The 72,089-nt window shown below is 33.4% G+C and overlaps 1 pseudogene; it reads right to left on the bottom strand.

Annotated features, from left to right (window-relative positions):
• Positions 1-33,571: 33,571 nt before the first annotated feature.
• On the bottom strand, positions 33,572-65,612 carry LOC101031824 (DNA-directed RNA polymerase II subunit RPB11-a pseudogene; annotated as a pseudogene).
• Positions 65,613-72,089: the final 6,477 nt, after the last annotated feature.

Below are 72,089 nucleotides of genomic sequence, written 5' to 3'. Positions count from 1 at the left end.
GTTTTTTCAAATAAAATGATCAATTATTTTCTCTATTATACTGTCTTTTTAAACACCAGAGGTACAATGAGAACTTTAATTTTGGAAAATTTCAAACCCATATATTATGTAGACTCAATTCAATAATGAAACCACATCATTCAGTTACAAAAAAGATCAAATCAAGGCCAGTCCTGACTTTCTTATAAACTCAAAGAGCTTTTAAACATCATTATCATTTAATTTTTGAATATTTCCGTCTGTATCCCCAAAAGATAAGGACTTTTTTCAACATGACCACACACACACTCACAAAAAAAAATGGTTCTCATCAATTTTCTAGCTCCATTACCTTAAGTTCTGTTTTTGTTTTGTTTTATTTGCTTATATTGTAAACTCTAATGTCTGGTTAAATCAGAAAACCACATGGAGAAATAAATAGAGCATACAAGAATTATAAACCAATTAATCAATAAGAAATGTCTTATCTATTGCTATTAGCAGGTCACTACTGTAAATAAACTAATTCAACATGTTATATGTATAGAAGCAGGGCATATTTTAGGTTTACTGTGAATAGCCTCCTAGAATAATATTTCTATATATTGGAGATGTGAAAAGACATACTTAGTAAAACAAAGCTGAATGATAAATACATTTCCTTCTTACACAAATAATAAATAGATTACTTGGTTATCTTTAAATAAAAGTAAATGAGTTACTTTTCCATTTGTGAGTACATTCAAAATGAACTTTCTCAAATATATTAACAGGTAAACCAACCCATGACACTCTCCTCTTCTCTCGTCATTCTGCAATGCTAGCAATATTCTGGCAGTTCTTAGATTATTTCCAGCACTCCTCCTGAAAGCATTTTTATTTGTTCATTATGACTGTTTCCCCATTTCCACAACCCTAGGCTCAATTTTTTGAATAATATCCTTGTGATCCCTTAAATCTTCCTTTAGTCTATTATTCTTTGTTAGAGGACCCTATTCATTCTCAGCAGGTTCCATGAAATGTGCTATGTATTTACTTGTTTAGTTGCATACTATCTATGTATGTGGCTAGTCTCTGTTTAATAAAATACTTTAAAAAGGATTTCACTTGCAGAAGCAACCATCTAATTTATTTTTCTTTTATGTCCAAGACAATCTAGACAAAACTTTCTTGAATCACCTCTATAATACTTCTTGAAACACACTTCTTTTTGGTAATGCTGAACTAAAGCATCAGTACATTTCATGTGTTCATGCATTCACACATTCTTTTTGTCCAGGAAGTCCTAACTTCACTTCTGCTAACATTTCATCAATCAAGCTTTGCTTCTGTCTTGTCTATCTTCATCTGTTACTGGCTGAACACCCCGTAGGATAGAGCATCCAGATAGCTGACTGGTTAATGAACTCCTTGAAAGCAGGGACTTTACTGCTGATTGTTACACCATAGACTGGCAATGTCTGTTGAATAGGAGTTGATTGATGAGTGTGTACTTAATGAATTAGAACTATTCCATAATTCTGATGGCATTTATTTTGTATAAGAAGAAAGAAATTGCTTCATGAATGTAACAAACCTAACTGAATCACTAATGTTAAAAATTCTAGGAACTTGAACATGAGTCACCACACGAGATGGTAGGCTGGAGGTACATTCTTGCTTGGAACAGTTGTGCATGTTGAGACAGATATGACAATTAGACTTATGTGTGATTAAAAACAATATCACATCCATAAACATAAACAAGATCAAAACTTAGCAGACATTAGCAAAAAAACAAGGATTTTTTTCATAGATGTGCATTTGACCAATGAATTTAATCAGTTGTTTAGAAAACATAATTCAAAGTTATTATAAAACTCTAAATACAGTTATTGGGTTTTATATCTATTTTTTTCTTTGAATTTATCCACATAGTAAACTGACACTATTTTTCATTCCAAAGTATGAATTCAAGTATTCTCATGTAATTCATTTTTTATTTACTATTTTTCAAGTTGAAGAAATACTTATTGATGTAAATGACTACCGTAGCCAAGATTTTGGTACTTTACATGGTGTTTTCAGTCTAGAAAAAAAAAAAAAGCAAAAAGTGAAAATAAATAATTTGTCAACACTATGTGGTCATCAACACATAATTACTTAAGCAGTAATGCAAAAGTTAACTACTGGCAAGTAATTGCAAGTACAATTTGGAACCAGATTTTTTAAAATTGGCTGAAATATTAGATTTAGAGAAAGTGAAATTTATGCAATTTTATTAGGGGAAACACTATATTTAAACCTCAAAATTCAATGTTTTTTATTTACCTTTTGATTATTGTGTACTTAATATCAAATACAAGTGTCAGATATTCATCATATAAATTTTTTTCTTTTTTTGTTTCCCCTCCAAGCATAGTAAGTGTTTGGGATGTACTACTGCTTTTTAAATTTTTTAAAAGCATTTAATAAATTATAAAGAAACTGGTATAACACCCATCATGTCATACTTCTTGCAAAGTCATGTCTCCTAGGTGTGTGAGTAAATGAAAGAACAAATACATTAATAACAAACATAGATGCTAGATATTTCCTGTAGGCATTAAAACACAAGAATTGCTACTATTTCTAAGGAAGACCTGATGGGTAGTATGTTTTATGTATTAATTCATTAATTTTAAAAGTTTTATTTTAGGTTTAGGGGTACATATAAATGTTTGTTACAGAGGTGAATTTCGAGTCACAGGGGTTTGGTGTTACAGATTATTCCATCTGTAAGTTTTTTGATCCTCTCCTTCTTCCTATTCTCCACCATCAAGTAAACCTGTGTCTATGTGTGCTTAAAATTTAGCTCCCATTTATAAGCGAGGACATGTGGTATTTGGTTTTCTGTTCCTATGGTAGTTTGCTTAGGATATAGCCTCCATCTCTATTTCATTCTTTTCCATGTCTGGGTAGTATTCCAGATTGTATATGCACTACATTTTTTTTTTAAAATCCAATCTACCGTTGACGGACATTTGAGTTGATTTTATGTCTTTGCTATTGTGAATAGTGCTACAATGAACATACATGTGCACGTGTTTTTATAGTAGAATGCTTTATATTCCTTTGGGTATATACTCAATAATGAGATGGCTGGCTCAAATGGTAATTCTGCTTTAAGCTTTTTGAGAAATTGCCGTAATGCTTTCCACAGTGGCTGAACTAATTTACATTCACACAGCCGTGCACAAATATTCCTTTTTTTTTTTCCCACAACCTCAGCAACATCTGTTATCTTTTGACTTTAAATGTTAGCCATTCTGACAGGTGTGATACAGTACGTCACTGTGATTTTGATTTGCATTTCTCTAATCATGTTGTTGCAGTCTGCTAATCTGCTTAGTCCCTCATTCAGCTAGATCCAAGTTCTTATACCATGACCCCAAAGATGTAGGCATGTGGACATCAGAAAGTGATTAGGATAGGATTTACTTAGCAAAAGACATGTGCTCAGTAAAGAGACGGACCTGAAAGCAGGTTGTCAGAAACGGTACCGGATTCTGTGTCTTTTACGTGGCAGAAGCCAGGAAGTCTTCTGTGGGTTTTGCTCAAATGGTAGGGGATAAAGTTTACTCCTAGAGGTGTTGCATCTGCAGATGACTGGGATTGCCCAAAGTGACTCTACCTTGGTTATTACCCATGAGTACCTAAGCAAAACCTACAGGCAACTAAAACCACAATGCTCATGTACTGTTAAGAACATTACAATAAGCTGAGTCAAATTAAGGAAATTTAGGTTGATTTACTGCACCTTTACCTAAATTGGGACAGTTCCTGCTGAACAACATCTGGCATAAGAGGAAATTCTTCACCACATTTCTTCACATTATCTCTACAGAGGCAGTGTAGTTGCTGTTGTGTCATTGTTCCTGTAAACATTGCCCTTCTCTGTCCTTCTCCAGAGACTCTCCTTTTCTATCTGCCTAACCATCCCCTAACTACCTTCTCTCTCAAGTCTCCTAGTGATGAGCATTTGTTTTTCATAGGTTTATTAGCTGTGTGTCTGTTTTCTTTTGAGAAATGTCTATTCATTTCCTTTGCACATTTTTTAATAGGGTTGTTTGTTTTTGCTTGTTAACTTGTTTAAGTTACTTATAAATTCTGGATAGCAGACATTTATTAGAAACACACTTTGCAAATATGTTCTCCCATTCTGTAGATTATCTGTTTATTCTGTTGAGAGTTCCTTTTGCTGTGCAGAAGCTCTTCGGTTTAATCAGGTCCCAATTGTAATTTTTTATTTTTGTTGCAATTGCGTTTGGAGCCTTGATCATGAAATCTTTGCTATGGCCTATGTCCAGAAAGGTGTTTCTCATGTAATCTTCTAGGGTTTTTATATGGTTTACATTTAAGTTTTTTTTTTTTTAATTTTACTTTAAATTCTTTAGGGGGTACATGTGTAAAACGTGCATGTTTGTTACATGGGTATACATGTGCCATGGTGGTTTGCTGCACCTATCAACCTGTCCTCTAGGTTTTAAGCCCCACATGCATTAGGTATTTGTTTTAATGCTTTCCATCTCCTGGCTCTCCACCCTCTGACAGGCCCTGGTGGGTGATATTCCCCTTCCTGTGTCCATGTGTTCTTCGTCTTGAGTTGATTTTTCTATACAGTAAAAGAAAGGGGTCCAGTTTCAATACTCTGCATATAGCTAGCCAGTTACCCCAGCACCGTTTATTGAATACAAAGTTCTTTCCCCCTTGCTTTTTTTGTCAACTTTGTTGATGGTCAGATGGTTCTAGGTGTGCAGCTTTATTTCTGGGCTCCTTATTCTGCTGCATTGGTTTCTGTGTCTGTTTTTGTACCAGTAGCATGCCATTTTGGTTACTGTAGTCTTCTAGTATAGTTTGAAGGTAGGTAGCATGGTCCCTCCAGCTTTGTTCTTTTTACTTAGGATTCCCTTTGCTATTTGAGCTGTCTTTAGGTTCCATGTAAAGTTTAAAACAGCTTTTGTTTAATTCTACGAAGAATTTCATTGGTAGTTTGATAGAAATAACACTGAAAGTGTAAATTGCTATGGGTAGCATGGCCATTTTAACATCGATTCTTGATTCTTTTTGTCCATGAGCATAAAATGTTTTTCTATTTGTCTATATCATCTCTGATTCTTTTGAAGGGTTTTTTTTAAAAAAAATATTATTGTAGAGATTTTTAACCTCCCTGGTAAGCTAAATGAAATGTACTTTTAAAAAAATTATTATTATTATTTTTATTTTTTTATTTTAGTAGATCTTGGGGGTACAGGTAGTTTTTGGTTACATGGATAAGTTCCTTAGTGTCAAATTCTGAGATTTTTAGTGAATCCATTACTTGAGCAGTATACACTGTACCCAGAATATATCTTTTTAAAATCCCTCAACCCCATCCCAACCTTCTCCCCAACTCCTCAAAATCCATTATGTCATTCTTATGTTTTTGAGTCTTCATAGTTAGCTCCCACTTACAATTGAGAGCATATGATATTTTCTTTTTCATTTCTCAGTTACTTCACCTAGCTGGCTTCATCCAAGTTGCTGCAAATAACATAATATATATATTTTTTTGACTGAGAGTCATATTTCATGGTGCACACACACACCACACTTTCTTCCACTCATTGGTTGATGGGCACTTCAATTGGTGCCCATATCTTTGCAATTACAAATTGTGCTGCTGTAAACATGTGTGTGCATGTGTCTTTTTCTTACAGTAACTATTTTTCCTTGGGTAGATACTCAGTAGTGGAATTGCTGGACTGAATGGTAGATGTACTTTGAGCTCTTTAAAAAATCGTCATATTGTTTTCTATAGATGTTGTACTAATTTACATTCACAGTAATAGTGTAAATGTGTTCCCTTTTTGCCACATCTCTGCCAACATCTGTTGCTTTTTTTATTTCTTAATAGTGGCCATTCTTGCAGGAGTAAGGTGGCGTCTCATTGTGGTGTTAGTTTGCATTTTCCTGATGTTTAGTGATGTTGAGCATTCTTTCATATTTGTTGGCTGTTTGTATATCTTTTTGGGGAATGTGTCTATTCCTTTCCATTGGCCATTTTTTGATACGATTATTTGTTTTCATCTTGCTGATTTCTTTGAGTTCCTTATAGATTCTGGATACTAGCCCTTTGTTGCATGCGTAGTTTCTGAATATTTTCTCCCACTCTGTGGGTTTTCTGTTTACTCTGCTGATTACTTACTTTGCTGTGGAGAGACTTTTTCATTTAATTATGTATCATTTGTTTATTTTTGTTTTTGTTGCATTTGCTTCGGGGACCTTATTCACGAATTATTAGCTCAAGTCAATGTACAGAAGAGTTTTTTGATGTTATCTAGTAGAATTTTTATGGTTTTAGGTTTTATATTTATATTTATTTATTTATTTATTCATTTTTCTGGAAGGGTCTTACTCTCCAGGGCTGGAGTGCAGTGGCACAATATGGGCTCACTGCAACCTCCATCTCCCGGGTTCAAGATATTCTCTTGCCTCACCCTCCTGAGTAGCTGGGATTATAGGTATGTGCCATCACGCATTGCTGATTTTTGTATTTTTGGTAGAGACAAGGTTTTGCCATGTTTTCCAGGCTGGTCTTTAACTCCTGACCTCAAGTGTTCAGCTTGCTTTGACCTTCCAAAGTGCTGAGATTACAGACATAAACCACCCCATATAGTCTCAGGTTTTAGATATCAGGCATTAACCCAACTTGAGTTGACTTTTGTATAAGGTGAGGTATGGAGATATAGTTTTATTTTCCATGTGGCTTGCCAGTTTTTTCAGCACCATTTATCTAATAGAGTGTATTTTCCCCAATTTATATTTGTGTATGCTTTATCAAAGATAAGTTGGCTATAAGTACTTGGCTGTGTTTCTGGGTTCCCTAGTCTCTTCTATTGGTCTGAATGTCTATTTTTCTACCAGTACCATGCTGTTTTGGTGACTATATGCTTGTAGTGTAATCTGAAGTCTGGTAATGTGATGTCTCCAGATTTGTTCTCTTTGCTTAACATTGTTTTGGCTATGCAGGCTCTTTCTGGTTTCATGTGAATTTCCAGATTGTTCTTTTTGTGAAGATCAAGATGGCATATTGATGGGAATTTCACTGAATCCATAGGTTGCTTTGGGAAATACTGTCCTTTTCACAATATTGATTATTTCCATCTATGAGCATGGGATGTCTTTCCATTTGTTTCTGTCATCTATGATTTCTTTCCACAGTGTTTTGTAGGTTTCCTTGTAGAGATTTTTTTATCTCCTTGGTTAAGTATATTCCTAAGTATTTTATTTTTGCAGTTGTAAAACAGATTATAATTTTAAGAAAATTGAAATCATATCAAGTGTCTTCTCAGACCACAGTGGAATAGGACTGGAAATCAACTCCAAAACAACTCCTCAAAACTGTACACATATATGGAAATTAAGTAATCTGCTCTTGATTTATTTGAGTGTCAACTGGGAAATCAAGATGGAAGTTAAATTTGTTTTTGAAATTAATGATAACAATGATATGACTTATCAAATTTTTGGGATATAACAAAAGTGATGCTAAGAAGAAAGTTCAGAGCATTAAATGCCTACATCAAAAAGTCTGTAAGAGCACAAATTGACAATCTAATGTCACACCTCAAGCAACTATGGAAACAAGAACTAAACCCAAATCCAGCAGAATAAATGAAATAACAAAGATTGGGCAGAACTAAAAGAAACTGAAACAAAAACACAAAAAGGATAAATGAAACAAAAAGCTGATTTTTTTGAAAAGATAAAATTGATAGACTACTAGTGAGACAAACCAAGAAAAGAGAGAAGGCCATACATATGCTAATTATAAATGAAACTGGAGATATTACAACCAACACCACATAAATACAAAAGATCAATGAAGGCGGCTATGACCATCTTTACACAAAAAACACTAGAAAATCTAGAAAAAAAAAACAAAACAAAACAAAACAAAAAAACAGATAAATTCCTGGAAATAGACAAACCCCTAGATTAAATCAGGAAGAAACAGAAACACTGAACGGACCAATAACAAGCAGAGGCTTTGAACCGGTTATAATAATAATAATAAATACCAATCAAAAAAAGCCCAGGACCAGCTGATTCACAGCTGAATTCTACCAGACATTCAAAAAAGTACTGGTATCAATTTTGATGAAATCATTCTATGAAGTCAGTATCACCCTAAGTCACACCTAAAGCCAATATCACACCTAAATCATTCTAGGAAGCCAGTATCACCCTAATAAAAACCAGGAAAGACCTAACAAAAAAGAGAAAACTACAAACCAATATTCCTGATGAACACAGATGCAAAAATTCTCAAGAAAATACTAGCTAACTATATATGGCACATCAAAAAGATAACAGCATAATCAATTTGTTTTCATTCCAGGGATGTGGGAATAATTTAACATATGCAAGCTAATAAATGTGAAACATCACATAAATATACTTAAAAATGAAAATCATATGATCATCTCAATAGGTAGAGAAAAAACATTTGATAAGATCTAACATCGTTTTATTTTTTTAAAAAAAAAAAAAACCCTCAACAAAATAGGCATAGAAGGAACTTACCCCAAAGTAATAAAAGCCATAGATGACAGACTTACAGTCAACATCATACTGAATGGGGAAACGCTAATAGCATCCCCTGAAAAATACAAAGAGGCCCATTTTCAACACTTCTAATCAACATGGTACTGGAGGTCCTAGTCAGAGCAACTAGGCAAGAGAAATTAAAAAAGGGGCATTCAAATTGGAAAAGAGAAAATTAAATTGTCACTGTTTGCCATCAACATGATTGTATACCTAGAAAACCCTAAAGATTTATCCAAATACCTCCTAGAAAGAGTCCTAAGTATTCTTATTTCTTTTACTATATATATATAGATATATATATATGTATGTGTGTGTGTGTGTGTGTCTACACACACACACACATCAGTTATCATAGGCTCATTTTTAGTCAACTAGCATATTCATTTCATTGTCATTACAACCCTATGGGGATAAATACGATCATTATCTCTGATGAAGATAATGAAATATTGAAGGTTTAAGATTATAAATGGCAGATGAAGATTTCAAATTCAAGGAGTCTGGGTCTAGAGCTCAAAACTTAATCATATGAGCACTGCTTTTTTTACCTTATCATGTGAGAAAAAGAATGTTACAAAATTGCTAATTCAGAGTGACAGGTTGAGGATGGATGCCAAGCAAGTTCATGACCTAGAATGTCATACAGAGAGTCCATTCTGTTCACTAAATAGATGCAATATAACTACGGATATAGATATGGATAAGAGAATGCGTACACATGGAGATATAGTTATGTATAGATCTCCAATTACAAGGATACTGGACTTTAAAACTTAATCTTTGTCAGATTTTTGTAATGATGAAGAAGGCTGAAGAATCATGGTCTAATCCAGAAGTATTTTCCTCAGCAAAGGACAACACCCTGTCTCCACAGCTTCAACTGTAACACTTAAACAACATCAATTATACCAACAAATTGAAATATCCATCAAATATCTTCACAAACATCAGGACTATTATAGTAAAGTTTCCAGAAGATTTAAACTAAATGACACATGTACATTTCTAAATCTGAATATGCCTGACTTTAAAGATTCAGCAAAATTAAAGAGAAAGAGAGATTTTTATTTTATGCCTTGTCATTATCGGATTTTCTTTCCATCTCTCTAAGTAATATAAAAGCTTACCTAGTCTCACCTTTCTTTCAGTTAATTCTAATCTAGAATCTATATCACTGTTGAAATGTCTTCTGCTTCTACACTAGTTTACCGGAATTTTAGCCTGACTTTACACATCCTTCTGTTACATAAAAAGATTAGGACCTGATTCATTGTCAGTTTTAAGAAAATAGCAACCAACGCTGAGTATATTTGTTTGTCATGGTATATATATTGACTATTAGTTAGACTTTAAGAAGATGATGAAATTGCTATCAGACATTAATTTGGAAGTTATGCTACTTATTTTTCACATCTAATGACGGAAGGTTTATTTTAAATGTTAGCTATTGTCACTTGTGCCTAGGTGCATATATTGAACAATACAATAATCTAGTTCTGTAAAAATGGGCCACCAGTTAAAAATAGAAAACAAAAGAAAAAAAGGAAAGTCTCATGTAATTAAATTAGCCATTTCATTCTGTAAACGAAGAAATAGTTTCTTCTTTGAGAAGTGATTTGTAAAGAACCAAACATTAAAATTTTTCTCATCTGCTTGTTGGATGAAATTATGCAAGATTGTACAGCAGAAACTCATCTTGATAAGCATGTAATAGAAAACTGCTTCTATTTTTGCAATTTCAGAAAATGGTTCAAAAAGCTGTACATTATGTGATCCAAAAAAGTAAATGATTATAGTTATAACTCTGTTCCATTTCTTTCTAAAATATTTCTTTTTCAAATGATCTAAGCAAAGAAACTTTAAGTAAATAAGGTGGAAATTGAAGTTTATGATTCCATCATGCTTAAATTTCAATGATTATAGTAAGTTCTATATAGTTAGACTCTTCCTGTTCTGTATGATGCTTGAAAGTTTTTTTAAAAAATATTTTACATATATTTTCTATATCACTAAGGTCTTTCTAATGACTCTTCCCCCAAAATTGCCACTTGACTTACTATTATTTGTCTTTGTTGCTTTTTTACCACATGCAGCACTAATAATTAAAATTCCCAAAGATAAGACTTCAGGCATCTTAAAAATAAAGCTAATTAGTTATAGAAATGTTATTAGACATTTTTCAATTAGATGTATTACCATTTAACAAATGAAAAGATTGAGACTGAAAGAGAATAAATTATTTGTCCAAGGTTATACAGTTGTTTTTTTTTTTTGTTAAGGTTTTTCTATTATTTAAGGGAGTTCTTTCATAAAATGTATAAAATAATTAAGACATACTCTCATGCCTAATATTCAAAACTATTTTGGAAGCAATATTGTGTATGCTTTACAGAAATTCTTAAAAATATTCCAAAATAGATTTAAAAGTTTTAAAATATGCCAAAATTGACTTAAAAGATTTATAAATAAAAATTACTATTTTATAATTGAAGACAAATTATATGTGTGATAAATTATGACTTTAAAAAAGTATCTTAGAATACAATACAAAGTTTTTTATTCTCTTTTTTACTTTGATGCTGATTTCTCTATAAGGGTCTAACTGATAATAAAGAAGACAATATAGCACACAAAAATCGAATGACTTTTTCAATTTAGCAATACTGACTATTGCTTTAAAATTAATTTGTATATATCTGCCATTACTGAATTTTATAAAATATACTTTCCTAACTTGCTTTTAGATAAAACTTGCTTCTTGCTTTTAGAACCAGAAAGAGCTCATTTTTTTTCCTTTTTTTTTTTTTTTTTTTTTTTTTTTTGCTACTATAGTTCAACATTAGGCAAATGGCTTATATTCTTGGAGCCTCAAATCTTCTCATTTTTAAAATGGTTATATATCTAATATAGAGGTACCAATAAATATTTCTGAAAATAATTGCAGTTTTTATTTTTATGGTGGATCTAATTCTATTGTTTGAAATTGTCATAATTTCTTGAGTTTGCAGTAAAAAAGAACAAAAGTAAATAGCATTAAGTTGATCAGTAATTTTGGGGAAAAGTGATGAAGGAGTTCTTAGGAATATGGAAAATTTAGGTTAATTATATCTAGAAATTTTCTAAGGACTTCTTTCTGATCTTTACTAAAAATCAGAAAAAAAATAAGGAAACAAAAAAATGAAAAAAACATGTTTTTATAGAAAAAATGCATAATGGTATTTTAAAACTTGCATAATTCTGTAATTCTGCATTAAAACATATTTAAATAATTTGAATTCCACATTGTACACAGAGTCAAAGAATCATGGATTATTCTCATTGAACAGTTATCTCTGGGCCAATCACAATTTCCAAGGAGACTATTTATAGATGACTATTAAGTTTCAATATATAGTGGAGTGGAGTTTACTTGTAAGTAAGGTGTTCCTGTGTATAATAAAAATATAAATTAAGAAATCTTCAGCCACCATATTTGAATGTTAACTTACTCTCAGGATAATTATTCTTATAAGTGTTTTATCTTTGGATGTGAAAAAAATTTAAAAAGTATATTCTTTAACAAATACTGTAAAAAGCAGGGATGGATGACAAAAGTAATTTCAACTGTTAAACTAGTGAGCCTAAATATTGATCAGCTGCTACAATAGCTATAAGGTTTTGTTCACTTATTTTAGCTAAACTTGTCTTCTAGCACTCTAGCACAATAAATGCAATATTAAAATATAGCTGTCAGTGTTTGGCAATCAGCCATTTAATTATCCTGTACAACAATAATAACAAAATGATAAATATTCAGTGGCCAAAAATTATATAAAAGTGACTAAGAAATTGAGCAAGTATGGCTGGCGGTTGCCCAGGGAACATGTGTTAAATCCAACTTGTTTAGAATTTCCCTTTTTTACAGGATCTAAGGAATCCCTGGGAATAAGCCTGCTGTCCAATAAAAATGGGAAATCAGAACCATTAGAATCTGCTTAAATATGGCATCCCCAAAAGGCTAACTCTAGAGGTACATCAGGAACATTCTCTACAAAAAGAAAAAGAGCAAGGTAAGAAAATTGTGTGTGTGTGTGTGTGTGTGAGGGGGGCATTGGACTTTCCTCAGAATCTGCAAACAAGTGCCACAAATGGGCACTTGGCTAGAATTTCTAATACCTGTGTGATCAGATACAACCCCCACTACCAAGTCAAGGACTTAGTCTAAATCGTCTTCATGTAAATATTTATTAAAAATATGCAAATTATCTATGTAATAACTTTCATGTCAAGCCATATTATACTTATAAATGTTTAATGCATCTCCTTTCTCTGTCTCTCTCAGACACACACACATGCATGCACACACTCTTACATAGAAATAAATCCCCAAGAGCAAAAATCAGTAGAAAAAATGAATTTCACAATCATAATCAACAGCTCTACAAATACTCTGTTTTACAATTATGAGATATAAAGTAAAATACTTAATGTCATCAAGTAAACATTGGAGGGAATATGAATTTGAAACTCAATAAATCGTTTAAACAGTACACTATATATAGATGAATAGAATAGATAATAAATCAACATGAGGATTGTTTTGTTGAATGACAGAGAAAGAAAAATATTTCAAGTGTATTAAGAGACAAAAAATATGTAGTAAGTTGAGTTATAGAAAAAGATGTTATATAAAATGGAGGAAAGACACTATTTAAAGAGATACATATTAAGAATTGTTAAAAAATGAACTCTCAATAAAATAGGTGTCGATGGAAGGTATCTCCAAATAATAAAAGCTATTTATGACAAACTCACAGCCAATATCATATTAAATGGGAAAAAAACTGAAGCATTTCCTTTGAAAACAGGCACAAGACAAGGATTCCCTCATTCAACACTCCTATTCAACATAGTATTGGAAATTCTGGCCAAGGAAATAAGGCAAGAGAAAGAAATAAAGCATATTCAAATAAGAAGAGAGAAAGTCAAATTATCTCTGTTTGCAGATGACATGATTGTATATGTAGAAAACCCCATCACCTCAGCTCAAAAACACCTTAAGATGATAAGCAACTTCAACAACTTCTCAGTATACAATGTGCAAAAATCACAAGCATTTATATTCACCAATAATAGAGAAACAAGAGGCATGAGTGAACTTCCACTCATGATTGCTAAAAAGAGAATTAAATACCTAGAAATACAACTTACCAGGGCTATGAAGGACCTCTTCAAGGAGAACAACAAACCACTGCTTAAGGAAATATGAAATGACACAAACATATGAAAAAACATTTGATACTCATGGATAGGAAGAATCAATATCGTGAAAATGGCCATACTTCCCAAAGTAGTTTATAGATTTAATGCTGTCCTCATCAAGCTACCACTGACTTTCTTCACAGCACCAGAAAAAAAAAAATTTAAATTTAATATTGAATCAAAAAAGTACCTGTATAGTCAAGACAATCCTAAGCAAAAAGAACAAAGCTGGAGGTATTACACTACCTGACTTCAAGCTATACTACAAGTCTACAGTAACCAAAACAGCATGGTACTGGTACCAAAACAGTTATATAGACCAATAGAACAGAACAGAGGCCTCAGAAATAACACCGCACATCTACAACCATCTAATCTTTTTCAAAGTTGATGAAAACATGCAATGGGGAAAGGATTCCCTGTTGAATAAATGGTGTAGGAAAACCTGGCTAGCCATATGTAGAAAACTGAAATTGGACCCCTTTATTACACTTCATACAAAAGTTAACTCAGGATGGATTAAAGATTTTATGTAACACCTGAAACCATAAAATCCCTAGAAGAAAACTTATGTAACAGCATTCAGGACATAGACATGGGTAAAGACTTCATGACTAAAAAAAACAAAAGCAATGTCAACAAAATCCAAAATTGACAAATGGGATCTAATTAAACTAAAGAGCTTCTGCATCATCAGAATACGCAGGCAACACACAGAATGGAAGAAAATTTTTACAGTCTATCCATCTGACAAAGGGTTAATATGCATAAACTACAAGGAACTTTAACAAATTTACTGGAAAAAAACAAAACAACAAACAACCCCAACAGAAAGTGGGTGAGGGATATGAACAGACACTTCTTTAAAGAATCAATTTTTTCAGCCAACAAACATATGAAAAAAAAACTCATCATCACTGGTTATTAGAGAAATGCAAATCAAACCACAATGACATAACATCTTACATCAGTTGAAATAGCAATCATTAAAAACTCAGGGAACTAGAGATGCTGGAGAGGGTGTAAAGAAATAGGAACACTTTTGCACTGTTGGTGGGAGTGTAAATTAGTTTACCCATTATGGAACACAGTGTGGCGATTCCTCAAGGATATATAACTAGAAATACCATTTGACCCAGCAATCCCATTACTGAGTCTATACCCAAAGAATTATAAATCATTCTCCTATAAAGACACATGTGCATATATATTTACTGAATCACTATTCACAATAGCAAAGACTTGGAACCAACTCTAATGCCCATTGATGATAGTCTAGATAAAGAAAATGTGGCACATATATGCAATGGAATACTATGCAGCCATAAAAATGATGAGTTCATGTTCTTTGCAGGGACATGGTTGAAGCTGGAGACCATCATTGTCAGCAGACTAACATAGGAAGACAAAACGAAATACCGCATGTTCTCACTTATAAATGGGAGTTGAACAATGAGAACATATGGTCATAGGGAGGGAAACGTCACATACATGGGCCTGTCAGGGTTGGGGATCAAAGGGAGTGATAGCATTAGGAAAAATACTCAGTGTAGATGAAGGGTTGATGGGTTCAGCAAACCATGGCACATGTATGCCTATGCAACAAACCTGTACTTTCTGTACATGTATCTTTGACCTTAAAGTATAATTTAAAAAAAAATCTTTGATTCAGGAAACCAAATATATACCAACCATGATTTAAAAACATAATATAATCCATATCTAAACACACAGTAGTGACATTTTTGAATATTAAAGACTGAGAGAAGTTCTTAATGACTCTTAACCTGCCAGAAAGCCCTTAATGGTTCTTATTCTGGTAGAAATGACAGGTTAAAAAGGTCTTTCAAGAGAGAAGGGGAAAAAAAGACATTTGCAAATGCTGATAGTTTACTATTAAACTACTCCCCTTAGAACAATATCTAAAAGATGCCAAGGAAGAAGGAAAATGGTCAAGGACGATTTGTGATGAAAATAGTGTACTAAAAAACACAAAAAACAAAAAACAAAAAACAAAAAGTGAGCATGTGCATGACTGTGTGAGATTATGTTTTACAGATTACAATAGGAACTGTGATTTTTACATGCTTTCAAGAATAAGTAAAACTATGATGAGGTTTGTCCATTGTTGTACGTTTCGTTAATTTGAAAGATTTAAAGTAAAAGATAGTAAATCAGAAAGACATAGAAATTTCTTAACAGGTCTTCTGCTTTTACATTTCAATCAATCCAAATAAAGTTTTCAGGAATAGTATTATATTTTATTTTAGAAGAGACTCATAAATTCTTATAGGAGTAAGATAAGAATATATTTAATTTACATTTTCACAAAAGAGAGCCAATTTTTTCAGTTTCTGAACTTTGTAAAAGTTTGAAGAGACAATTAAATGTTATGAAAATATTTCTGTATTACAAAACTCTGTACTCAGAAATCCACTATTCAATCACCCCAAAACATTGTTTGTCATAATTTCAGAATAGTAATCTAAATTCCCAAATAAAACTGACAAAATAATTGTAAATACAAATGAACTAACAAACTTCAGGTTTATGAATTGAATTTCAACTATGATTAAATATTAACAACCACATTTTCTAACAAAGATTCCATAGTGTGATGTTCATCATGCTTGCAAATAATTACAAATGGCATTAAGTGTTACAAAATTCTGGCAAAGAAAAAATGGATAAATGCTAACTTAAAATCTTGTCATAAATCTCTTTATGAAAAAGATAGTATAAATGATAGCTTGTTTACGAAGATATTCCTCTAGAATCATTTTAAGGGTCCATAATCATTTCATTCTGATTAAGCACAGAGAATAATTAACGTATGTTCAGCTGCAAAACAGTTCAGAATAAGTTTTATTTCATAATTATAAAAATCTTGCAACATTCAAAAATAAGGTTAAATAATTAAAAGTTATTACAGCTCTAGCTCTGTTCATTTTTTTAAAAAAAGTTTATGAAGCATTTTGTAAGAATACCAAGTTTATCTGTACCAAGCATTGTATTCTTACAAATTGCTTCCATTTTTACTTAAGAATTAAATAATTTATCTGTTTATCAAGAAATTTATCACCTAGCGTGGCCCACAGAATATCAATGCAGAGCTACAACACAAAGTAATTTTTATGTAAGATATGTCAAGGTTGCTATTTAATCTTAAAGAAGGAGTATAACAAACTTGAGTGTATCAGGAAAAAAAAAAGTTGTTTATGGGCAGATATGGTTTAGTTACATTTTATTAGTGAAAGAGACCCTAAAATTAATCAAAATGTCTGGTTTTATTTATTTATTTTTTGGGGGAATCCATGACAGTAGACTCATGGTTTTGTTAGAACGGTGGGTAAGGAAACAAAAGTTAATGATGTCTTGCCCAATTTGACATTGATTGATTGTTGTTACCCTTAGTATGTCTTTTCACAACCCATTTTCTACTTGGCTTTTTATTTTAAACTTGCTTTTTTTCCCACAAAGCTTTGTTTTTGTATAAATGAACACTTTAAGTTTAGTCAACAATGCTAAATGCTGCCATACTATCCCAGGATTCTACAGAGCTTCTTTTCTTGTAATCCATTCCTCCAAAAGATAGCTACACTTATAATTTGCATTTACATTCCTCACAAAAAATACTTCCCAAAACTACTGTGTTTATTTTCACATAGTTCCAAGTTTCTTCATTTGCTTTTTCCAATGGCCGATGCTGTGATCCTAGGTTTCAGACCTGTTCTCAGTACTACCCTATAAAGATCAGACATTCTCTTTCTGAGGTGACCCCCTCATTGATATGATCTCTGCTTCTCCTCTACGTACTAGCACCTTAGTAGGGTCTTCTGTACTACATTCAATCCAAAGCTAACTCTTTGAAAAGACTGATTTTATTTTTATTTTATTCAACTTTTATTTTACTATATTCAGGGGGTACATGTGCATGTTTGTTACCTGAGTATGTTCATAACACTTAGATTTGTGGTATGATCCTGTCATCCAGGAATTAAACATAGTATCCAATATTTCTATTGTTGCTATCTTTATCTACATAAGTACCCAACGTTTAGATCCCACTTATTAGTGAGAACATGTGGTATTTGGTTTTCTGTTCCTGTGTTAATTTGCTTAGGACAATGGCCTCCAGCTGGATCCACATTGCTGCACAGGACACAATTTTGTTAGAAGACTAGTTATAGTGACTTACTCTGCAATTTATTTCCTCACTGACTAAATATATGAAAGTTTGTGATACTCTCTGTGCTTTAGGTATGTTGTAGACAGAATATGTGATGCTTTATGTTCTACTGTTGATATTTGTATTTCCTGAAGGATGTGGCCAGCAGTTTTCTATGGGAACTAAAAAGTCAGAGCAAAACTTGTTAAAGCAGCCAAACCAGTTATATAAAATGTACCAATTTTAGTTTTGTCATAGCATTTTATTCTTGCATAGTCTGCTTTGTTCCCCCATCCTTTCTATTTCCTGTCATCCAGAAGTTATATCTAGGGTTAAACTTATTTTACAAAATAAATTACACATGATTTTGTATACTTCATTTTGCATCACAACAGGGGTGAAGAATGCAAAGTTGCTTTGTGGCTAGTAAAACCAATTTCACTCATGCAGTTAAGTTGATGACAATCAGCTATCTCTATTATAAATGAGTATTTTCCCTCCTAATTAGTTATTAATAGGAGGACAAAATTCAGTCCTTCACACAAAATGTAATTGTCAGGATCTGAAAATTTTATGTAAAGATATAAATGATAAATCTCTGAAAAACTCTCATTACCAACTCTTTAAAAAACAAGGAAGAAAATACATTTAAAATTTAAGCAAAATCTTACATGTTTATATTCAGTTACCTTTGCTAAAAACACCAATGAAACCTAAGTCTTAATATATAAGATAGTTGAAAGCATCACTTAGATTATCTTCCTATAGAGGCCGGGCGCGGTGGCTCAAGCCTGTAATCCCAGCACTTTGGGAGGCCGAGGCGGGTGGATCACAAGGTCGAGAGATCGAGACCAACCTGGTCAACATGGTGAAACCCCGTCTCTACCAAAAATACAAAAAATTAGCTGGGCATGGTGGCGCGTGCCTATAATCCCAGCTACTCGGGAGGCTGAGGCAGGAGAATTGCCTGAACCCAGGAGGCGGAGGTTGCGGTGAGCCGAGATCGCGCCATTGCACTCCAGCCTGGGTAACAAGAGCGAAACTCCGTCTCAAAGAAAAAAAAAAAAAAAAGATTATCTTCCTAATATTTTTCAGGTCTAAATGCACAGAAATTGAGTAGTGTCCCAAAATTACAGATTTTCCTGAAACTTCACTATTTCTTTTTTATTGTTGCACTGCGTAAACAAATATGCAGAAAACTTCAGAAGGCAGAGCAAAGGAAAATACTATTCCACAAAACAGTGTGTAGTTTGTCAAAGAAAATACAATTGATGACTTTATGAAAAAGTATAATGCTCACTAAGAATGAGAAAAGTATAACTACACACAACCAACTGAAGAAAACAAACTACAAACTAAATATCATATTTAATTAAACTCGGTAAAAAATTTCTGCAAAAAGTTAATAATTTTAAAAGTTGAAACCATTATCTTCACTCACCAGAAAAACAATATAGCAATATTTTTAACATTTTGCTGTTCTTTAACATATTTAGACCCAGGGGAATAAAGGAAATTAAGTTGGTTAGAGAATATATGCTTAGGAATGTTTATTATCTCTAACCCCTTCTACTCTCTTTCTTTCTTTTACTATTCTTTGCGACTGGGAGCCAGAGATAAATACATGAATTGGAACTAAAAAAAAGATACTAATTGGGAGAAGACACAAAAATGTCATTGATATCTTCTTCAAGCTATCAGTTATGAATAACTAGATTTGTAGGGATACAAGTCTAACTCAGATGATCTCAAAGGTTCCCTTCAAGGTCTTTGATTCTATTATGCAGACATAATTCCATGACAGAATAACACAGGATATAGAGTAAGAAAATGGAATTTGTGTTTCAACCTTATTTCTGACTGCTGTAATATCATGATCAAATCAGTTTGTCTGTATTTTCATTGCTTAATGATGCACTTGACATAATTTATAATAAATGGTCCAGATTACATTGAACATACACACACAAATGTATATTTTTATTAAAATAAATATAGGTAATAGTGTAGTAATAAATATACACATTTAAAATTATCCTGGTTGTATTTATTTCAATGAATGTATAAATACATATATAAGTAGATTTTCTGCAATATTATAGTTCTGTATGTAATGCATCCATACAACATAGTTTTATGTTTGCTACATCTTTGTTTTACTTAAAATGTTTTCTGCATAATCCATTTTACAGATTGTAATGTATTAAGATGAATCTACAGCAACTCTCTATTTATAGTACAGAATAAAAATTTGTGTTTCACCTGTATGAAATATATAGAATGTTGTTCACACTCAATTGAATGAACAATTAATTTTTCTCTAATGAATTTAATTAATCAGAGAGCCCATGTCTGCTAATGTGTCATCCACAATAGATTTTAGAGAGCTTATTCTGTTACAAGAGAATTTCAGTGATGAAGGTAGCATATTTAAGTGACATTATTTTTCTCATCCTAATTAAATGGCTACTTTATTTTTTAATTGAAATACATAGAAAATATAACATTTTTTCAAAAAGCAAGATAAATGAGCATCAATGAGATGAAAAGTGAGTATTTTTATTAACAAAACTTTTTTGCTTAAAACCTTATTTCAGAGACATAAGATGCTAATAGTTGTCAAAAATTCTTCTTTGTGTTTATGTTCTATTTCTACATTCATGATACACAGAGCTTGCATTAGTCAGGATTATTCAGAGAAAGAGACCATTAGAACCAGTAATTTATATTTTAAGAAATGTTTTTACTGTAACATTTCCATTAATGAGTTATCAGGAACAAAAGTTCAGAAACCCACTCCATAGATTTTCAAGTTTGTAGTGCACAAATATGCCCAAATTAAATAAGGACTGCAATAAAATTAACCTAGTTCTCAGTTCAGGAAACAGATTTACTCAATCTCAGCAAATCCTTTTGTCATTCTTTCTAAAGTTATAATTTAAATAATTTGCCTATATCTTATTTAAGAATTTTGTCTAACCTAGTAGACACATCTAGATTATATTAATCAGAGTTCCAGTGCCCAATATGGTTCTATTAAATTTGTATTACATATCAGATTGACATGTAAAAGGATAACTCAAAACAAACACCATCATATTGTGTATTCAGATTACTTATCCACTTTTTAATCATAAATGATTTATTTGTTTCTGTTAAGTCATTGAGTTTGTTTTTTATTCTGCATATTAGTGCTTTGTCAGATAAATAGTTTACAAATGTATTCTCCCATTTTATAGGATTTCTCTTCACTCTATGGATTTATTGTATTTTTCTGTGCAGATGCATTCTTGTTTTAGTCACATTTGTCTATTTTTGTTTCTGTTATCCATACTTTTCAAGTCTTTTTTTTTTTTTTTTTTTTGGAGGCGGAGTTTCGCTCGTTACCCAAGCTGGAGTGCAATGGCGCGATCTCGGCTCACCGCAACCTCCGCCTCCTGGGTTCAGGCAATTCTCCTGCCTCAGCCTCCTGAGTAGCTGGGATCACAGGCACGCGCCACCATGCCCAGCTAATGTTTTGTATTTTTAGTAGAGACGGGGTTTCACCATGTTGACCAGGATGGTCTCGATCTCTTGACCTCGTGATCCACCCGCCTCGGCCTCCCAAAGTGCTGGGATTACAGGCTTGAGCCACCGCGCCCGGCCACTTTTCAAGTCTTATCCATAAGATCTTCGCTTAGACCAATGTTTTGAAGTATTTGTCCTATGCTTTTTTTTTCTAATAGTTTTATAGTTTCAGGGTTTACATTTAAGTCTTTAATCCATTTCAGTTTTACTTTGTACATGGTTAGATGTAGGGGTTTCATTTCCCTTTTCTGCATATGGATATCCAGTTATTAAAAAGGCTTGCTTTTTCCTACACTTGATTCTTTGGTGATGATTGAAAATGAGTTGGTAATGCATGAAGTTTTATTTGGGCTCTCTACTCTGTTCTATTGGTCTATATTTCTGTTTTTACACCAATATCGCACTAATGTGTGTGCTTCCGTGTGTGTGTATGTGTGTAGAACATAATAGAATGTTATGCTCTATGTTACGTTATAACAACATACTCAATGTTATAACATAGAGTATAACATTCTATTATGTTCTACACACATATAACACATATAACATACTCCATGTTATGTTATAACATAGACATTATGCTAAGTGAAATAAGCTAGGCACAGAAAAAAAAATAGTACAGGATCTCACTTAGATGTGGAATCTACAAAAGTTGAACTCAAGGAAGCAGAATAGAACGGTGGTTACCTGTGGCTGGAGGTGGGGTGAGGAATGGGAAGATATAGATTAAAGGGCACACAGTTGCAGTTAGACAGGATGAATACATTCTGGGAATCTATTTATAGCATGGCTATGGCTTTTAAGCCCAGAACACCCTAGAAACAATCATAATTTATTGAATGTTTTTAATATTTAATTTATGCCTCCTATATCCTTGTATGTTTTTTGGCTCTTTTTCATTATTTTATGCTCAGAAAATGGGGAAAAAAAAGAGAAAACACATGATAAATGAAAGAAAGAAGATAAAAGCAAGGGGAAACCAGACTTCTGCTTCCAGTTATGATAGAGTTCCTTGTGTTGACTCACCTCTTCACTGAAAACAAATCTGAAAGGCTGGATAATATAGGAATGACCTGTAAATGAAAGCAATGATGTGTCTCTAGTAAACTAAGACTTTAAAAGTTAAGATCTCAGAGAAAAGAAAACCTCAGAAAAGTGAGACCATTTCCATTGCAAGGTATTTGTCAATTAATGTTGCAGTGCCAGATGCTAAGAACCCAAGTAAGAAGCCATGATTAAGATGCAGAAAAGCCTTGGGTGCTCTGGCTTGCTGGAGTCACAAAACAGACTTCAATGCTTTCAGAGCTTAAATAGAGGATCCAATATTACAGGAATAGAAAGCACAGAGAAATGAGGCAAACTCTCTGCTTTCACATTGAAAAATGAACCAGATTCATAAAATGTGTATGTCAAGGATGGAATAAAATAAACAGAAAAGCACTGAAATTTAAATCAGAGGTGCTGGCACTCTTACAGTTTTGGAATCCAATATCTATTCTTGAGGAGGATGGAACCTGGGAAAGCCAAGAGTATTCAACTGAAATTCATGAACCTAACTTGAACATCAAGGCTTATAAGACATACCACAGGCCTTACAGACATAGGTAAATAAGAAGGCTTATTGGACTGCATACCTAACTGATGCTTTTATGCAAACCTAATTTGTTTATTTTAAATGAATTAACATAACATATACAATTTTTTGCATTATTCCAAAAAAGAATGTAAAATTGTTAATATTTTCATTGAAAAAATTATCAAAATGTTCAAAGAGTACTATTTACAAAGCCTTAAGTAGATTGGCATGTTATTTGGGTGGTAACATGTACGTTATTTAAAAACTAACCAATTATTAACTATGAAAAATCACTTCTAGTTATTTATCAAGTAAAATTGAAAAACACCTGCTTTGTTTCCAGTTTTGATCAGTGTTATTATACCCCTGCGTTAGCAACTAACTGTTTCAGAATGAAAGTGTGCAGTTTTGTTGACAGGTAATAGAGAAAAATATCACTGAGAGCCACAGCCTAGTTGATTACTATCTGCTTGTCCTTACTGTTGCAAAAAGCTGTCAGCCTAGACCTCAAAGCCTTGGTGTTCTCTTGGTGAACATAAGGCATTTCACAGAAGGTCATCATCCAACAAGGCCACTCTGGGACGATAATAGCTCAACAAGAAAAAAACACTGTGTAATCAAGTCTGACAACTAATAAAAAAATTAATATTTCCCTAAGCATAACCAAATAATGCTTATTATTAATAGCTAATATCAGTGAAAGCTGCTTCTTCACTGATTTCATTTGGCCTCACTCTAATCCTCTTTCCTTCTAGATATGCATTATTTTTACTCCCAATCTAAATTTACTTTTCCTTCCTAACAACACATAAACAATAGGCAGGCTATGTTTCCTTTATCACTCCCAGATCACCCACCACAAGTCTTATACATCCTTTCTAAGATTCCCTAAATGAGAAGCCTCATTATCCCCTGTGCTGTTTCTTACGGTGCTTTGCTGGAGAGTATTTATTGGCAGAGGCAACTTAAAAACCTGTATGGATTTCAAAAACAGTAAAAATTCCACTTGTGATTTAAGTATGCTGACACACACACATATCCATTTTTGAATGGTACAAAACCAAATTGGATGTAAAATAATGAATTGACAAGACAATAAAAGCTGACTTTTTAATGTGTTATACTTAAAGCATGCTAGCCTCTTACCTGCTGTATCTCATTCAATTCTTAAAACCTTGTAAGAGAGCTGTTTATCATATTTTATATATGAGGAAATACAGGATTTGCTGTAAAATCTGAAATTTTTTACACATCTGGAAATTATATATTCATCAGATTCTTGAAACAGTCTTAACTACTAAACCACATTGTATGGATATCTAAGTCATGCTTGTGAATTTTCTCTTTGATCTGTATAATTTCTATCTCATGATAAAAAATCTGAAGTATAAAGAAAGTGGTATGTACAGTGGTGTAAAGAAAGTGGTGGAGAAACAACAGATGCTTTTAAAAATACCATTACAAACAGTGTTTCTGGATACTGTAAGATAGTTTAAAGCTACAGGCAATCATCTTTAAGTAATTTAAATCATACTGGATAAGTATGGTTTGTTAAGTATCAAATAAAAGGTCTCAAATCTCAAGATTCTAGCATAAGAAGAAAAAATAAATATTCAGATATTTATAATACAAGACAAAATATAATGTGTTATTAGGCAATTTTCAAGTGATTTTAGGATTCAAATGAAAGGAGATATTTTACATGGTCCAATAAATTAGGGTAGTTTCTTTGGCAATAGTTGACTTTTAATTGAGTTTGAAAACTGCTTAGGGTTTTAATAGTGATTATATCTAGAGGAGAGATTGAGTATCGGTTTTTGAAATCTTACTGATATGATAGCTTAATAGAGCAGTAGGAATTTTGACAGAATTAGTTAGAATAAGAATGTTTTACAATCTGAAAGTTTTATTAGGCCAGGGATCAAATCTGTTTTGCTCGCTATGGTATACCCTACATTAAATGAATAGTTTGTGGAGAAATAAATAAACAATCCAAATGATGGAAGAGAATGAATAACAGTGAATTTGGGAGGATCTGGAAGGTACTTAGGCATATTGTAGGCATAGGGCAAATTTCTATAGTGAAGATATTGGTCAGAATGAATAACGTGATTTTGAGTTGAAATTTGAATTTTGCCCAGATTATTTCACTTAATAAATCACAAAAAGCCTTTGACTATTTGTAGGTAAAGAGTACAGAAAAATGATAATTTCAAAGATATGCCTTTTTAAGTTAAATTAAAATTAAATTTTAATTTAATATGTGCTGTTTTAAATTAAATTAAAATTTAATAATGTTAATTTAACAGAGGTTATAAGGTTGGCTGGAAGTAGGAAAGTTAAGGCAAAGAATACAGTAGGTATTGATTTCAGTTCTCCAAGGATGAATTCCCATCCCATTAGGGTGATGTGAATAGAATTAAAGAAAGAAAATTTAGAAAGAGTATATTTGTAAGCTATCTAGGACCCAGAAGTTGAGTGACACTAAGAGATAAGACTAAACATGCTACACCAAAATATGGCAACTTGGCATGCTGAGTATTTTAAGCTGAAGGAATGTGAGAAATGAACAGAAGCATAAAGGTCTCTCTGACTTTGTTCTACCAACTTCTCCTGAAGTAGGCCAGAAAAGATTTCTCTAACCTTCCTCTAAAGTGGGTCATAGACATTCATTCCAGAGGTGGTCTTCCTATTTTCAGAGGAAAACAATGTCCTTGTCTCTAAAGATCACATGATACAAAGAAAAATCTGCACAAACTCAGATATGCTGCTTAGTTTCCTGCAGTGTATTGTAATTAGATCATTCTCTTTTTCCTACTTCTACCTGATTTCCCATAAAAATATGCAGATTAATCTATTTATTTGATTCTTCATTTCTGAAGGATCTCATAAAACTGATATTTCTCTTATTTTATTTCTTGTAATAGGTGTCTCAGCCATGAACCTGCCAACAAGGGAGAAAGAGATATTAGTTTTTCTCTCCTACATGTATATATGGTTAATATATTAATAACACAAATAGCATTACACACTTATTCTGCAGTGAGCTCAATAAAAGTCAGTGAAGGATTGTGCATACTGATAATGATGGCTATAATGCTGACAAGGACACAATTAGACAGGTGTTTAATATGATAGTTTGTTAAGATCCACTTTAAATAGATTGACTTCTCAGAGCCTTGCGTGGATTGAGAACATTAACTGGACAATAAACTCCTTGAGAATAAGACCCACATCTTAAGGATCCTTATAGACAGTAAAATTAAGACTTGACTAATAGTCATTAAATTTAGAAGTAAACGTAATTTTGGTACATATGAATTTTAACTCATATTCAAATATTCTCTGAAATGGTGAATATCTCAGTTTTTAAGAAAACAATCTGTTTTCTGTAACATTTAATATATACAGGCAGTAAAGTATATCATGGCAAGAATTTCTTAACTCTCATGAACAGAAAGAAGGTTGATAACTGGGAACAGTGCTGAGAAGATATTATATTAATCTACAACAAGAATACATAAATTAGACAAGATTGTCAAATTTTATTTTAAAAAGAAATCAGTGATGGCCTTTCTACAAGTCATATAATTGAATTCTGAAAACAGAAAGACTGAAGATTTAAAAATTGATCAATATTAATTAAGCAAATAATTGATATAGCTATGTTAATGACAACATAATCAAAATGTTAAATTCATCTGAAAGATAAAGGTCATTATTCAAGCAGAGAAGAAGGAGGAGAAAGAGAAGACAGGAGTCAGGTGGGAGAGAAGGAGAAAAAGGAGAAGGGAAAGAAAAGTGATAAAGATTTAAACAAAGTTCATGAGCTTAAGGTGCAAGTTTAGAGGACACATGGAAATTTTATATAAATTTATTGTAATAATTGCTTACATAGCAATATAAACTTCAAATATTTGATATTATACAGGTTATATTTTCTGAGCACAATAAAATTAAAATAGATATTTAAAATGAAAATTTAATGTAAAATGTATATTTGGAATGTTAAATATGTTCTATTTAACATATGGGTTAAAGAATGATGGGCTTTCAAACCATGTAGAAAAAGTTTATAAAAACCCCATCGCATCAAAATTTGTGTAGTAAGTCAAATTATTGATCTGAATAAAACCTAAAACTCTGAATGTTCGTACTATGAAAGAAAAGTAAAGGCAAATCAACAGACTTTGGTTGATTGGATTTTCAACTTAAAAAATTGAGAAAGCAATAGCAGAATAAATTGAAAGAAATTAAAGGAGCAAATAATGAAAAGATCAGGAACCAGTAAACAAAAAACCCAAAGTTGTTTCTTTAATTACAGAAAAAGATATATTACTGACAAAATCGGTCCACAAAAATGATAGAAGGAAGGAACAGTATAAAGGCACAAAAATCTTCTTAATTGTCTGCTCTTTGTCCTCCCTCTTCTCTGGTTCAATAATCAATAACTGAGATATATATGAGAGAATCTTCCACTACTATTTTGGTAGATTTGTTAGTTTCTCAGTCTTATTTTAATCAATATTTTATTTTTATCCTTATAAGTTTGATAGACCCATCAATGTTTATTATCATTATCTTTCAGATAAATTTAACTGTCATTATGTAGTCATTAACATAGCTATATGTTAATTAAGAAGATAAAGAAAACTAGAAGTAATTTTTTTACCAAAAAAAGAGAGAAAACTTTGTTGAATATAGGTGACAAGTAAGAAACCACTATCTGCTTGAGATATTAACAATTAATAAAATGACCTAGAGACAGAACAACAAAACCAAAAAGAAAAAGTGCTCAGTTAATTTATATACCACATAAATCAGGTGAGACAAATCTCAAATTGAAACTTTAAGAGATGTTTTTAATAGTACAGACTTCAAAATAACTCATATTGAACTCTAAATCAGTACTTTCTTTTGTAGCTTAGCTAATTCTTAAATGCTATGGAGCATTAACTTTAAGCCCATAATAAATGAAATTATAGTGAGTGGTCAGTGGTTTGCACACAGATCTTCAATTAATTTGGTTAAATGAAACCATGCCAAGAAATAACTTTTGTCCACAGAAAACCAGAATAAAATGTCTTTTGCAAAAAAAAAAAAAAAAAAAAAAAAAGAAATGTCAAGTTCTAGAAGAGTATATTCAATATAGCAGCCTCTTTATAAATTCAAAACAAATGTTACATTTCTGCAGATATAAACATATTTACACACATGTATATATTGTATATATGACATATATACAGATTAAATTACATATAATAAAATATATGTATATATGATAAAGCAGATTTTATATTAATGTATATGTGATATACATGGCATATGTTTTATATCATGTCATATATAATACATATTTTCATATATGTGATAAATTATACATGTTTATATGTGATATATACATCCTATAATACAGATTATATATCATAACATTTACATGATAAAGCATGTATTTACATGTCATATATACTTATATATGCATATTAAACATATATACTCTTGTAAGCAATGGAATGATAAACAGAACATTTCAGACAATGATTTCAGAATATTCAAGTAGTAAATATACAGGAGAGGCCAATAGAGAGCAATGATAAGTATTATTTTAATACTTAGATTGTATGCTAGGTACATTACTGTAAATATATACAGTACATTGATAAACATTTTAAATATATTCTATATGTATGTATTCTAAATTTTTAGGAAAAATATATTCTGACTCAACTTATGAACTGTTATAGAGATAATAGTACTATTTCTTATAGAAATAATGGTACTAATGAATCCCATTTGATAAATCACTTTCAAGTACTTCATTATTTATTTATTTGTGTGAGCTGTTCTTCCAAAATGACCTTGTAGTCCACGTAAATTATTAAAAAAAACAATTTGAATTACTGGGTGAGTCTCTGATTGATATTGCTAATTAATTTGTCTGTAGTTTATATGAAGTGGGAAACAATATTTAGCAGTCCTTAATTGGTTAATTGGCTACAACACTGGGACCCTAACATTATATAGTTTCCACGCTGGTAAAGTCCTTCCAGTGATCTGCGTCTTCTCAAGTAATGTGTATCTCATAGTCTGTTCAATTATCTTATAGATAATGCAATTTTATGCTGTGGAGATAAATTTATCCAATGTATTCTCAAATAAGCCAAAACATATTTTTTTAAGTCAAAGTTAAGCTATAGTAGCTAATCTAAAGGAAAGAAGTTTATAATTAGTGTATAAGGATTTGAATTGATTCAATGTCAATGTATGGTAGATAACAAAAAAGCTAAAGAAAAAAAGATGATACATTTTATGTGATTTTAAAATTTAGGTATATGAGACATTTAAAAATTAGGTCATCAAATACCTATCTGCATATATTTACCTTCAATTTTATTATATAATATGCCACAGATGTCATTGATTCAGTGAACTGCTTAAGGTTAGACTGGAACTCACAGAAAGTTTATTCGTTTTCCCTGAAATGGCTAGTTTGATTTGTACAGCACTGGTTGCTCACTAAAGTAAATTGACTAGATGGGAGCTACCTTGTGTAATACATTGCCTACTATAATGAAATACATTAATAGTCAAACTGATAGAGTAAAAGAGTTAGTTGCAAAGACTGTGGGGGTGAGAAATATGGTAGGATGTAGTTCAAGGGGCGCAAACATTCAGTTCTAAGATGAATAAATTATTGGGGTCTAATATACAGCATGGTGACTGTAATTAATAATGCTGTATTGTTTATTTAAAATTTACTAGGAGAATAAATAGTAAGTTTCCTTACCACCCATCTACACACACATGCAAAGTGGTAATTATGTCTGTAGGTGGATGTGTTAGTTAATTTCATTGTGGGAATCATTCTACAATGTATTTGCCTATCAAAGCATTACATTGCACACTTTTACTATATATATATTCAATTATATATTACTAAAGCTAAGAATAAAAGTAATTTATCAAACTAACTTTGAAGGAAGATGCCACAAATTCAACAGAAAGAAGGAGGAGTTTTGTAAGATTTGTCCTAAGGAAAAAACTCCCCTTTAATCTACCTGTTGGACATTTTTAGGCTTTCTTTGGGAAATGTTATTCAGGACCTTTGCCAATTTTTTAGTAGGGATATTTCATTTTTATTTTTTTGTTATTGAGTAGTTTCCTTATCAGATAATATATTGTGAATATTAATTCCTTATCAGATAAGTGGATTGCAGATATTTTTCTCCCAATCCATAGGCTACGTATTTATTTTGTTGGTGTTTCCCAGGCTGTGCAGAAGCTTTTAAGATTGATGCAGGCCCATGTATTTATTTTTGCTTTTGTTGTCTGTGTGGTTGGTATCATATCCGAACCAACCATTGTCAAGGCCAACATTGAGAAGCAGGTTTCTTATGTAATTTTTAGGAGTTTTATGGTTCAGGTCTTATATGTATGTTTTTAATCCATTTTGAGTTGATAATTGTGTATGATGTAAAACAAAAATCCAATTTCATTCTTTTCATGTGGATATCTAATTTTCCTACCACCATTTATTGAAGACACTATATTTTTCCCACTACATCTTCCTGGTGGTCATGTGGAAAAGTAGTGAACCATAAATATATGAGTTTATTTTGTGTCCCTCTAGTCTGTTCTATTGGCATTTTTGTCTTTTTTTATGCCAATATGATACTCTTTGATTATTATAGCTTCATATCTAAAATTAGTAAGTGTAATTTCCCCAAATTTTTGTTTCTTGCTCAAGATTGCTTTGGCAATTCTGTCTTTAATAATTCTATATGAATTTTATATTTTTAAAAAATTTTCTGTGAAAAGTGGCATTACAATTTTGATGGGATCCCATTGAATATGTAGATCATTTGGGGCTATCTGGATATTTTAACAACATTAGATCTTCCAATTTATAAAAACTGAACATCGTTCCATTTATTTCTTGTCCCTCAATTTCTTCGATCAATGTATTACAGTTTTCACTATGCAGGATTTTACCTTCCTGTTTGAATTTATAATTCTAAGTATCTTATTGATTTTTATACTATTATCAATGGGAATATTTTTATAATTTCCTTTTTGGATAGATCATTATTGTTATGATAAAATAAATGTAGTTAGTTTATGTTGATTTTGAATCTTTCTACCTTATTAGATTTATTAGTTCTAATATGTTTTATATAAAAACATAAAAAATATATTCGTTAGTTCTAATATATTAGTTCTAATATCTTATTAGTTATAGAGGCCTTAGGATGTTCTATATAGAAGATTATGTCATCTGTAAACAGGGATGATTTTACCTTTTTGTTTCAATTTGGATGCCTTTTATTTCTTTTTCCCATTATATAGTTAAGCTTCTCAGATAACTCAGCTAGCAAGTTTCAGAATGCAGTTAGAATATATTCTGTTCATCTTTAAAGCCTGAGAAATACATTTTTCATCATTTCGTAAGCCCAAAGACAGAAAACAAAATAAACAAACCTGAGAGTCTACAGGCCAAAAATAGCAAAGATATCTTCCCCATGATAAGAACCTCCACTATAAGGTCTGTATCAATAGAAATGAAATGAGAAGCACTAACATTTATTATTTTTATTTTCAAAAATGTTGTACAAGAAAATCCTTAATGTTCAAACTCTCATTTGAAAGTTACCTAAGAAAGCGTGTTTGCCTTCTGCAAATATGCTTGTTTCTAACTACTTGACATAGTCTACATAGCTCCTAAGATAGAGTATTTGCCTTTGTAATTATTTGAGACAGGAAACTCACACATATTCCTTTGCTTTTCATTCGTTTCTTTCTGGTTTATAAAAGAGAAGACGGATAGAGCTTATACAGAATCCATCTGTCACTGTGTTCTTCCGTCACAGTGCCTGGTTCTGGCTTGCAACTGCTCAAGTGTCTTTATTTGTTAAAAGCAAGCTGTCAATATATTCATCAACTTGCTTGCTTGCTCTTTCTATTACCCTATGCCATTCTGCCATTTACAGGAATGTTCTGCTTTTCATGTTTAATGATTATTGCTGCCCATTTTTCTGTCTAAGTCTAGGGGCAAGTGTAGAAATGATAAAATGAAATGTTTGACGAGTTCTGAGCCAAAAGAGCAATGTTAATTGAGGCTGTCATCTTTGACAGCATTAGAGGCAAGAAAAGACTGATAGGAGCAGTGTTATTTTACAAGAAACTTTCTTAATATATTTTCACTTACGAAGTGTCATGTAAAATATTCATTAACATGCGTTTGAATGTTAGAAATTTAACTTTTAAAGGCATTTTGTGGAGAAATACACTAGACAAGAAAGATAAGAATATTCAAGAAAATATATAATTGCCATGAAACCTCCATATTTTATGTCTTTTTTATTCATATCTTATATATAAGTATAATGTAAGAATATAAATGATGACTGATTTTTTCTTTACATAGTAATTACTTAGACTCAATAAGAAGGACTAAACTAGTTTTCTACTGAAATGGCTGGCATTGATATTTAAATGTATAAATACATTCAATATTTACTTAGCAATTATTTTTAGTTCATTTATCTGGTATAAGTGTATCCCAGAAGATATACCTTATGATATGATGATGCATAGTGTTAAAAGATTAAAAAATTATACACACACACCCCCCCACAAATATATATGTGTGTAAAAGCATAAACTTATACAAACTTCAAAATGTTCATAGAAAATAGAATTAAAAGGTAAAAATTTTAAAAATATATAAGCTTTATTTGTCTACATAAGCTGCATTAACTTCAAAAACTTTTGTAAGCAATGATAACATCCAGGAAGCCCATTTCCTAAGAACTGAGTGTCTTGGGAATTGATGCATGTTCATGCAGTGTTGTTTTACATTATTAATTGAAAATAAAAGTGTGCCTTTTTACAGATGTTTAAGATTAGAAAACAAAGAGAAATCAGAAGGTGCCAGATTAAGACTATGAGGTGGATGCTTCATGATTTCCCATCAAAACTCTCACCAAATTGCATTTATTTGATCAAAGAAATGAGCAGGAGCAGCTTCGTGGTGGAGGACTCTGGTGAACATTTACTGGGTTCTTTTCTACAAAGCTTTGGGTAACCTTCTCATAGAACTCTCCTAGTAAGACTATGCTGTTTTTATCTGACCCTCCAGAAAGTCAAAAAAAAAAAAAAAAAAAAAAGCCCTGAGCATACCAAAAAAACTGTTACCACAGCCTTTGCTCTTGACAGATCCACTTTTGCTTTGACTTAACAAATTACACTTCTTAGTAGCCATTGTTGTTCTGATTGTAATTTGTATTCATGATCATTTAAGTAAAGCCACATTTCGTCTTCTGTTACTATTCATTAAATAAATACTTTAGGATCTTGATCTCACTTGTTTAAAATTTTCATTGAAATTTCTAGTTTTTTGTTTTTTTGTTTTCTCGTCCTGCCATACTTTATTAGGAATATAACAGAGAATCTGTACAGGACACGCAGGTAGGAACTGGGCTCACAGGCTGAGCAGAGCCCCTTCCGGCCCACTGCTGAATTCCTTTCTGCTTGTCTTTGATGGCCACCTGGAAGCACTCCTCCAGCAGGGAAAGCTGGCTGATGAGGTCAGTGATGGCGTTGGTGAAGGCCTCCTGAGGGCTGTCGTCTAGTGTGGTCTGCACTCAGATGATGAGCTTGTGCTCCAAGGGTTGGGGGACTTTGTATCTGGCAAATAGCACCTGCGGGTCCTTTAGCAATTGTGATTTAATGATGTTTCCCAGTGTGTGGTCTTCTTTGTTGATGGTGAACAAATAGGCATTGGGTACCTTGGTGTCCTTGTTAATGGTGATCTTCTTCTCATCTTTGAAGAGCAAGAAGGACTGGAAGCCTGGAGGGGCTTCATGCTTTTTTTTTTTTTTTTTTTTTTTTTTTTTTTTAATAGTTGACACTCAATTTTATTGATTAAAAAATGGCTTCTGGAGTGACAGCAGTTATCTGTCCTCACTCTCTCGCCAGAGTCCTGGGAGTGTTTCTGTTATTGTGGAGGGAGTAGGGTATCTGGGGACATTGGGGGATGTACCCTGGAGATGGGATGTCACAGAACACACCCCACAGATGCACACACACACACAACTACAGCTACCAAAATCACCAGCATGGTGTTGGAACATCCCCCAGGTGGTGGGCTAGAATTCCCCATGGTGACTTCTGACCTGCTCTCTTAGACACGGAAGGCCAGGCAGGTCATGGTGAGGAGGCGGGAGGCCATTATTTCTCCATTTTGCTATTACTTAGACTTGAGTTGGGGATGAGTGAGAACTAGGGGTTTTGGGGAGTAACCATTGTGAACACATGTACTCCAGCAGCCAGGCATCCCAGATCTCCTGTCCTGGAGAGGGCTGGGGCCCCTGGCACCCCAGAATGTGCAGGCAGGCCCCCAGAGCCTTAGTTCTAGTACTGGAAGTTTTAGCCAGAGCAATCAGGCAAGAAAAATAAATAAACGTTATTCAAATAGGAAAGGAGAAAGTCAAATTGTCTCTATTTGCAGATGACATGATTGTATATCTAGAAAACCCCATTGTCTCAGCCCAAAATCTCCTGAAACTGATAAGCAACTTCAGCAAAGTCTCAGGATACAAAATCAATGTGCAAAAAGCACAAGCATTCCTATACACCAATAACAGACTTAAAGAGAGCCAAATCAAGAATGAACTGCCATTGACAATTACTCCAAAGATAATAAAATACCTAGGAATACAACTAACAAGGAACGTAAAGGACCTCTTCAAGGAGAACTACAAGCCACTGCTCAACAAAATAAGAGAAGACACAAACAGTTGGAGAAACATTCCATGTTCATGGTTAGGAAGAATCAATATCATGAAAATGGCCATACTGCCCAAAGTAATTTACAGATTCAATGCTATCCCCATCAAGCTACCAATGACCTTCTTAACAGAACTGGAAAAAAACACCTTAAACTTCATCTGGGACAAAAAGAGAGAGCCCACATAGCCAAGTCAATTCTAAGAAAAAAGAACAAAGTGGGAGACATCACACTACCAGACTTCAAACTATACTAAAAGGCTACAGTAATCAAAACAGCATGGTACTGGTACAAAAACAGAGATATAGACCAATGGAACAGAACAGAGGCCTCGGAGGCAACACAACATATCTACGACCATCTGATCTTTGACAAACCTGACAAAAGCAAGCAATGGGGAAAGGATTCCCTGTTTAATAAATGGTGTTGGGAAAACTGGCTAGCCATATGCAGAAAGCAGAAACTGGATTCCTTCCTGACATCTTACACTAAAATTAACTCCAGATGAATTAAAGACTTAAACATAAGACCTACCACCATAAAAAACCCTGGAAGAAAACCTAGTCAAAACCATTCAGGACATAAGTATAGGCAAGGACTTCAGGACTAAAACACCAAACGCATTGGCAACAAAAGACAAAATAGATAAATGGGACCTAATCAAACTCCACAGCTTCTGCACAGCAAAAGAAACAGTCATTAGAGTGAATCAGCAACCAACAGAATGAGAAAATATTTTTACAGTCTACCCATCTGACAAAGGGCTGATAACCAGAATTTACAAAGAACTAAAACAGATTTACAAGAAGAAAACAAGCCCATTCCAAAGTGGGCAAGGATATGAACAGGCACGTTACAAAAGAAGACATTCATGAGGCCAACAAACATATGAAAAAATGCTCATCATCACTGGTCATTAGAGAAATGGAAATCAAAACTACATTGAGATACCGTCTCATGCCAATTAGAATGGCGATTATTAAAAAATCTGGAGACAACAGATGCTGGAGAGGATGTGGAGAAATAGGAACACTTTTACACTGTTGGTGGGAGTGTAAATTAGCTCAACCATTGTGGAAGACAGTGTGACGATTCCTCAAGGGTCTATAAATAGAAATTCCATTTGACCCAGCAATGCCATTACTAGGTATATATCCAAAGGATTGTAAATCGTTTACCATAAGGACTCACACACATGAATGTTCATTGCATCACTGTTCACAATAGCAAAGACCTGGAACCAACCCAAATGCCCATCGATGATAGACTGGACAGGGAAAATGTGGCACATATACACCATGGAATATCATGCAGCCATCAAAAACGATGATTTTGTGTCCTTTGTAGGGACATGGATGAACCTGGAAACCATCATTCTCAGCAAATTGACACAAGAATAGAAAATCAATCACCACATGTTCTCACTTGTAGGTGGGTGTTGAACAATGAGAACACATGGACACAGGGAGGGTAGCATCACACACTGGGGTCTCTTGGGAGAAATAGGGGAGGGACAGCAGGAGGTGAGGAGTTGGGGAGAGACGGCATGGAGAGGAATGTCAGATATAGGTGAAGGGGAGGAAGGCAGCAAATCACGCTGCCATGTGTGTACCTATGCAACAATCTTGCATGTTCTTCATATGTACCCCAAACTTAAAATGTAATAAAAATAAATAAAAAAATAATAATTAGAAATAAAAATAAATACAAAAATTAGCCAGGCATGGTAGTGCATACCTCTAGTCCCAGCTACTGGGGAGGCTGAGACAGGACAATCACTTGAACCCAGGAGGCAGAGGTTGCAGTGAGCCAAGATTTTACCACTGCCTCCAACCTGGGTGATAGAATGAGACTCCATCTCAAAAAAATAAATAAATAAAAATAAAAATAAAGATAGTGGGAAAGGGAGATACAGAGGGAGAAAAGGGATAGGGGCACAGGACAGCAAGACACAGAAAATGGAAAGATAGGAATCAAATAAGAGAACTAGGATCAGAGCCAAAGGAACCCACAGAAAGACAGAGGCATAGATAGAAGGACACTTGGGTGGCAGGGGAGGCTCACATCTAAAAAAAAAAAAAAAAAAAAGAAAGAAAGAAATTTCTAGTCTTGTCAGTAGCTGATCTGGGCACAAATATTTTAGTACTTACTGAGTTTGAAATTTGATAAACATTTTTCAGATGGAATGTAAGCTGAACCAATTGAGATGTCTATGGTGTTGGCTATTGTGTATACTGTTAATCATTGGTATTCTTCATTAGGGCATTAACAATCTGTAAACTGCTGACTTCTTTGTGGCATCATCCCTATAAACTTTTCAGAACCCATCAATGATTTCACCATCATTCCACCCAAGCTTTGCCACAAGTTTAACATTTGTTCTTGCTTCAATTTGAGCAGAATTCACATTGTTCTGATAGGACTCTTCAAATGGATTTCTTATCCTTGTTAATTCCTCAGACTCGGTTCTACTGACATATGTTATAACAAGTTAATTGCAATTTATTTATAAATTTATTCATAAAAGATAGAATTTATTTTGGCATACACTTTTTAAAAATCCATTTTTTTTTACTAATATACATTTTCCACAACCTGTTGTGTGTGTGAATGATGGATAAATTATAATGTTTGAATTTAAGTATGTATTAAGATCCCGGTATTCATAGTGGGCAGATCAATACATAGTAGAATGCCAAACTCAAGATGGAGGTAGTTCAGAAGGGAACAACAAACACAACAAAAAAAACATTCTCTAAGTCTGTACTGTGAGATATAAAATAAATAATTCTTTTTGTGAAACCTCATGTCAAGGTAAAATGTTGGTATTCTTCAAAAAATCATTATTCTTTACACAGAATACCTTGATGTTTATTTAGTTTAACCAAAATAAATGAAGCAAAAATCAATTATTATTATTATTCATTGTATATTTTACTTCATATTATTTGTCTAGGGAACAGCTTATTTATTAGACTATTTAGATTCGGTTAAAATTTTGAAAATGAGTAACTTTTTGGCTTCTAGTGATTTAACAGTATAATGTCCTAGGCCTCTATGTCTGGACTAGGTCAGAAATATTTCTTTCATCTAGATAAAATAAAATAAGTATGAGTGAAGCTACATGTTAAATTTATTATTTTGAATTGCAGAAGATAGATGTTTATTCTATTAAGATGAAACATTTTTGAGAAGAAGTGTTGAGAGGAGAGAGGAAAGCAAACTAGCAATTGAGAATCAGGAAAGGATATGTATTAGCTTTAGTGGATAATGGCATACGTGGTCAAGGAGTCAAAAGGTAAAGATGTATTAATTTATTTCATTCTTTGGATTTCAGACTGTTCTCAACAACTTCCTATACCCCATCGCACCTTTTTATTTTGACAGCTAGGTTAGATATTGGTTAATATGTTAAAGAAGCTTGTTTGACATGTAAACAAGTGTTCCTAGTATATAGGGCCATAGATTAAAAAATATATATTCATGCTTATAGATCACCTAAGCTTGAACAGCATTCAAAATGTAGGTAGATTTTTAAAAATGGATTAAAATACAAACTGCTCAACAAATAAAAGTGATAACTGCAGAAGACAAATAAATGATGAAATGCTGTGATGTCTCTACTAAATAAAAACTTGCAGAGGCAGCATGTAATCATAGTGCCTTATGATTTTAACATATAGTTCTAAACTGGGTAGTTCACAAACACTAATGTTATCCAATAATTTATGTCTTGTCCCTCCTATTAATTGCTTATACGTCTGGCTGTAATACAAGAAGCCAATATAGATGTCCATGTCATAAGATTACTGATAGCCTTGTCTTGTTTACAGAGTAAAGCAGTGATCAGATTCAGCCTCTAGGTCCATAGAATGACTCATATTAGTAAATCCATTTGCTGACAAAGTTCTTAAAAAGGTAAATACGTGCTTTAAAAGTCAAGGGAAAAGTGAGTTGAAAAAAAAAGAAGGCAATTTTAGGTAGGCTTCTAGCAAGTCTATGCCCCATCAGAATACAGATACTTTTACTGCCTATTGTAGAGATTTCTACATTTATACTATCAAGGACACCTTGCATTAACATCCCATGAATCTCAGTTTTGGAAAATAAAATTTAAAAACTATAGTATTAACTGAAGAATGTTTTCTCAATGTCATTAATAAAAACTGGAGTATTAACTAAAGAATGTTTTCTTTAATTTTAGTATTAACTAAAGAATGTTTTAGTTAATACTATAGTATTAACTAAAAGAATGTTTTCTCAATGTCATTAATAAAAAGATATCACCCAATAGCCAGGTTTCCCATATTAGTTAATAAATTATAGATAAAATGAAAAAAGACTAATATTTAAGATAGCATGTTTAGCCTATTAATTATTGTTTCTAGTATATATCAGTCCACTTTTTTTGTTTATTTCTTTTTGTTTTTAATACAGATTTTTCTACATTGCTTAGTATGGTTTTGAAGTTTAATGTTTCTTCACCTTAGACTAGTAAATGCTACGATGTTACAAAAAAACTCAGCATTATCTACAACAACCAAGGTATGGAAACAACCTAAATGCTCATCTGTGAATGAATGAAGAAAATGTGATATAAACACACACACGCACACACACACCGACACGAATGTTAATCAGCCTTTAAAAAGACAGAGATCCATTTGCTACAACATGGATGGCTCTAGAGGACATTATGCTAAGTTAAATAAGGCAGACACAGAAAGAAAACGATTGCATGATTTAACTTACATGTGAAATTACAAAAAACAGTTAAAAATACACAGAGATAGAGAATAAAACAGTGATTACCATTGGTGGAGCAGGGGAAGAAATGGGGAGATGCACGTCAGAGGATACCAAATAGTGGAAATACAGGATAAACAAGTCTAGAGATCTAATGTACAATATGAGACCAAAAAAAGATTTTTTTTTAACTTTTATTTTAGGTTTGGAGGTACATGTGAAGGTTTGTTATACAGGTAAACATGTGTCATGAAGATTTGTTGTATATATTATGTCATCACACAGGTGTTAAGCCCAGTACCCAATAGCTATCTTTTGTGTTCCTCTCCCTCCTCCCACCCTTCTGTCTCAAGTAGATCCCAGTGTCTTCTTTCCCTTTTTGGGTTCATAAAATCTTATCATTTAGCTCCCACTTTTAGGTGAGAATATGTGGTATTTTAATTTCCGTTCCTGGAAAATGAAAGTTAATAAAATTGTATGACTACTTTTTTAGATTCTTACGTGTATACACTCTAGAAACAACAACAAAAAAGCCAACAAAAATGAAGGGAAGAGAAGCAACATAAACTGTTTTCAGCAATCATACCATTATGGCTTGCTGCCTTTGCTTATAAATTAAAACAGAGTTTGTGATAGAATCTGCTTTTGGTTTATTATGTTGAGTGATACACAGTCAGACTACCACATTTTTTGTGGCAAAACGAAGTTATACACAAAAGTTCCCGTGAAATACCTGCTCATCACAAACAAAAAGCAAACAGCAGGATGCTGAAATGAAAGGAACTTTGGTATGGTCACGGAAAGTTCTAAGCTATTTATCTGGTTCAGCTCCTTAATAATTTTAAGATGTTCATTTTCCTACCTAAGTGTTCTAAAGTCCCTTTTTACTCATTTAATATGGTGATAACAAGACTTTTCTACTTTCATAATTTGCTGTGAAAATAAAATGAGGAAATGTATTTGAAATTTGTTTGAAAGTCATTTTGCTTAAGATACTAGGTATCTTTATTAGTGAAAGGGTTAGCAAAACAAAAAGTGAACAAAATACGAATTACTTTCAGGGAAATTAAATTAAATTTATGTTTTTCAGGTGAGGAAGCAGACGTGTAGCATTTGTTTGGATTTTTTTTTTTTTTGGTGGGGGGGGCTGAATAGCAAAATGTGGATCTCCACATAAATGAGGATAGTGAACTTGCAATTCCTCAAGCCTTTCTGATTAACCTGAAGTTCTATCTTGCATGTAAAATTTTTACATAAAGTATCAGTTTTTTTCAATGCATACATAAACATACACACACACACACAGTGTGCTTAGCTAATCATTTTACAAAAAAAATCCCTGTATTTAAGATGCCATTTTATAAAAAGTTTTATATTTTTGTTTTTGCTTTTTTGCAAAGCTTTCAACAACTGTTTAAGCTCTGAAGCACTGAGTGTGTGACTGTGTGTGTGCTCTTAAAGAAGGCAATTGTTTTATATCTTCACCAATTACCTCTTCATTCCTTTGCATTTGTTTACACAGATCCTACATTACCTTTTCCTGGGCATGGAAAAATATTTATTTGAATGGTTTTTCTTTGTAATACATTCTTACTCTGATTCTAATAAAGCAATCAAAGCTTAAAATCTTATAGCTAGAGTATTAATATTTGGCCCTATGAAAGCATACAATTTTGACTTGTATCTTTAAGAGTTTTTACCTTTTGTATAATGGGCTATCAGCATCATTTAACTATAAATTAAAAAATAAAATATTATTTGTTTTCCATATGAAGTTAGTCTGTGTTTCTGGCATAGTTTTAATCCCTTAACATCAATATGTTTCTACACCCTTACTGTGGTTTTAAAATTATATTCACATAGTTTCATTTCCTTTCTACTTGAAACTTGCTTGTATTCATAACTGACACCTGCATTTATGGCCATGTTCCTATTGTAAACTGAATACATCTAAATTATGTCCTTTCTTCTTAAATTTGTATCACTCATATTGACAGATCAACCACAGTCATATTGGAATATTCATATAAAGTGAAAATTACTTTTATACTTTGATGTGAAATATTTTAAAATTATAACTCTAAGAAATATATTGGATATCTGCACATAGTAGACATTGTCTTTTTTTCTTTTTTTCTCTCTTTTTTTTTTTGTACTTCAAGTTCTGAGGAATATGTGCAGATCTTGCAAGATTGTTGCATAGGTACACACACGCTCTTTGTGGTTTGCTGTCTCCATCCCTGCTTCACCTGCATCAGGCATTTCTTTCAATTTTATGCCTCCCCAACCTCCCTAACCCCTGCTGTCCACCTAATACTCCACCCCACAATGGACCCCAGTGTGCAATGTTGCCCTCCCAGTGCCGGTGTTCTCATTGTTCAACATCCACCTATGAGTGAGTAGATGTGGTGTTTGGTTTGCTGTTCATGTGTCAGTTTGCTGAGAATGATGGTTTCCACGTTCATCCATGTCCCTAGAAAGGACATGAACTCATCTTTATTTATGACTGCATACTATTCCATGGTGTATATGTGCCACATATTTTTGTCCAGTCTATCACTGATGGGCTTCTGGGTTGGTTCCAAATCTTTGCTATTGTAAACAGTGCCACAATGAACATATGTGTGCATGTGGCTTTACACTAGAGCAATTTATAATCCTTCGGATATATACTCAGTAATGGGATTGCTGGGTCAAATGGAATTTCTATTTCTAGGTCCTTGAGGAATCACCACACTGTCTTCCACAATGGCTGAACTACATTAAACTCCCATTAACAGTGTTCCTGTATCTCCAAATCCTCTCCAGCATCTCTTTTCTACTGATTTTTTTAATGATTGCTATTCTAACTGGTGTGAGATGGTATCTCAATATGGTTTTGATTTACATTTCTCTAATGACCAGTGATGATAAGCTTTTTACATGTTTGTTGGCCTCATAAATGTCTTCTTTTTCAAAGTGCCTGTTCATATCCTGTACCCATTTTTTATGGGTTTGTTTATATTTTTCTTGTAAATATGCTTTAGTTCTTTGTAGATTCTGAACATTAGCCCTTGTCAGATGAGTAGATTGCAGATTTATTGGTTGCCAGTTCACATTAATGATTATTTCTTTTGCTGTACAGAAGTTCTGGAGTTTAATTAGATCCAATTTGTCTATTTTGGCTTTTGTTGCCATTGCTTTTTGGTGTTTTAGTCATGAAGTCCTTACCTACGCCTATGTCCTGAATGGTTTTGCCTATGTTTTCATCCATGGTTTTTATGGTGTTAGGTCTTATGTTTAAATCTTTAATCCTTCTAGAGATAATTTTAATGTAAGGTGTCAGGAAGGGGTCCAGTTCTAGCCTTCCGCACATAGCTTGCCAGTTTTCCCAACACCATTTATTAAACAGGGAATCCTTTCCCCATTGCTTGTTTTTGTCAGGTTTGTCAAAGATCAGATGGTGTAGACGTGTGGCGTTACTTCTGATGTCTCTGTTCTGTTCCACTGGTCTGTATCTGTTTTGATACCAGTACCATGTGGTTTTGATTATTATAGCCTTGTAGTATAATTTGAAGTAAGGTAGCATGATGCCTCCAGCTTTGTTGTTTTTGCTTAGGATTGCCTTGGCTATGAGGGCTCTCTTTTGTTCCCATATGAAGTTTAAAGTATTTTTTCCAGTTCTGTGAAGAAATTCAATGGTAGTTTGATGGGGATAGCACTGACTCTATAAATTACGTTGGGCAGTTTGGCCATTTTCACGATATTGATTCTTCCTAACCATGCACATGGAATGTTTTTCCATTTGTTTGTGTCCTCTCTTATTTCCTTGAGCAGTGGATTGTAGTTCTCCTTGAAGAGGTTATTCACAACTTTGTTAGTTGTATTCCTAGGTATTTTATTCTCTTTGTAGCAATTATGAAGGGGAGTTCCTCATAGTTTGGCTCTCTGTCTCTTATTGGTGTATAGGAATGCTTGTGATTTCTGCACATTGATTTTGCATACTGAGACTTTGCTGAAGTTGTTTATCAGCTTAAGGAGATTTTGGGCTGAGATGATAGTGTCTTCTATATATGTATACAATAATTTCATCTGCAAATAGAGACATTTTGACTTCCTCTTTTCCTAATTAAATACCCTTTATTTCTTTTTCTTGCCTGATTGCTCTGGCTAGAATTTCTAATACTATATTTAACAGGAATGGTGAGAGAGGGCATACGTGTCTAGTGCCAGTTTTCAAAGGAAATCTTTCCAGTTTTTGTCCACTCAGTATGATAGTAGCTGTGGCTTTATCATAAATAGCTTTTATCATTTTGATATATGTTCCATAGCTTTTATCATTTTGATATATGTTCCATAGCTTTTATCATTTTGATATATGTTCCATTAATACCTACTTTATTGAGAGTTTTTAGTATTAAGAGCTGTTGAATTTTGTTGAAAGCCTTCTCTGCATCTATTAATATGATCATGCCCTTTTTGTCTTTGGTTCTGTTTATATGATGAATTAAGTTTATAGAATTGCATATGCTGAAGCAGGTTTGCATCCCTGGGATGAAGCTGGCTTGATTGTGATGAATAAGCTTTTTGATGTGCTGTTGCATTCGGTTTGCCAGTATTTTATTGAAGATTATTGCATAGATGTTCATCATGGATATTGGCCTGAAGTTTTCTTTTACAGTTGTGTCTCTGCCAGGTTTGAGTATCAGGATTATGTTGATCTCATAGAATGAGTTAGGGAGGATTCCCTCTTTTTGTATTGTTTGGAATAGTTTCAGAAGAAATGATACCAGCTCCTCTTTATACATCTGGTAGAATTCGGCTGTAAACCTTTCTGGATCTGGACTTTTTTGGTTGGTTGGCTATTAATTGCTGCCTCAGTTTTAGATCTTGTTACTAGTCTATTCAGGGATTCAACTTCTTCCTGGTTTAGTCTTGGGAGGGTGCACATGTCCAAGAATTTATCCATTTCTTCCAGATTTACTGGTTTATGTGCCTAAAGCTGTTTGTAGTAATCTCTGATGGTAGCTTGTATCTCTGTGGAATTGGTGGTGTTATTCGCTTTACAATTTCTTATTGCATCTATCTGATTCTTCTCTCTTTTCTTTTTTATTAGTCTGGCTAGTGGTCTGTCTATTTTGTTGTCTATTTTGTTGATCTTTAAAAAAAAAAAACAGCTCCTGGATTTTTTATTTTTTGAAAAGTTTTTTATGTCTCTATCACCTTCAGTTCTGCTCTGATCTTATTTATTTTTTGTCTTCTGCTACCTTTTGAATTTTTTTGATTTTGCTACTTGACTCTTTCAATTTTGAGGATAGGGTGTCGATTTTAGATCTTTCCTTGCTTCTCACGTGGGCATTTATTGCTACAGATTTCCCTCCATACATTGCTTTAAATGTGTCCCAGAGATTCTGGTACATTGTGTCTTCATTCTCATTGGTTTCAAAGAACATCTATATTTCTGCCTTTATCTCATGTTCAGCCAGTTGTCATTCAGGAGCAAGTTGTTCAGTTTTCATGTAGTTGTGTGGTTTTGAGTGACTTTCTTAATACTGGGTTCTAAGTTAATTGCACTGTGATCTGAGAGACTGTTATGTTCTCCATTCTTTTGTATTTGCTGAGGCGTGATTTACTTCCAATTAGGTGGTTAATTTTAGAATAAGTGTGATGTGGTGCTGAGAAGAATGCATATTCTGTGGATTTGGTGGGGAGAGTTCTGTAGAACAAGAAGAGCTAACTATCCCAAATATATATGTACCCAGTACTGGAGCATCCAGATACATAAAGCAAGTTCTTAAAGACCTACAAAGAGACTTCGACTTCCACACAATAATAGTGGGAGACTTTAAAGCTCCACTGTCAATATTAGACAGATCAACAAGACAGAAAATCAACAAGGATATCCAGGACTTGAATGCAGATCTGGACCAAGTGGGCCTAATAGAGATCTTGACTTTTTATCCAGTTTGCCAGTGTGTCTTTTGATTGGGGCAGTTAGGTCATTTACTTTTAATGTTAATATTGCTATGTATGAATTTGATCCTGACATTTTGTTACTAGCTTGTTGTTTTGCCCATTAGTTGACAATTTCTTTATTGCATCATTGTTCTTTACCATTTCATTTGTTTTTGCAGGGGGTGCTACTGGTTGTTCCTTTCCATGTTTACTGCTTCTTTCAGGAGCTCTTGTAAGGCAGGTCTAGTGGTGATGAAATCTCTCAGCAATTGCTTGTCCATAATTTCTCCTTCATTTATGAAACTTGATTTGGCTGGATATGAAATTCTGGGTTGAAAGTTCTTTTCTTTAATGATTTTGAATATTGAACCCATGCTCTTCTGGCTTGTAGGGTTTCTGCTGAGAAATCCACTGTGAGTCTGATGGGCTTCCCATTGTGGGTGACACAAACTATCTCTCTGTCTGTCCTTAGCATTTATCCTTCATTTCAACCCTGGTAAATCTCACAATTATGTGCCTTGGGATTGCTCTTCTTGAAGAATATCTTTGTGGTGTTCTTTATATTTCCTGGATTTGAATGTTGGCCTGCCTTGCTAGGTTGGGGAAGTTCTCCTGGATAATATCCTCAAAAGTGTTTTCCAACATGGATTCATTCTCCCCATCACATTCAGGTATACTGATTAAGCATAGACCAGGTCTTTTAATATAATACCATGTTTCTTGGAAGCTTTATTTATTTCTTTTCACTCTTTTTTCTCTAATCTTGCCTTCTAATTTTATTTTATTGATTTGATCTTGAATCTCTGATATCCTTTCTTCTGCTTGATCAATTTGGCTATTAAAACTTGTGTATGCCTTATGAAGTTCTTGTGCTGTGTTTTTCAGTTCCATCAAGTCATTTATGTTCTTCTCTAAGCTGGTTATTCTAGTTAGCATTTCGTCTAACCTTTTTTCAAGGTCTTTAGTTTCTTTTTATTGGGTTAGAATACGTTCCTTTTGCTCAGAGAAGTTTGTTATTACCCCACTTCTGAAGTCTGCTTCTGTCAATTCATCAAACTCATTCTCCATCCTGTTATTTTCCCTTGCTGGTGAGGAGCTGTGATCCCTTGGAGGAGGAGAGGTGTTCTGGTCTTTGATGATTTCATCTTTTTTGCACTGATTACTTCCCATTTCTCCATCATTTTTCTTTTTTTCTGTTCCAGGATTCATTAAAAAATATCACATTACATGCAACTGTAGTTCAAATTTGTCCTTATTTTTAAGAAGAAATAATTTAATTCCCTTTGCCAACTGATTCTTATGAATACCTAAGGTTTCCTTTTTTTTAATGTTTTCACTTTTCTTTCATACACTGATTTTTCTATATGAAAGATGCAAGATAAATTATTTGTGCATTGTGTCTCCATCTGGTTTCAATCCATTAATTTTAAATCCCATTACAGAAAAAAGTAGTGCAATATTGAAGTTTTATGTACACATATATTATTTATTATTTTAAACTCTTCTTATTTGACAAACCTCACTTTTTGCTCAAGTGGGTTAACTGATAAGGGTAAATTATCCTAGAATAATTTACCAAAAAACAAAATGATCTAGGTATATATTTGTGTGTGTGTATACACACACACACACACACACACACACACACACGCAGACACAGACACACACATACACACAATCATGTGTATACACACACATATGATCGTGTGTATATGTGTATATATACACACATATATACACATATTCTTTTGAAACTAACAGGAAATTTAAAACACTTTTGTCTTGTGGAATAATAAAATATTCTCTATGGTATTACCTCCTAGAATTTCATTTGACAGATAAGAAACATTGAAACTGAAAATAACTATATGCATAATGAAAAAGTTTTATTATATTCGTCCATAATGTGTTAGTAAATTTTATACTCTTACCAATATGATTATTTAAACAATTTTAATGATATCAACTTAGTATTACACAAAAAGGACTAGACTTGAGGCTAAAGAAACAATCATTAAAAGATATCTTTCATTTACTATTTCTCTGGTTTTAGATATAATAGGTAACTCAATATTTCTGAGCCCGAGATTTCTGATACCTGATAAAGGAATTATAGTGACATTATAAAGTTAATTATTACTTATAAATCATCTTAAAATAGTAGAAGGTAGGAAAAAACAAATTGATTAATAAATATATTTATATGTATATTCAAGCCATCATTGGGGCTCAGTAATATGAACTTCATATTAGGGAACTTGTTTTATAGCAAAACTTTTATAGCAAATTAAGTAAATTAAAGGACTCACTCACACTATATTCATTGGTATTAGCATAACTTAAAACAGCTGGTTTGATAGAATGATAGAATGACATATTGAAGATTCAATACTATACCAGTTAGGCGACACTTTACAAATTTGGGTGCTGTCTTGCATGATGTTTTATATACTTTAAACCAGTGACCAATACATAGTGAGTTTTTTCCAACAGCTAGAATATAGGTCCAGATGTCATACCTGATGGGTAAAAGGAAAAATTACGTATCTCATTATTAAATCTGATAATACATATGTAATACTTTGCCTTCTTGTTTCTTTACTTAGAGTTCTGTTGATTAAGAGGAGTGTTTCCTCCACTTAACGTAACAAATGTTCCACTGAAGTGCAAATCAACATTATCACCTTGCTATCCTTGGAGGTAAAAAGGTTATAGACATTTATAGGTATGTATTAGAGGCAAAATCCCAAGAACTGATACTACACCCCCACAATTGTTTCACTGATTAAGGATGCAGAATTCATATTGCTAATCAGCTGACTCCAAGATGGAAAGATTGTACTAGATTATCCAGGCAGGCTCAATGTAATCACAAGTGTTTTTATACAAGTGGAAGAAAGAGGCTGAAGAGTAAATCAAAGAGAAATTTGAAGATGCTGTCTGTTAGCTTTGAAAATGAAAGAAGGGGCTAGGAGGAAAGGAAGGTAGAGAGTATTTAAAAGTTGAAAACGGCAGGAAAATAGATTATTAGAGCCTCTAGAAGAATGCAGCCCTGCTGACACCTTGTTTTTATCCAGTGAGATGCATTTCAGAACTCTGAACTCAAAAACTGTAATATAATAAATTTGTGTTATTGTATGCTATTAAATTTGTGATAATTCGTTACAATACTAGAAAAATAAAACATAAGCAAAATTACTACTTTATCAGCCCCCAAATGTTTGAAATCAGTAATTTCTCCAGGTTTACTCTATGGATATAATCTCATTGTTTTAGCCTCTTAAGAGATGTGCCCCACTGGTAGTTACTTGTGCATGTGTTGCCATTTTACATTTTGTGTTTAATTTGACTCTCACTTTTAATGTAAACCGGATTGTAATTCTGGGCAACTGTATTGACTTGACATAGGGAAGTAGTCCTGGTTAAAAATCCAGAACTAAACAACAAACATCTCCAAGGTAAGATGACACAGATAGGGTGCTTTCCCCTCCACCATCCCCCAAAAAGTTTACATTATTTTATGTATTTAAAATAAAATTGCAATAGGAGTGAGTTCTTGGCTTTTCTGCATGAAAGCATGGTTCACTGTGATCACCAGGGAGCTAAGAGTGGGGATCCATAGCCTTAAATCCTATAATGTCTCATTAGACATCATGATATCAAAGGAGTTTTATAAATGCTTGGCGAATCTTCTAAATTCTGTAAGTGCTAAGAGAATCTTCTAAAATCCTCCCAGCTCGACTGATTTCGGATTTCTTTCAAGTTATTGCCATAATTTCAAAGGTCCACATCTTCTGAAATGTATGTCTGGAAGCACAGGGCTAAATTTTAATGTCTTTGATGTATTCAGTCAATAATTTAGGTCATTTGAAACAATCTCTACTCATACAAAGTCACATGGACTTTAGAATAACCAAGTTACAGTATTTCTACAGTGCTGCTTTAATTAGCATACCTGTGCAATGATGAAATAAAATCTCTTAAGTATTTTTGAAAAGTACATGTTCATGTGACTTTTGCATTTTTCAATTTCCAAAATTGTCAAAGAGGGATTCTTTCAATGGTTAAGACTACTAAACCATACACACGGGAGAAAAATTGCAGTACGGAATAATGTTTCAAGTATTTTTAGCATAATTCTGGCTATTTATTTTATAAAACTTTAACTTTTTTTCTGCCAGCTCTTCAGACATTAGGATATGGCACATTGTATCTGGCAGCCACCCCTTCAACAATAAAAGTAGGTAAACCCATCACAGCACACAATTCAATATATATTTACTTAATAATGTACTGTCTTATGAGAAATGGGTTTGTACAAGTTAAAATAAATCATGTATAATCTACTATATACAATATACATTATACTATAGAAAGAAAGTCTATGTATATTTTAACGTAAGGTATATTACTATTAACTATGTTAAATGATTTGGGTCATGAAAACTACTCTTCATGAAAGAAAAAGTCAATTAAGTTGTTTTCTGAAAAATTAAGTGCACTTTTTGGTGAAACTAAAAATCTATTTACTATTAAATAGTCGAATTAAGAAGCTACTTTTTGTTTATTCTTGTTGGTCAAAAACATAGTATAGCTTTATAATGTGTGTGTGTGTGTGTGTGTGTGTTTCCTTCTGTCAAATCTTCTGTTCATTTGTATGTTTTATCCTAGTGGGATATGCAAACACTTTGTAAAGTTTCACAAATAACTGTCTGTTCTATAGACTTCCTAATAAAATCACAAAATATCAGCAAACGAATCTTTATCAAAACCGTAATGAGATTTTTTTCTTTTGATTTTTTTTTTTTTATGAAAGTATGTTTAGGGCCTACTTCCTTTCACTAAATTATTATCCTATATTATCCCATTTTCTCCATTTTTTCTTGAATTTGTGATTTTTTTTTCCAAATTAGAAGAAAAAATCAGTTTTATGCTCTCTTTTGTTAATAATCAATTGTTATGTTCTAGCAATTACTTAAGAATCAAATATTTTTCTTCAAAGAAATAATAGCTATAAACCTCAGATATTATTACAATTCACTACCTTTGCAAGTTGCAGCCAAATAGGTGAGGGTTGTATAATAAAGTGCCCAATCATACTTTTTATTATGTTTGTAGTAACATGTCATAATTTCTATTACATACTTCCTTTTAGGAGTCTCTAACTACCAAGCACATTAATTTGCTTTTCAAATGCTTTATCTATTTTTAACAGAATTGTGGTTGCCAGAATTTAAGAGGCTTAGAGAAGGTGTTACTATAGAGCAGATCATTTTTTTTTTTTTTTTGGAGTAACAAGACCATTCTATATTTTAATTAAGGTGTATTTGTCAAAACTCAAAAACTGCACATGGAAAAGAATAAATTTGCAGTATGTAGATAGAAAGGTAAAATTTTAAAAGTAGATGAAAATGATAATATTTCAATGACAACTTAGATCTCTGGATGACAAAGGTACACTGCACACAGTCCTTATGAAGGAGTGTTCTTTCAAATATTAACATAACCTTATATATGTTTTATCAGAAACAATACCCTTACATTTTTCCCTTCCTAGAGAAATAAAATCAGTTATGACATTTGGTAATGCATATATTGCTATATTATTATTATCAGATAATAGAATTTTTGAGAAGATTAATAACATTTAGAAGAGCAGAACATTATAGATAAATTCATGAATTACTAAATATTTTATATTAGTAAATATCATATTTAATACATTTTACATGCTACTTTCTAACTTGCTTTTTCTTTTATTTATTCTCATATTAAAACATCAATTTTTAAAGAAAAAAATCAAAGTAATAAGCAAAAATGAAGGCCTATGATAAGTTTCTTATTATAAGAGTAATTGTTGATGCAGTAACAAACTTAGTAGAAAGGGCTATTCGATTAATCTCTTCAACAGTTAGTCTATAAAAATTCTAAGTTATCATGTATCTTTTTTGTTTTCCCCAAAGAGACAACACAATAAACAACTTTGATATCTATCCTAAAATGAAGACTTGAGTTCAGGTAATATAAGTCTCAATTTGCTTGTCAATTGGAAACCACAAAAGATAGATGGAAATCATTTAAAGCTTGGGTACTGAATTCACAGAAAATCTCTAGTAAACTTCTCTATCTTCTTTATTTGAAATTTTACAGATTGAAATTTATCTTTTTATGTTTTTTAAACATATAATAATTTCTTAAATATATTGACAGTTTTTAGAAAACCAAAATAAACATTGACAGTTTTTAGAAAACCAAAATAAAGTATTGGGGAAGAAAACAAAAGAGAAGAATATTAAATTTTGAATCAGAAGGCATGATTTCCAGTGAAGATGTGCTATTAATGATTCATCTGACTTCAGCAACAATTGTTTAAAACTTGAATCTCCTTATTTCAAACATAAACAAATTATTGTGAATCCTCTAATGAGCGTTTTCATTTCGGAAATTCAAAGTGTCTATAATAATTTCTTGTGTTCTGAAATAAGGAAAACTAAATTATATTTCAGGTAGTAAACTAGATGTGGTGGTATACTTGTAGCTCCATTTACTCAAGAGGTTGAAGCAAGAGGATTGCTTGAGTCCAAGAGTTTGAGGCTTCAGTGAGCTATGAATATTCCACTGTATTCTAGCCTGAGTGATATGATTTGGCTCTGTGTCCCCACCCAAGTTTCATCTTTAATTGTACTCCCATAATTCCCACCTGTTTTGGGAGACACATTGAAAGATAATTTAATTGCAATTATCTGGTGAGAGATAATTGTGATTATCTGGTGAGACCATGAGTTGAATCACAAATGCAGTTTCTCCCATATTGCTCTCATGGTAGCAAATAAGTCTCACAAGGTCTGATGATTTTTTTTTAAAGGAGAAACGCCTTTTGCTTGGCTCTGTTTGCCTCTGCCATCCACGTAAACATGACTTGCTCCTGCTTCCCTTCAATCATGATTGTGAGGCCTCCCCAGCCATGTGGAACTGTTAAGTCCATTAAACCTCTTTCTTTTGTAAATTGCCCAGTCTCAAGTATGTCTTAGCAGCAGACTGAAAACAGACTAATATAGTAAATTGGTACCAGTGGAGTGGGGTGCTGCTGAGAAGATACCGAAAAAAGTGAAAGCAAATGTGGCACTGGGTAACAGGCAGAAATTTCAACAGTTTCAAGGGCTCAAAAGAAGACAGAAAAATGTGGGAAAGTCTGTAACTCCCTAGAGACTTGTTAAATGGCTTTGACCAAAATGCTGATAATAATATAAACAATGAAATCCAGGCTGAGGTGCTCTCAGACGGAGAAGAGGAACTTGTTGGGAGCTGAACCAAACGTGACTCTTGTTATGTTCTGGCAAAGAGACTGGCAGCATATTTGCCCCTACTGTAGAGATTTGTGGAAGTCTGAACTTGAGAGAGATGATTTAGAGCACCTGGAAGAAGAAATCTATAAGCAGCAAAGCATTTGAGAGGTGACTTGGGTGCAGTTAAAGGCATTCAGTTTTATAAGGGAAGTGAGGCATAAAAGTTTGGAAAAGTTGCAGGGTGACACTGTGATAGAAAGGAAAATCCCACTTTCTGAGAAGGAGTTCAATCCAGCTGCAGAAATTTCCATAAGTAATGAGGAGTTGAGTGTTAATCCCCAAGACAATGGGGAAAATGTCTCTAGGGCATGTCAGAGGTCTTAACAGCAGCCCTGTCCATCATAAGTCTGGTATCTTGGATGCCAAAGAGAAAATAAATTTTTCATGGGTCAGGCCTAGGGAGCCCATGCTGTTTGCAGTCTAGGGACTTGGTGCCCTGTCCCAGTCACTCCAGCCATGACTAAAAGGAGCCAAGGTAGAGCTCAGGTATAACAAGTTCCATGCTTATGATGCTTTTACATATAATTTTTCAACTGCATTATAGTGCAAAAGTGACATATATTTAGTAAAAATCATTATTTGAATACCCATATAATTGTTCTGTTTTTCACTTTCAGTATCATATTCATAAATTATATGAATTATTCAATAATTCATTATAAAATAGGGTTTCTCATATTATGTTGCCCAACTGTTTGTTAATGTAAGTGTTCTGAGCACATTTAAGGTAGGTTAAACTAAACAATAATTTTTCATAGGATAAGTGTATTCAGTGCATTTGCAACTTATAAAATTTTCAAATTAGAATGTGTTTATTGGTGATGCAGGATTTTTCTCAGCCCCTTTGCTGAACCTGTGGAATGGACACCCCATCTACTCGGCCCACTGTTCCCAAGCCCTTGCAAGAGGGAACACATAAATAAGCAAGTGCAGGATCTGGCCAGCCACTCCAGGTGCCAACACAGGAGCAAGCTCTATTTGGAACCCACAGCCAAACCAGGCATGACCTCAAAGGAAATGTGGCAGTGCCAAGGTAAGGTTGCCCACCACACTGAAGCCACAGAAGGGGTGTTACAGTGATCCTTTAGTTCCACCGTCTGTAGATGGCAGCATGTTAGCAGCTCAGTTGGCCCCTTGCCTCATCATGTGGTTAGCTGCCCTCTGCTGGCGAGGACAAAGGTAGGCATAATAGCCTTTCTGGGTACCTGTGCTCAGTGTTTCTGAGCTCTTGTCCAGCATCCAAGAAGAATGAGGTCACATGGATGATTGAAGGATGGTGAAGGCAGGGAATTTTATTGAATGATGAACATAGTTCTCAGCAGAGAAGGGAACTGGAGAGGAGATGGGAAGGACAAGTCGTTTTCCCGAATTTAGGTTGTCTCTTCCTTGAAGTCAGGCCATCTATTCCCTTTACCAACTGACACTGGGGTCTTTATAGGCACAGGATGGGGACAGTCTACTGACTTGTGAGTATGCAAAAAGGTTAAACTAAAGGTACCACTCAAAGGTGGGCACAACAGTGTAGAAAAACAATTAGGAAAGGGTAGGTACATGTAAAATAGCTGAAGGGTAACAATGAATTAGAGGAAAGTGTTTCAAACAGGAAGACAAGTTCTCAATCTGGTTCCAGGATTTAACTTGCAGCTTGGCTTTCCATCTTTAGACTGTCTTTGGCTTAGGGGTGGAGTTTTATCAGGTACTTGTCCTTAATTGCCTAGGCATTTGATAACTGTCACTATTATTGGGACAATACCCACTGTAAGTTAAGAAGCACCTGTATATTACAATTTCTTATGTTATTAGAAGAAAAGTATTTCTCTCATATATTCTTCTAAAATAGAAACTATTTTTCTCTCTGATATAAGGTTTTTGTTCTCAATTTATTCTTGAATATACTAGTTTTGATGGTTGACTATAGCATTATGATAATGCCTTTTGTATTTTTGGACATATTTCAAAAACTGATGTTTAAATACACATAAATACAGTTTTCTTTTGTTTGTTAGAGCTGTGTTCAATTTTAGCACAGTTTCTTTCCAATAGATTTATAAAAAAAAATTGAAATGTAAAATTACGCTTCATATTATAATTTCTGGTACAAAAACATCTGTAGCAAGTCATGTGGTAGCAAATAAAATGAAATGTTCAAAGTGTAAATTTTATTACAAACAGGAGTTTGAGATGCATTCTTCCCTGTCAAATATTTTTCATATGTAACCTAAATTTAGCTCAGTGCTAAATCCTTCAACTGAAAAACCTGTAATTATGTAATGAAAAATAGAAGCAATGGTGTTACCTATTTATATTGAATAAAAGGAAATAATTTAACCTGTTTAAAGAAGATAGTGTAATGGTCAGATTCAAAATACATTTACAGTGTAAATCATTCTGAACTAAAATGACCTCAGAAACCCAAATCTCATTCATGTCCATTTTTGCCCAAAAGTATTAAGTTTGCCATTTACTTTTTTAAGAGATCTTAAATTGTTTTAAAAATTCCTTTCATTTTATATTTTTGCTTAATATTTCACATAATCTTAGCTCAAGACCAAAATCAGGATATTTTCTGCTGACTCAGTCGGCAATAAATTGTGAGTAAATGCTGAGAAGGCTATTAATTATTCTACTAAGCACTTGATATTCCTCACTGTAAAGTGTTATTCAGCCCATAAGGCAATATTGTAGAGATTGAGAAACACTTATCTACCTGAATTCAGCACTTTATTCAAATCTTATCTGACATTTGCTTACATTAATTACTTTTTCCACCTATCCTCATCTTTGAACATAAAAGGGTTATCTGTACATTTTATTTTATACTGATGTACGTCATGTCTTTTCTAGAAAATCTTTATAGTATTCAATATTGTCAATTAACACTTCATTATTCATTTCATGTTTATTGTTTATAATCTAAAAATATTTGAAGATTCTGTATATGTCACATGATCAGTAAGTAGTAAATAGATATCATAAAAAATGCTGCTGCCCTGTTGATATCCTCTCTGCATTCATATTTTTACAATGAAAGGTGCTGAGAGAACATTTACATTCTCTGAGAGAATTTAAAATTTTTTTTTGCTACAGGAACCCATTTATGTTCTTACTTTCTTTTTTAAATATTTTTCTTTTAGAAACAGGGTCCTATTCTGTCACACAGGCTGGAGTACAGTGGCAGCCAGAGTACACTGCAGCCTCAAATTTCTGGCCTCAAGAGATCCTCCTTCTTTGGTCTCCTAAATCACTAGGATTATAGTGCCACCCACCCCAGCCATTTATTTTTAATCAAAACAAGTCAAAGGTTTTAAATAGATATTGCTCTTAGAAGTACTGTTCAACTAAGCTGGATGTAGTGGCTCACACCTGTAATCCCAGCACTTTGGAAGGCAGAGGTGGGCAGATCACAAGGTCAAGAGATTGAGACTATCCTGGCCAACATGGTAGAACCCCATATCTACTAAAAATACAAAAATTAGTTGGGTGTGGTGTCACAAACCTGTAATTTCAGCTACTTGGGAGGCTGAAGCAGGAGGATCGCTTGAACCTGGGAGGTGGAGGTTTCAGTGAGCCGAGCTCATGCCACTATACTCCAGCCTGGCGACAAAGTGAGAGTCTGTCTGATTAAAATAATAATAATACTAATAGTAATAATAATAATGTTCAACTAATGACTAATGGAAGTAAATGAATAAATAAACCAAATTCCTGTGACTTGATTGGCTTAACTTCAATATGAGTTTATTTTCTCCCAGAGTTCCCTACCTGAATGAGCTCTGAATGAGTTCTAGTAATCCCCCATCCTGGCTTATTTCTGTTCTTTGTCATTTTTCCCTACCATCCCGCTGATGTTTCCTTGAATCATTACCCCTCTGCCCACCAAAAAAAAAAAAAAAAAGTTTAATAAAATTTGACCTAAGTTCCGCTCTGCTTCTGGGTACCAGAAACTAAGACATTATTTATTTAAAAACTGGAGACTTATTAGTAACAAATCTGAAATAAAGTGATGTTGAATAGAGAAACATAGGAAATCTGGGTGATCTGGATGTACAGAGTGACTTAATAGGAAATGTCTAAAAAAGGATTAAAAAGTGATAGAAAATAAAAGAATGATGAAAACTATCTAGTGATGTTTATTAGATTTCCTCTCAATCTTTTTCATAGATCTGAAAAAATGAACTTGAGTTATCACTGGGGTAGATTACAAAACAAAACCAGATGAGTATAAAGACATTATTAGAGAATTTCAGAAGATGGTGAATGAATGAATGAACAATTAAATTCATGTTTCTTGATTTTAAAAAGTCATATATAATTCTAAAGTTAATGTGAAATAACTTGACTATACACTTGCATACTACCGTACATGTGCAGAAAACAAGCTGTAATTATTTACCAGTTGCCATACCATGCCTCTTGGTAAGTATTAGAATGTAAGCCACATGCTTTGCAGTTTTCCTGGGGCAGAATGGAAGGCATATCATTATTTTCCTGTTCTGGAACACTGGGAAGATCAGCTGCCTATCCCCTATTATTCCTTCTAAAATTTGTAGTTGCTAAGATTTATTTTGCATCCAGTGACTTAAGCTATGACCGTAACTCAAACTATTGCTTGTAAGGAGTGATAGCATCCTATCAGGTAGGAGATAAAGAAATGGTTTTGTGAAGAGCAGTAAGTACTGGAAATAAAGGCCTTATCCACTTAGCAGTGAAGAGCCCTACCAGATACTAAGTATTAAGATAATTCAGTCACTTAACTGCACTTTGGACAAAACTTATTGTTGATGTATAATCTTTAATATTTAAAACGCATATTAAAAATTAACTTCTACGATATAGGCAAAATCACTCACCTGTTAAAAAGCTGTGTTGCAATGAACTCTAAACTTGTGGATAGGCATTTCAAGGTACTAAAAATGATTCATGGAGGAAACATGAACTTGGATGGAATAGAGATTTGGTTGAAGGATAAGGACATACCAGGAAAAGCATGCACGGTGAACAAAGGCATTGCAATGGACTCCTTTGAATGGATTGAATCAACTGGAACATTAAGAGGAGAAATAATGTCCCATTTATTTTCCTACTGAAAACATGAGCCTGGATTTTTTACATTGTATAAAACCATGGAAGAAAAAATTGAGAAGAGGAACAAATAAGTAATTTTTCTTGAATGATAGCATTTAAAGAATAATGCTGGTCCCTAACATACTATAACTCATTTAATTTACCTCATCCATTGAAGTTGCTTTTATCATCTGTGTTTGGAATCTAAAAAAACTAAGCTTGCCTTAAATAAGCTCCCTTGTTCTAAGTGACTCTCCTCAAATATAGCAGAATCATAATTCTAAATTAGAATTAAGATAACAAAAACTCTATACTTTTAAAATGTAAAATGCCATTCAATAAACAATGGTCTTAGCCTGGCCTACATGGTAAAACCCTGTCTCTACCAAAAAGAGAAAAATTAGCTGGGCACGGTGGTGTGCACCAATAGGCGGCTGAGGTGAGAGGATTACTTCAGCCTAGGATGTTGAAGCTATAGGCAGCCATGATCGCACCACTAACCTCCAGCTTGGGTGACACAGCAAGACTATATTTTTTAAAAATGCTTTTGACATGACAAAAAATGTATTCCACTCATTAGTCAGTAAAAATTTTATGGAGAGATACAAGAAAATACGTAAGACAGTCCATTTCATAAAAGATGGGAAGTTTAATAATACTTTGATACATAATTTAAACTTTCAAACTTTTCAAAATTAACGAAGTTATTTTAATGATATTTTCCTTACAGAGGAATTATCAAGCTAGAAAATCTCTTTCTTGGCCTATAGTTTACACGATTCTTAAGGATTTTTTTTCTGATTTTCATTTGTTGGGTTTTGAAATCTGCATAATCACATTAAAGAGATGAGAGAAACACAGAAAAGAACGGCTATAACAGTAACACAATATGAAAGCAAATTCCATCACTCATAAAAATATCAAAAGGGAAAGCCCATGAAATACTGTATTTGCCATTTAAAGCCTGCTTATATTACTCTATAAATTATTGTAACACATGTTGGAAATACTATTTGAAAGACCTGGAGGCCTTTGTCATTGCTTCACTTATTCTGTTTAAATACTGTCTACCTCAGTAAAATTGATTCACCTCTATAATTATAGCACAGGAACACCATGAAATCAGCAAAAGAATAAGGAAGGTGACTATAAATTAGCTACTTAAATATTAAGAAATCAGCAAAAGACAATATTTAAAAAATGAATAATACGATAAATGAGCAATGCAAAGCAATTGTTTTTCATTAAAACTACAAAACGTACTTACAGCAAAAAGGATAACCAAATAATTACAAAAAAACAAATTAAAAAAATAACAGCTTTTACCACTACTAAGTCTATAATGAGCATATATTTAGTTGAAATAAAGCATTTAAACATACATAATTTATATAAGATAATATATTTTTATGATTCACAAATTTATCATATTAGACGAAAACTATTTTTCTTATCTGTAATCATGTTATCCCAGTACTTTAGAAGGCTGAGGCAAGAGGATCTCTAGAGGCCAAGAGTTCAAGACTGGCCTCAGCAAGATATGAAACCCTGTTTCTACCAAAAAATGAAAAAAAAGAAATAACTGGGCATGGTGATGTGCACACATAGTCAAGGAGTTGGAGCTGCAGTGAACTATGATTATGCCACTGCATGCCAACCTGATCAACAGAACAAGACTCTATCTCTACAAAAATAAAAAGTAAAATACTGTTTTATTAATTATGTATAATTGAATGTTTCTCTCTTTATTTTAAAATTGAATGCATACAAACATATTAAATGAGCCAAGTAAAATTTCCACTTAAATATAATATACATTTTACTATTTCTTTCTTCTTTTCTTTTTTCCATTTTGACACAGGATCTTGCTCTGTTGCCCAGGCAGTAGTGCTGTGGTGTGCCCCCTGCTCACTGCAACCTGTGCCTCCCAGGCTCAAGCAATCCTCTTATCTCAGCTTCCCGAATGGCTGGGACCACAGGCCTGCACCACAATGCCTGGCTAATTTTTGTGCTTTTTATAGAGATGGGGCTTCACCATGTTGCTCTGGCTGGTCCCGAACTACTGAGCTCAAGTGATCCGCCCACCTCAGTCTCCCAAAGTGCTGGGATTACAGGCATGGCCAATATTATTATTTCTCGATGACTATGTAAAAATGGACCCTGATATAGATCTGATTTTATATAATAATAGCATTTGGAGATTACATATGAACCTAAGTACACTGATATTGGAGTTAAATAAATTTTTTTCCAGCCTTATGTGGTTGTCTATGAAGTTTCCAAGGATGCTTCAAATCTTCTTTTAAGTTTTCTTTTATCTTCCTGGCAATTTAATTAGGAGTGGGAGACAATTGCATCATAGGAATTACTGTTATACTACTCATCACCAGTTTAACCTTTCCCTTTTTTTTTTACTTGAGACAGAATCTTGGTCTGTCATGTGATCTCGGCTCACTGCAACCTCCTCCTCCTGGGTTCAAATGATTCTCCTGCCTCAGACTCCTGAGTAGCTGGGATTACAGGTGTTTGCCATCATGCCCCACTAATTTTTTGTATTTTTAGTAGAGCTGAGGTTTCACTGTGTTAGCTAGAATGGTCTTGATCTCCTGACCTCATGATCTGCCCACCTTGGCCTCCCAAAGTGCTGGGATTACCTGCGTGAACCACCACGCCCGACCAACCCTTGACTTATTTATTGGCCTTGAAGTAGTTGTTCTAACATAGTATTTTTAAAATGGTACTTATAGTGTTAATATTGTTTTTGTTATTCTCAAGAAGAAAATTAATATTCTTTCAAGTAATTATTCAACAAATGGAATAAGCTGACATATTGCAAAGTTTAATGTATTCCAGCAGTCAATTAAATTAAAAGGCAAATATCTTTATCTTGGGCTGATGTGATACCTGTGGAAATGCTGTCATGATGAGTTATTTGTAATCGGAACAAATTAAGCACTTTGCATGACTTATTGGCATAACTTTTTTCAAATTTCTATTAGCTCTACAGAATTTTTCTCAGATGTGAGAATAAAAGGATAGATTTAGCCAGTGTTAGATACCTTGCTTTTCTCCAGGAGAACAGAAAGACTATAATAGAAATCTCCATTATGTTTTTCTTTCATTTAACAGTTGTTTTGATATTCCTACCTAAGAAAAAAAATTAGATGTTTTTATTTTTAATTATTAAATGTAGAAAGCTAAGAAGAGTTTTCCCCACTGGGAAAATTTCAAATTAATGACTTTCCAGTACCAATCAGAAATGGGAGATCACAGGAAAAACAACTAATCTGAAATATGGAAATTGGAGACTACAGGGAGAAACCAGATCCAAACATTGGATTACTTGAGGCAGATGATGCCAAATGGCACATAAGCTGAACTAACAGTGAACTAACAATAACTGTACATACTCTTCCTTCCAAAACAACCAAAAAGCAGATAAAATGCATGAAGCAACAGAAAGCAAGACACTGCACATTAGGCAACAAAAGACAGTGATACCTCTATGATGGGGAACAAATGAAAAGAACACAGAAGTAGACCCACTTTATAGAGTTTTCAGTTATGGTGCTGGTAAGGGGAGCCCAGATGAAGCCTAGTGAACATAGGAGAATAGAGCTCGGAATCCAGGGAAACAAAAGAGCCCAAATTCTTGGGACAAAATGTCAGAGACAGAGCTTATTCAGAGAATGAAACCTAGAGGGCTGCATAGGGTCCCCCTTTTGTATTTATTCAACTGAGGATCAGCACATGCATGTGAGGAAACCACTGGAGGCTGGAGAAAGAGCCATTGAAAAAGATTAGAAGTAACCATCCCCATTGCTCACAGAGGACCTTGAAGCTTGCCTATCTCAACAGCCATATTTTTCAATGGTCAATTTTCCAGTGGTAAAGTATTCACAAGGGACTTTTCTTAGAATCAGGAAATAACTGGTCATAGAACGGTCCTGTTTAACGAATCTCAAAAGTAAGACCTGGAAGATATAACTATTTTTAAGTAATTTAACTGCTTCTCAGAACAAAATCTAAGTGTGTATGTATAGAAATAAAAATATTTTCAGCACCCAACCAGATAAAAACAGGAAGCAGGAAAATATGACCTCTCTGGGAAGTTCTCTCTGTTCTGTTATTTTATCCCACAAATTCTAGCTGACTTAGTATTCTCAAACTCCCAGTTACATCTCCTTAATTCAATCTAACTACTAGACTAAGTCTACATTGTATCCTGGAGGATATCATAAGGATCACCTCATCTATCTCCTTTTTCTCAGATGTCACTGTCCTGTACTTTATATTTTCTAATATATAAAAACTATCCTTTTATATATTTACATTTTTATCAGGATTCTCATTGCTTAGCAAATAAGGATAAATTTTGTTCCTGTTACTTCATTATAGACACAAGCATGATATGTGTCTTCTTTGGATAATTTTGACTTTTAATATAATACCTAAAAAAATCAGTAAAAATGCAGAAAATCCTGAATTTGATACAAGCAGAAAAAATAAATAATTTTAAAATATTATATTTGAAAAGATTAACAGAAGCATACCAAAAGAAGAAAGAAAACTAGTCCAAATAACTTGAATGGAAATTCTAGGTTGCATATCCTTAAAAGAAAAAGGAAAACTATAAAGAAATATTAAGCCCTATTTAGGAAAGGTTGTTTTCAGCTTTTTACAAATTTTAATTATGATAATTATTATTTTATATATATTTTATTGCACTTTAGGTTCTGGGGTGCATGTGTAGATCATGCAGGATTGTTGCATAGGTACATACATGGCAATGTGGTTGGCTGCCTCCATCTCCCTGTCACCTATATCTGGCATTTCTCCCCATGTTATCCGTCCCCAACCTCCCCACTGCCCGCAGTCCCTCTTAAAAGAGCTGAAAATAAAAGTACCATTCAACCCAGCAGTCCCATTACTGGGAATATACCCAGATAAATGCAAATCATTCTACCTTAAAGACATGTACATGAGAATGTTCATTGCAGCACTATTCACAATTACAAAGGCATGGAATCAACCTCAATGCCCATCAGTGACAGATTGGATAAGGTAAAGGTGATACATATACATCATGGAATAACATGCAGCCATAAAAAATTATATCATGTCTTTTGCAGGAACATGTATAGAACTTGAGGCCATCATCTTAGCAAACTAACACAGGAACAGAGACCCAAATACAGCATGTTCTTACTTGTGAGTGGGAACTAAATGATGAGAACCCATGAACAGAAAGAAGAGCACAGACACTGGGGCCTACTTGAAGGAGGAGCATGGGAAGAGGGAGAGGATGAGAGAAAATAGCTATCAGGTACTAGACTTAATACCCGGGCAATGAAATAATCTGTACAACAAACCCCTGTTACACAAGTTAACCTATATAACAAACTTGCACATGTGCCCTTGAACCTAAAATAAAAGTTAAAAAAAAATTTACCACAGTACAAATACTTAGTTCATGCAAGCATCAATGAATAGTAAAATGAATGAGTGGAAGTTTGAGGAAATCAGCATATTAGTATTTACATCATTTTGACATGGACAGGAAGCAAGGAAATAGTAGGTAGAAAAGGTGGGGTCCCTGGCAAGGTTTACACCCTCAAGCTCGGGCTCAAAGACCTAAGACCTAAATGAAAACTTACATCCGTGTTTTCTGGCCTGAATGTTGCCTTTTGACCTGCCACACCCCCTACCCTGTGCCCATAAAAACCACGACCCGACACATCCCCTACTCTGTGCCCATAAAAACTCCAAGCTCCACTGGCAGAGCAGCCGAGCACTGCAGCAGAGAAGGAGAGGAAAGAAGCCTTTGAATATCGAGAGGAGAAGAGGCAACTGGACATCAGAGACTAGAGCCCTTGTTTCAGGGGAAGATCATCATATTCCCACATCATTCCCTTTTCAGCTCCCCTTCCACTGAGAGTCACTTCCACCACTTAATAAAATCCTCCGCATTCATCACCTTTCAAACCATTCATGTGACCTGATTCTTCGCAGGTGCCTGACAAGAATTCCAGATGACTGGGTAGAGGAGTCCAAAAAGGCTGTCACACTGACGCGTCACTGAACTTCTTAACACTTAAGCCATCCAAGGATAGCAAAGCTGAAGGGAGCATTAATTGTCATACACCCCTAGACACTGCTGTGGGACCAGAGCCCAAAAGCACTCGCCCCACCCTGGCATCTGTTCATCTCCAGCCCAGCGGGTACCGTGAAGTTTATTCCTGCCAGTGCTGAGTGGGCTGGCTGGATCCAGAGCCGATGCACAGTTCCCACCTACAAAAAGGTCAAGGGAACTATCCCATCTCAATTTCAAAATATCTTCACTCACAGAAAAGAAAATGAAAGTAAACAACAGTGGAAAAGTCTAGTTACACAACTTTAAGCAAATGACAAAAATTAGCATTACTAATAATGTGACAAAGTAAAATTGTGTGATTCTTGATGATTCGGAGAGAAGTTGAACATCACTTATATTCTTGCCAAAATGTATTAATTGAGTCAAATAATGAGAATATATTATAGTGACTCGACTTGACAGATAATCCTTAAAATCACTGCCTTGTTTTCTTAATAATTATGTACAATGGATAACTGCATTGTGTTTATGCAAATAATGGCATTGTTATAGAAAAGAAGCACAGAAATATTTAAGGCCTCATGTCTGCGACTTACTCTCAAATGGGTCATAACATAGCATATACATATATACAAATATACCTATATACATATATAGGGAAAATGACAAAGAAAATATAATAACATGTTAATAATTAGATGAGCTGGGTAAAGGATAAATAGAAATTCTATGTACTATTCTGTGGTGTAATTTTGCAATTTAAAAAAATAATTAAATCTCAAATATGAATTAGTATAATTAAAAATAAAAATAAGTAAATTCAATTCAAGACATTTTCAGATTTTTTTCCTTCTATAATGCTATCACTGCAACAAATTTTATTAATGACATAAAATGTTACAAATATGTTTGAGGTACAAAGAAGTTCTAGAAAATGTTAACTTACAAATAAGAAAAGGTTTCAGGAAAAACAAATGTACATTGTTACAGGGACATTGTTTAAAATGTGGAAATAGAGATGGAAAATCTGATCTTTCTAAATATTTTTCAGTTCTGAATATTGAATTCAGAAATACATTTATAATTTCCATAACAAAATGTATCCTGACAGGCAAAGTTATATTTTCCAAACATTTATGTGTCCCATGATTTTTCCATGGCAATGTTGAGAACTTTCAATTTAAATAGAAAGGGTGCTAAGAATATTTATTAACAAAAATATTTATTAACAAAAATATTTATTACCAAAAATATTTATTAACAAAAAGTGTATTTTATACTGTATTTTCTATCTACCTCTACCAAATCTTGTACTATTTTTCTTATGCATCCATCTTCAACACTAGCAATTTTCTAAGTATTCTGCAATTATACCGAGCTTGTTATCTGTCAGTCATTGAACTTACCATTTCACTTTCTATGATTCTTTCCTTCCAGACATTGACAAGACTTTCTTCTTTCTTGTTTTGTGTTTCAATAGCTCTCTGACCAAATGCCATGTTTTTAGGGAGGTATTCTTTAAGAACTCTCTCCAAAACATTGTCTTTTTTGAATCCCTCATTATTCATCAGCTTTATCTCCCTTGGTAGCATATGAAGCACTTTGTATGTTTATCTGTTATTCCTTCAAGGACATCTAGTGTGCAGTGGCATTACAAGAGAATGAAGCAATATTTAAAAGTGCTTCCAAATTCAATAATTTAGCTACTGACTTCACCAGGATACCTTATTTTTATTATTCCCTTGAATGTTTGGCAAGCAATTATTCAGGCATTAGTTTTATGTTTTATTATTTCCCAGGGGATCAATAATAAAATATAATAAAATTAATACTCTTTACCTGTATTTTGTTTTTATCTGGTTTTATATCTATTTCTAGATTTATGAGTATGTTCTAAGTAATGAGACTAAGGCAAGCTCCCACAGTTTTTGACAAAAAGGTAAGAATTAATGGAGGGAAAAAGGAATGAATGCATGGGCCACTGACCAGAACCAGTGCTTAAGGCTTGTGCTACACAGAGTTACATTAAAGATGCCCTTGGGCTGTATGATTTCAGATGATGCCTTAGCTTTAGGTCTTTCTTTGCCACCCAATGCAATGGACCTGTGTTACCTCACCACCAAATGCCCACAATTAATTTTTTTTTTTTTTTTTTTTTTTTTTTAAGACTGAGTCTCACTCTGTTGCCCAGGCTGGAGTGCAATGATGCAATGGACCTGTGTTACCTCACCACCAAATGCCCACAATTTTTTTTTTTTTTTTAAGACTGAGTCTCGCTCTGTTGCCCAGGCTGGAGTGCAATGATGCAATCTCGGCTCATTACCACCTCTGCCTCCCAGCTTTAAGTGATTCTCCTGCCTCAGCCTCCAGAGTAGCTGGGATTACAGGTGCTTGCCACCATGCCTGGCTAATTTTTTTGTATTTTTAGTAGAGACAGGGTTTCACAATATTGGTCAGGCTGGTCTGGAACTCCTGACCTTGTGATCTGTGTGCTTTGGCCTTCCAAAGTGCTGGGATTACAGGTGGGAGCCACTGGGCCTGGCCAATTCCCACCTTTAAGGGTATATTCAACCTTTCTTAAGTCTAAAGGATATAATTTTTAAAATGGGGTTGTAATTCGACTAAATTTAAACCAATTATAAAAGATATATTTACCTCCGAGGCCTCTTTTGTGTTCCATTGGTCTATATCTCTGTTTTGGTACCAGTACCATGCTGTTTTGATTACTGTAGCTTTGTAGTATAGTTTGAAGTCCAGTAGTCTGATCCTCCTGCTTTGTTCTTTTTGCTTAGAATTGACTTGGCTATGCGGGCTCTCTTTTGGTTCCATATGAAGTTTAAGGTGTTTTTTTCCAGTTCTGTGAAGAAGGTCATTGGTAGCTTGATGGGGATAACGTTGAATCTGTAAGTTACTTTGGGGAGTATAGCCATTTTCACGATATTGATTCTTCCTAACCATGAACACAGAATGTTTCTCCATCTGTTTGTGTCCTCTCTTATTTTGTTGAGCAGTGGCTTGTAGTTCTCCTTGAAGAGGTCCTTTACGTTCCTTGTTAGTTGTATTCCTAGGCATTTTATTCTCTTTGTAGCAATTGTCAATGACAGTTTATTCTTGATTTGGCTCTCTTCAAGTCTGTTACTGGTGTATAGGAATGCTTGTGCTTTTTGCACATTGATTTTGTATCCTGAGACTTTGCTGAAGTTGCTTATCAGTTTCGGGAGATTTTGGGCTGAGACAATGGGGTCTTCTAGATATACAATCATTTTGTCTGCAAATAGAGACAATTTGACTTCCTCCTTTCCTATTTGAATACCCTTTATTTTATTTTTTTTTTTCTTGCCTGATTGCTCTGGCTAGAACTTCCAGTACTATATTGAATAGGAGTGGTGAGAGAGGACATCCTTGTCTAGTGCCAAATTTCAAAGGGAATGCTCCCAGTTTTTGTCCATTCAGTATAATATTGGCTGTTGGTTTGTTGTAAATAGCTTTTATTATTTTGAGATGCGTTCTGTGAATACCTAGAGGCCTCGGAGGCAACACAACATATCGACAACCATCCAATCTTTGACAAACCTGACAAAAACAAGCAATGGGGAAAGAAATCCCTGTTTAATAAATGGTGTTAGGAAAACTGGCTAGCCATGTGCAGAAAGCAGAAACTGGATTCCTTCCTGACACCTTACACTAAAATTAACTCCAGATGGATTAAAGACTTAAACATAAAACCTAATGCCATAAAAACCCTAGAAGAAAATCTAAGCAAAACCATTCAGGACATAGGCATAGGTAAGGACTTCATGACCAAAACACCAAAAGCATTGGCAACAAAAGGCAAAATAGACAAATGGGATGTAATCAAACTCCACAGCTTCTGCATGGCAAAAGAAACATTAGAGTGAATCGTCAACCAACAGAATGGGAAAAAATTTTTGCAGTCTATCCATTTGACAAAGGGCCGATATCCAGAATTTACAAAGAACTGAAACAGCTTTACAAGAAAAAAACAAACAAGCCCATTCCAAAGTGGGCAAAGGATATGAACAGACACTTTACAAAAGAAGACATACAGGAGGCCAACGAACATATGAAAAAATGTTCATCACTGGTCATTAGAGAAATGCAAATCAAAACTACATTGAGATACCATCTCACACCAGTTAGAATGGCGATCATCAAAAAATCTGGAGACAACAGATGCTGGAGAGGATGTGGAGAAACTGGAACACTTTTACACTGTTGGTGGAAGTGTAAATTAGTTCAACCATTGTGGAAGACAGTGTGGTGATTCCTTAAGGACCTAGAAATAGAAATTCCATTTGACCCAGCAATCCCATTACTGGGTATATATCCAAAGGATTATAAACCATTCTACTATAGGGACACATACACACGAATGTTCATTGCAGCACTGTTTACAGTAGCAAAGACCTGGAACCAACCCAAACGCCCATGGATGATAGACTGGACAGGGAAAATGTGACACATATACATCATGGAATATTATGCAGCCATGAAAAACGATGAGTTCGTGTCCTTTGTAGGGACATGGATGAACCTGGAAACCATCATTCTCAGAAAACTGACACAAGAACAGAAAATCAAACACCACATGTTCTCACTCATAGGCAGGTGTTGAAAAATGAGAACATGTGGATACAGGCAGGGGAGCACTATACACTGGGGTCTATTGGGGGGAAATGGGGGAGGGAAAGTGGTGAGTGGGGAGTTGGAGAGAGATAGCATGGGGAGAAATGCCAGATATAGGTGAAGGGGAGGAAGGCAGCAAATCACACTGCCATGTGTGTACCTATGCAACAATCTTGCATGTTCTTCACATGTACCCCAAAACCTAAAATGCAATTAAAAAATTTTAAAGAAAGAGATATTTACATGATCATATTAAGTTTGGAAAGTATTTCAAGATGTAACTACAGAGGAATACCAAAAAACTTCCGAAGAATACACACACATTAATTTGGGAAGGACTGTAATTTGTTTTTAAAATTCTGTAAAAACAATTTGTAAAGTGAAATGGAATTTAGAAAATGGAAATATTTTTGACACATAGTTTAGGCAGCTGTACAATATATTAGGAACTAGAATTTGGATAACCTGCACGTTTTATAAAACATTTATTGTTCCTGGTTGGATTTACAATTTGAACTTCTACCTTTCATGCTTCTGCAAAATTTCAAATTAGTCTTAGAATGTCTAAATTGGACACTTTGAAATACTTTGAAATCTATTTTAGTCAAATGGGAGATTAAAATAAAATAAAATTTAAAGGAATTTGGCTTTTTTTCTATCACTTTCTCCCAGATTCCATTTGCATGCTCTCTCCTATGTTGCCAGTACAAAATCCATTCTATTCAGCTCTAACTAATTTGCTGATGGAATTGGAATCTGCTTTGTTCACTTTCTATTGAATTAAAATAGGAAGAAATAAAGGACTCTATTCACAAGTTCTGGGCTCTGCTTAAAATAGGACCACCTCAGTGGGAGCTCTGCCATACCTGGCTGCTTTGTCTCAGTTCTGCTTGATTGCAAATTGACTCTGCAGTGTATTTCTGTGTGTGCAGCTCGTTTTTCTTGGTTGTTTTATGGATAAGCATCTGATTCCCTCTATCTTTGCTTTACTGAAAAATCCTGCACCAGTTTTGGTTTTGCCAGCCAGAAGAGTAAAAGGAGGTTGTATACAAAGCAAGGATAGGAAGGAAATTTGATAGCCTTAATGAATAAATAATGAGTTTATATTTTAAATGAGCCATGCATGCTTTGAAAAAAAATTTAAATATCCAATTGGGAAAAATCAATGTATATCAAGTCAGGCAATATCACCAATGAGTTTCTATATATTTAAATATGTGAGAAATGTGAAAATTGATCTAATTGTAGTATAAATTTTAGGATAGGAATACAAATTGCAATAGTATAAACTCATTAACTCATGCCATGATCATTTTACCCAGTTTAATGGGTAGTCTACTGAAGCTTTTTACTACTTGAGAATAACATGATGACAATTGTTTATATGGCTATAGGGAAGGTTTTTTTTTCTAACTTTCCATTACTGTTGACTCATTTTCTTTCTTTTATGATAGTTGAGGCTAGAACATATACCTGTCTTGTTCTTAACTTCTTCATAGTCAACCAATAACTGAAGATCTACATAAGAAAAATATAAAATTTTCTTAGATTTTCCTTGTTTCCTTTAGCTATACTCTTCTAGGTTCTTTTATGTATTTTCTAAGTATCTTTACAAATTCTCTTTTCTAATTCTACACTGAGTAAACCAAGGGACTGGATGTTTTTGCTAATAGGTTTTTTTCCAAGTCCTTCATGGCTTAAATATAGAAAAAGAATAGTCCTGTTTGCTTAAGGACAGAAAAATTATTTTAGTATGAAGAAAGTACTACCTGAAAGTTTATGAAAATGTTTTGATAGGTTGGTCAGGATTTCCATTTTTTTACCTTGAATGGACTTCTGACTTCCTAAGGAATTCTAATGAAAAACATGTATCAATCCAGTTTTTATGCAACATTAGAGATTTTATAAAATTTGGGTAGCCAAGTGGTTACATACAAGTGGTGTAAAAATGTACTTCTAGAAGCTTTGTTCAAAACTGCTTGTTGTAGCTGGCTTATGTCTCTTTCAAGAGAAACCTCACAACTATGCAACTCTTAAAATCTCACTTCATTCTGGCTTCTTTTCAAACAATTCCAAAATTAGCCAATCAATAGAAACCTGATAAATCCATTTGAAAATAAATAAATCTTGTCCTAGAGAATTCCTTTCTAACCTCCTTGTGAACATTTAACATTTGAAGATGTGTCATCCATAATCCCTGACAGAACTTTCTTGAAATGTCATGGAACATGTGTCACCCACCTGTCCAGATGATGTTTATCTGAAGCATATAGTCTGTATATTCAACCAAAATTGAATGGTGAAAAGCATAGTAGGATAATAAAAGAATAAAAATTATTATGTTGTAATTCTTTTCAAATAAATATGAAATGCAAAAATCTGTAATTTAAACTTACTTAAAGAGAATTCAGAATGAGAATGAAGCTATTAGAGCCAGAGGTTGTAACATTACGTCAGTGACCTTCCTCTTACCCTGGAGTATGAGCAAGATATACAACTACAATGGCTTGCCATGGCAAAAAGAATTTTACAGAAGTAGGAGTACTAATTAATTGAGATTAAGTTAATTAAAAGAAATGTTATTCAAACAGGATTGACCCAATCACAAAGGCTTTTACACTCTTGGTCTAGAGGTGAAAAATAAGAAAAGTCCACAACAGTCTATAACTCTACAAAATATAGCTACTTCTATTTTAAGTCATTTGCTTTATGAAGATAATATTGTGTTGTACTTTTGATCAGACTCACTCACATTTGAATTCCTGTTCATACATTTAAGATATTTTGATTTAAGCAAGTTGTGTAACAAATTTCATTCATACTTTTATAACATTTAAATAGCATTAAATAGATAATAGAATGTTCCCAGAGGTGTTTTCATTAAAATTAGCACACAGCACATGTTATCTCCTATTTTTAAAATTTAGTATGATTTTAGATGTTAGTATACTTTTGACAAATAATACTTAACAGATATTAGATTATTCAACTATTCACAGATTTTCAAGATATATATCTTATAATATATATAGAGAGAAATATTACAAATACATAATCTTATAAAAAATTTAATGCTTAACAATGACATGTAGTATGAATCGTTAAATAAAATTACAAGCATGTAGAGGGTAAGAATGAAGATACCATTCATTCATGAATACTGATAATTCTAAAGTCTAGAAATATTTTACTTTTTTTATTTTAGGGCATATTTTAATATTTTATCATTAATACAAAACAGAGACATATTTAAACCGAAATGTACATTTAAAATCTTTTGATTTTGCTCCAAAATTAGTTGCATACTGTGTATTAAACTGCATGCTATT

This window comes from Saimiri boliviensis, chromosome 1, assembly GCF_048565385.1.
Source record: "Saimiri boliviensis isolate mSaiBol1 chromosome 1, mSaiBol1.pri, whole genome shotgun sequence".
Taxonomy (NCBI): Eukaryota; Metazoa; Chordata; class Mammalia; order Primates; family Cebidae; genus Saimiri; species Saimiri boliviensis.
This window is presented reverse-complemented; position numbering and strand designations above follow the sequence as displayed.